Raw genomic sequence first — 72,089 nt, forward strand, 5'->3', positions numbered from 1 at the left:
TCCATTAAATCAAATTTTCTTTGGGGGTGTGTGAAAAAACGTAAATACCAAGCCTCTGGAAGCACGTGATTCTTCTTTTGCAAACACGATTCCACGTGAGAAATTCATGAATCGTCTGATGATATTTGTTTCCTTTTTAAATGTTTATGTAATTTTCAACGTTTGTCAGAAATGGCTTATCGCGGCATAAAGATAACGAGAAAATGGTTCCCTTCAAAAATTTTGTGTTAAAGCTTGTTTGTTAAGTTCAGTTTGTTCTCGAAGTTGATTAGATATTTTGCACCAAATAAATATATTGAATATATTAAGTAATATACTGCTGTATGCCTTTATTTAGTTACATTGGTCGAATTTTTTAACTCATAAAAAATTATCTTTTATCATTAGTTTGGAAAGAAGTTTGTTTAGCCAACCAGAAAAGACCTGTTGGATAATAATACCGTAGATCGGTTTTTATTGGATCCAAAAAGCAGGCTTTAGCTGGTTGGATTATACTGATTTTATCTTTATAATAAACATAAACACTGAAAAGTTTTGTTAGATCTTATCGTTTATCTTTATGAAAAAGAAAGAAAAAAAAAAGGTTTGTCAAGATTTGAACTTTGTCTAGTATTCTTATCAATATTTTTAAAAAGGTAGGTTGACTAAGGAAAAAGAGCTATATATATATATATATATTTATTATTTTTTTGTTTGTTGTCCTCTTTAAAAAATTACATTTTTGTGAAATTGTTTTTTGTTTTGAATATGACATTCAAGTATTATTGTAAAAATAAAAAATTCGTTTATAAAGAAACAAGTTGTATCCAAATATTAAAAGATGACTTAATAAATACCTTGAAAATATGAAAAATGTACATTGTTTTCTATTCCCCCTTCAATTCAAAAACAGGTGCATTTTTTTTAAATCTCGTTTTTATATACCGCCTTTTGGTCTGTTCTGATACTTGGAGTCACAAATTTTGGCATTTGTTTTTGGTTAATAAGGCTTATTTTTAATACCCATATAAAGATTAATTAACAAAAATTATCCTAAGATTATCCTAAACGGGTTATTAAGGTTTTAAAGTCAGAAAGTAACCAGTTATTTATTTTTACTACTAATTGTAACTATTTGGACGTTCCTTTATAATACGGTGTTGAGTGCTCTTTTTATCTTATGAAATTTGTAAAATTTTTATGTTAAAAAAATATTTATGAAGAATATTTCATGTATGCTTATTTCAAGATTTTTAAATCTGCAGATAAAACTCTGTTAAAGCGTTTTTTTCATTTTGGCCAAGTTGAAAACGTATTATTTATTTATTTGTTTATTTATTTTATTAAGTAACGCAATGTTAAAACTAGTTCCGAAAAAAAATGAGATTCTTATAATTGTATTTTCTATAGGTTTCGTCAAAAATTTTAAAATTTAAAAAAGTGGTAATTGCGTGTAACATCTGCGCTACAGAGTGAAAGATTTCACACAATCGATTCAATGGGATCAATTTCAATCAATGGGATTGATTCATTTTTGAGAAACAGGAATTTTTGAGAACAGGTAAAAACGAATATTCTGTTTTGAGATTGAAAAAAAGAATTTCGCAATTCCATATTCTAGTATATGGAAATACTTTAAATATTTGCAAATCTCATGTTATGACACTCAGAAATTCTTTGTTTAAGGCAAAGGCTAAATCATACATTTTTATTAATTTAGAAGTGAAACACCCCAAAATCAAGTTTAAAGATATTATTATTGCATTCCAAATGCAAATTATTGTCGACTTAGTATGAAACATCATAGAAATTCACTAAAAGATATTTATTTCGAGCAAAAAATTGAATCTATATAAATATTTCTCTTACACGGCGACAAAAAAAGCCTCATTACAACTCCCCGAATGGCAACGCTAGAAAATCGACCAATGATTGCCGCTAAAAATGTCACATTTCAATTCTAGCTGAGGTGGCTCAACATATAGCGCTTTTAAAAACGGAAACTGAAATAACCTGAGAGAGCATCAGCTGCGGCAATCTCATACTATTAAGCTAGGAAGAAATGAGTAGTCTTTGTCGATAGATCTCTATTTTAGTATTTTGTCGAAAGCGCTTTTTTTTCACGAATTTATATATTACGAATTTATTTGACGATTTTTGATTTATATCACGAATTTATTTGTTTTATTATTGTTATTAGTTATTCATTGAAAAATGAGTCTCAGTCGTGCTGTGACGCTTTAAGATTTTATACTATAGCACATTTCCAATAGGTTTAACGATTTACATGTCATTTATTTGAATTCAAATTTATTTTAATGACTTAGTATGTACTAAAAAGATTTAATTTTTTTTAAAAAAAAGTTGTTGCATGGATTTGAATGATTGTTTTGAATTCTTAGAATTTTGTGCATTTGTAATGTTCTTAAGTTAGTGGCGAGCGAAGTGAGCTTGGTTTGCGAAGCAAACCATATAAGATTGCGTAGCAATTTTCGGGTTTTGGCAAGCGTTAGCGAGCAGGGGGCGCAGCCCACTAGTTTATAATAATGCTTTGTTTATTAAAATTAATTTTTTCTTAAGTAGTATTATTTACGCATGCCTCACGGGATTTTAAAGGCAATTATAGGATTAATATACCTACTCTGAATGGATAATACATTTATCTATTAAAGCTAATGACAGAGTTTTAGTGTATGTTGTTATAAAAACAACACAAAATAGCCTTAAAATTCAATGTTTTGATGAGTTTTACTTATAGATTTTGTAACTCAATATCGTTTGACAGAAAAACTTTTCAATGCTGAGAATAACGAGGCTGTCTTTTTAAAAGATCTATTATTCTTCATGCAAACTTCATCAGAATAGTTGTGAGCATTTAATTTCAATTAAAAGATCATAAGGATGAGAATGCACCTTAAAACGTTATCAGATAGATAATGCAGCATATAGTTGAATTCTCTATCAAAATCAATCATGTGCAAGCATTGTTTTCGAACAAATAATATTATTTGCCATTTTTATGTTTTACTTAGTATTTCAAGGAAGAAATATTAAAATTGGAATATTCCAAGAACGGAGTTATATTTATGGAGTTAAATTTTTAAATATTTCGAGAATGAATAAAATAAAATAAAATTAATCAATCAATTATCTCAGAATGGAATATTTAAGGTAATATAAATTATATGTACAACATTTGCAATGGAAAATATCTCTAACTAGCTTTGTAAAAATTTAAAAAAGGAAAAAAAACCTCGTTAAATTAAAATTAAAACGAAAAAAAAAATAACGTGAAAGATATACTTTATCATAGAAAAACTTCATCAGCTTCAATAATCATTAATTATAATTGTCGTACAGGTCGAGTAGAATTTTCCATATTAATAATATATTAAACTAATATAGTTTTTCCATTATCAAGTATTAAATTAGAATGTTAATTAAAACTTCCTGAAACACCCTACACCGAAAAATAAGTTACGTGTTTTGGAAGAAGTAATTCTCACCTCATTAGGCGTAGGAAGTAGGAAATACAATTAAAAAAAATTTCTTTCGTTTTTAACAATTGTCTTTGAAGATAAAATTAAAGTATACTGTTTTGATTATTAATATATATATCATTTTTGAAATCGTCCGTTTCCTAGGGGTCCTTTGAGAGTCGTTTCTGCTCGGAATATTTATTAATTCTTTCTTTCAAAGACATAGAAAAGTACTTTTTGAAAAAAGTTGATAGTCATTCCTCTCTTTATAGACAGTTTTCGATTATTAGATAGAGCTAATTAGTTCCATGCAATTTTTTCACGCAATACATGAATGAATTCATGTATACATGAGAAATCTGCCAGTTCATATTGTCAGATAATGCATTCCGTATCTTTAGCCATTGCAAAGAAGGTGTGTCAACATAAACAACGTATGGACAAAATACTATTGGCGAAATTGTGTATTTAAGATAAGAAGTGTGCGAAAATATCTTGACGTAGTATCGGACCATCCTGAGCAGCATGATAGCATATAAGCTTATAGCCACACTTTATAAGCCCCTTTTAGTAATTGGTTCTAAGAACAACAAGGAAGCAGCATCTGGCCACAACTTCATCAAACTGTGGGAAAGTACTCACTGCTGTATTTTTCATATCGGAAATCTTTTAGAATTCGATGTTTGGCACCTTTACTGTATATATTCTAACAGCTAGCGTAGTTGGAGTTACGCTGCTTCTTTATTGCCCCGATCTTGTGTCGGGATTTCGTTCTCCTAAAGAAAAAAATAAGCAATTTAGTCCTGTCATATTAAGTAAGTAAAATATTTTTTTTTTTAAATTTTAACTTTTAAATGTTTTTTCTTTATCATAAGGCAGTTTTTCTCTGAATGTTAAAATAAATAAAAATTTGTCATTAAAATTTTTGTAAAAATTATTAAATATGTTAGAAAATAAATATATTTAGAAATATTCATGTATTAGCATTAGAATTTCTTACAATGTGCAAACTGACAATGAATATAATTTTTTGTTCTAAAATATCTTGTAAACATTATTATTATTTTTTTTTTTAAAAAATCGTTTGAAAATGATAAAAATAACACAATTTTATATGCAAACGATTTAGTAAATCGTTTTCTCAATTTTTATTTTTAACATCTTTTTTTGAATAAAATATGTACCATGTTTTTCGAGTAATAAATTATTTTAGAGCAAACGTTTGTAAATCATGGTAAATTTAAAAGCTAATTTCAACATATTTCTTAAAGGAAGCAAGAGTGTTGTACACATTCGTATACACTTTAACATTAAAGGAATAACAACTAAGAGGTAAAATTTTTTTCTTCTTTACCATTAAGAATAGCCTACTTTATTATATCAGATGCACGAGTGTTCGAAGGGATTCTCACCCTCCCCCCAATTAATTGTTAACAAAGTTTAGCAATTTAGTAATGAAGTGCTTTTTCTGAATGTTTATGACTTGTGTAGTTTATGGGAAAAACTGAATAAAAACTAATGAGTTTTTTGGTTAACTTAAATTTAACTTCTATCAAAAAAGGCTGTTAATCGATAGTTTCGTTATATAAGTAAACATTTTTCTGTAAATGTAGTAAGTGTAGTAGAATGTCTTTAAAAGTAGCACAACCAATGGGGGAATGAATAATTTATGCATTATATATTGTTCTTGTTGCCTGTATAAGAGGATGCGCAGCACAAAACATTAGATAGGAGAATTACCAATTGTAATATTTTTTCCCAAAGAAAATGATTAAACGTATTAAAATGAGGAGTACATTTTTCAGTTATTTTTTTTTTACATTTTGATTTTTCTAATTTATTTATAAGCATCATTATTTATATTAATAAGGATCGATATCAAAATGTTTAACAACATTTTAAATTGCATTAAAATATATCAAAAACATTCCTTTCAAATTCAAATAAATACTGTTTCAAAATTAAATTTCTCATTTAGCAGATAATTTTTTTGATGATGGTTTATTTCGATGTTTAAATGTTTAGTATATATATGTGTGTTTTTATATTTTAGGGTATTTAAGCATTAATGTTTATAAATTCGTTGAAAAGTTTACTTATCACAGCTTAATTTTTACTAAAGTTTGACAGCGTTTATTTTCATTTTGAGTGATATATATGCTAATTTTGTTGTGTGCTTTTTAATAATCTTTTATTTTTAAAGATTTTTTTATCTATATATCTATTCTTTATGTCATAGCGTTAGAACAAACAAGTTACAAAATTGAAAAAGAAGAAGAAAAAAAAAGAAACTCAAGATAAATTATAACGGGACTGATTTTAACCTAAAAAAAAATGACTTTAACAATCTTTATTTTAATCAATGTTTAGGCCACATGAATATTAATTTATAAATTTCAACGAAAATGTTTTAAGACTGTGAAAAAATCTATATTAGAGAAGCTAATTATAAAATATAAATAGAGAAAAAGCATATCAGAAGTGACTTAAGTATGTTATATTCATTTTTATTTTTCTATATAGCATGACATTAATTTGCCTCTTCAACTTTCTCATTGTTTTCGGAGCATTCCCATTGAATAAGAAAGTCGTATGATATGAACTTGAATAAGCTAAGATTCAGTTATGTTGAGTTATCATAAGCAGGATATTAACTAATTGGATGCCTGCAAATGACGTCATCGTAGGTAAATCGTAGCACTTGTTGAGTCAGAAATCAATCAGGTTCGGCACACGCATTACGTAGCTTACAGATATTCAGTTAAATCTGATTTAAATCACATGGTTAGGCATAATCACTCAACTTCTTCTCGAGTTATAAGAGCCCAATTTAAAATTATATTAACTTTTGAAGTGCAATATTGTTTGTTAATAAACAAAGAGATATAGATATCTTTGACTACCCTCAGCATAAAATTAAAAAATTATTATCGTAGTCTTTACTGATGAGAAATTTGTTCATTCCTCTTCTAATTTATGAATATTTTACAATGTTTTATTTAGCTGTTTTACTATTAAGCCTACAAGCCAACACGTGTGCATGAAAACATTACATTTATATTATGAATAAATGAAAACGTTACATTAATATTTTTGTCTATTCTTTCGATTTTGATTTTAATTATTCTTTAGAATTAAACATTTAAGACTAAAAGCGGGTTAATTTTATTATGAATGTTATGATAGTTTAGATTTTCAAGTTTGTACATGTTTCTCCGATTTCGTTCACCAAAGGTCAGTTCATATCTTTTATGAATGTAAAATAATGGCGGAAATTTTTTTATCTGGCTAGCATTTTTAAAACTGAAAATTTAATATATATATATATATATATATATATATATATATATATATATATATATATATATATATATATATATATATATATATATATATATATATATATATATATATATATATATATATATATATATATATATATATATATATATATATATATATATATATATATATATATATATATATATATATATATATATATATATATATATATATATATATATATATATATATATATATTAGAGTTAGAATCGATACCCTGTTAGAATTTAAGAATTTAATATATAGTTTTAAAAATAGGCTGATGTAAAAATTCACTTAGATTTGACTGCAAACAAAGACAACTGCTCCTTTATTATCCCGTATTCAATTCCAAGACAAAATAGAGTCTTAAAAAACGTGTATAAATTAACAGGTGGTTATAAAATGTAACAGATGGTATCGTTTGTGATTGAGTTCATAATTTCCTAATGAATCGGCGGAAAAGCTTTATTTATCTTTCTTTATTCAGAAAAAGATAACAACATTAGGTTCTAAAAGGATTTTATCCCACGAACAAATAGGAGATAATAAGTATTATCTCGTGTGAAATTTCTGAAAATTCTAGAGATTAAGAGGTAATTTTGCTCTGTTCTAAAAGTATTTTAACAAAGCAATTGTGATTAGTAAATTGAGATTATTGTTACCAAAGTTTAAGTATATAGGTATACTTTATATTAAAATTATCTGCAAAAATATGTTGAATTTAGTTTTGAAAGCGTGATTGATTTACAAACTACACATAAAGAGTTTATTGCATTTTATTTTATACAAAAAAATAAATTTAAAACGGAAATTAGGAAAGGGAACAACATAAAGGAATCATTTATTAAAATATTTAAATCATTATTTTTGTTTTTTAATTTTTTTTTGATAGAATTAAATGTATTAAGATTCTTCAGGATAATTAGTTATTTTATAATAATAATTTGTAGGTTTTGTGAAATTAAAAAATCAATTTAACATGCTTCTAGTAGAACACGTGAATAATAAAGTTTACTTTACTTAAAGACAATAGTTCCAAAATATTTTAGAGGTTTAAGTTATGGCTATTTACTCAACGTTGCAATAGCCAATTTAAAAATTATTTCAAAACCTATATATTTTTTAAGTATCGTGTCAATTCACTGTGAGACAATTCATTGCTCACAATTCGTCTGAGCTACAGTTCGTTGTGGGCTCAATTCATCGAGGCTATTCATCGTAGCCACAATTCGTGCGAGAACATTTCGTCGTGGGTACAACGCGTCGCAGCGACAGTTCATCGTGGTCACAATTCATCGAGGTGACAATTCGTTGACTGCATAATTCGTTGCACCGACAATTCATCGCGGATACAATTAGTTGTTGGCACCATTCATCGCATATATCATTTATATAGAGTGCAGTTGGTCTGTAGCTATTAATATAAATGTTCCAATAGACTTCTGTAAAGTGCACTTGCATCAGCCAACTGGTCGGCCGAAGATTCATAGAGGTTAAATTTCCGCAACATATGGCATAATAGTGGTAAAGTGGTCAGCATTGCTCACCGTCCTCTTTTACTGCCAGGAAAAGCTGGTGTGCATCGATCTCTGAAAAATATGACAAGTTCTTAAAAAAAACCCGATTATAAGTGAAAGAGGATGTTTCATAATATTCATTGATATGTTTTATTGATGAAATTTTTGTATATTCTAAAATTCTATAATTTTGTATATTGCAAAAATTTCTTTATAATTTAAAGCTGATTTTCTTAACTATCACTTAACTTGCTCTTACACTTGAAAGAAAAACATCCGTCATCCAAATCGTAGACAATGTATTTTCATTACTTAAAAAGAAATTGTAATCTCAAATTTTCAATTACTCTGGTTGAAAAACGCAGGAAGTTTTGATGAAATTTAGTGAATTATTTAAAAAAGTCCAATCTTAAAGAAATATATGTTTAAAATAAGCCTAATTCTTTCAATTCAATCTAATTATTGTTGTTATTTAATCTAAGAAAACTTGTTTAATTTCAAGAATTCATTTTTATTTTCCGTTTAGTATTATTATTATTAATCTAAGATCCCGTTATTATTTAATCTAAGAAAACTTGTTTAATTTCAAGAATTCATTTTTATTTTCCGTTTAGTATTATTATTATTAATCAATGATCCCGTTATTATTTAATCTAAGAAAACTTGTTTAATTTCAAGAATTCATTTTTATTTTCCGTTTAGTACCGGGGGATGGCGGTAGTCAGCTGGAGGCGAAATTGGATAAACCAAAAACAGTTCACATGTTTTGCGACCAGAAGACGGAAGGTTATTTCAGCTTATGGTTAAATCCAGGGCTTTTGTTTCCCGGTGCAGTCGATTGTTGGGTAGACAACATGAGGTAAATTTTGAAGATTTTATTTTTTCACAAAATAGGTTTTACTTGAAAAAAATATTTCGTTTGCTTATTTATTATTTAATAGCAAAAATATTTAGCCACAACATTGGCTAAATATGGAGGAAAGAGGAGATGCCATCATACAGTGAACCTAACCAATGAACTACGAAGTACATAAGTCAAGTAAATTGCACGAACCGACGGCAGCTAGTTATAATATATCGTCAACTAGAGTTGTTAGTCTGTATAATTTTGAACTTCTAGTAATAATTTCGTTTACTTTTCTATCACTTGGAGAGAAAAACATGATTTCTAGACTTGGTTCTGGGATTATGGAATCAATACATGGTTTTAAAATAAATTTCAATGAAAATTGAAACAGTTAACTAATTAAAATTTATTAATTACTTTTTTTACACTGTAATATTTTTTATTTTTATTATTTATCAATTCTATTTTGAAGCTGAGAATTTAGAAAATTAAAAATAATATATAAGTGCTTATAATATATCTAGATATAAGTTTACATATTTATTTAGGAAAATAAGGATGATATAAATCCATATTAAAAATATATTATAATAGCAGGTTATCACACTGCAAATAAAGAACAGCCTTTATGTTTGAGAGAGCCTTCAAAGGCTAATAAGTAATTTCTTTTGCCACTAATTTTTTTTAAACATATAAACTGAGTAGAGCTATCCCGGTGAGAAAAAAGACCTCAATTGAGGGTACAACGCTTCCGCTCTGCTAATATTATCAAATTGTCGTTTTGTCTTTAAATAAAAAAACTTCACTTCAAAAAAACGAAAATAAGAAAAGAAAAAAAACGTAGGAATAAAATTTTTTTTTGTCCAGAATGGACAAACAGCAGAAAATAGAGAAAAAGTTAAATACAAAGAAAATATGATGGAAATGGAGGATTTGAATGATATAGGAAATTAATGAAGATAAAAAAAATAAGTACACAGATTAATTTACTGAGTTTTTCCATATACTACATATAATTGCTGTTTTGATTGTTTGAGTTTCTTTAAGAGATCAGCTGTAAATCCTTTTGGTTTTATTTAATTAAGTTTTAAATAAGATTCTAAAAAAATTGGGGTAAACAATGTTAATAATTTCATTAATTATTATTTATTTTGCAATGAGGTATTCACTGTTAAAATTTCAGGCTATATTACAACAAGACCACAAGATTAACTCAAAACTCTCCCGGTGTGCATATTAGAGTTCCAGGGTTTGGTGATACAAGTAGCGTAGAATGGTTGGATCCCAGTGCTACAATGCCACCATGTAAGTAAAATTTGCTTTATGATTTGTAAGGAAACTATCAGCATTTATACCGTTTTTAAAACGTGTAGTCTAACATTATTAGAGAACAGGAATAGAAGAAGCACGAGAGATTCGAACAACCGTATATTTTTCATATTTAAACATTTATTTTTAGCTGAAGAGCACCAGATTGCAGCATGGTATAAAGCAGTATTTCTTGTTGGTTTTATACTTCATGCATTTGCAAGTAAAATCAAAGGGAAATCTCATATAATATCATTATAAAATTCGACTTTATAAATTTTGTTTTCTGTTAAAATCGTTGAATGTTTTTCGCCAAGGAGATTATTTAGCAAAGTTAATTCCTAATGCTAATTTACATTTTCAAATACTTTTATCACGTTTATTATTACACTCTATAACAAAAAAAATCGACGCACCAAGAAGGAGTTGTCCGATTGAAACGAAAATTGGTGGATAGGAAGACAATGTACAGAATAGTAAATGATTAGAATTTCAGATCAATTGAATAATTTATTGCAGAGTTACAGTAACAAGTTCAGTAAGGTGTTGACCCGCCTCTAGTCTGGATACAAGCTGCCACACGGCGTGGCATAGACCGATAAAGCTCCCGGATGGTCTCTTGCGGTATTTCCTGCCAAATTCGATCCAATTGTCGAACGAGGTCATCAACATTCCGTGCCAGATGCAATCGCCTTCCCATCACATCCCAAACATGCTCGATGGGAGAGAGATCTGGTGATCTGGCAGGCCAAGGAAGAGTTTGACAAGCTTGCAGACAGTTCATAGCAACACGTGCCGTATGTTGTCTGGCAGTGCCCTGCTGAAAAACCAGCCCAGGGCTCTGCAAAAGGAAAGGTAGCAAAACAGGTCTTAGGATGTCGTCGACGTACCGCTGTGCAGTAAGTGTACCTCTAATGACGACCAAAGGGGTCCGGCTGTCAAAGGAAATGGCACCCCAGACCATAATGCCTTGTTGAGGGCCGGTGTGGCGTGCAATAGTGAAGGCAGGATCCCCCCTCTGCCCTGTGCGTCTTCTTACACGTCTTCGATGATCGTCAGAACACAGTTGGAAGCGGGATTTGTCGCTAAAGAGTATACGTCCCCAGTCGGCATCATTCCAGCCATATCTGTTCAAAACATTCATGCATACGAAATTTCAAAGCAATCGGATGATTGCTTCTTGGTGCGTCGATTTTTTTGTTATAGAGTGTATATCTGCATATGTTGAATGAACAGAATTTCTCATGAAATTCATTATCAAAATAAATATAACTGTCTATTACCTTTAATGACTGCAAAATGTAACTAAATAGATTTAACATAAAATGTTGCGAAATAGGGTATTATCATAGGATTACTTTAAAATATAATAATTTTTAGTTTAACCCTAAATTTTGCGAATAATAATTAAAATTAAAACTTAGTAATAGAGAATAATATTAAAAAGGGATATTATATATATATATATATTTAAGATAAATATTATTAAATGAAGGATAAAAAATTTACAGGTAAAATCCTCTACAAATCTTATTAATTTTATGCTGATCATAAGATATTTGAATCTTCTTTGTTTATTAACATCTTTAGCAAGTGTTTTTTTCTATTCAATGAGCATGCCATGAAATAGCAAGATGACAATTATCTTATTCTCATGATTTATGGATAAATAATATCATCGTGTTACAAAAAAATGAACCTTATGTTTTCTTGCCTTATAGGAGAGAGGAAGCTAACTTGGACAGTTTTCAATAAATTTACCAAAAAGCTCACTGATCTTTATTTTAAACATATCTAGTATTTTTTCCATTAAAATTTGAACTTATTTGGCTTATCTGGATGCATAGTTTTGAAATAATCTTATTATTAAAAAAAGTTGTTTTTTGTCCCCACTAAAAACACTAAAACATGTCATGGGACTAGTTTGGATGGACACGTGCTAATTCATTTTATTATTACTTATAAAAAAATCAAGTAAAACTAAAATGGAACTAATTTATGTCTAAAAATGCTGTCGTGAATTATTAATCATAAAAATCCTTATAATAATTAATGTCAAAGCCTAATAAATACATAAATCAAAACTTTTCCAGTTTTAACGAGAGATTTTTCTTTAATATTTAAAACAGTAGCAAATGTTACACTTTGCTGCTTCATTTTCGTTATAATAAAGTTGATTTTGTTTTATAACCGTCGTTGAACAACCGACCCAATTTTGAATTTACGACTACTAACTTTTAACTTAGAAGCCATGTAATTTTGAACCCAATCCAGAAGACAAGAAAACTTCTGGATCAAATATTGGGAGAAATTTGCCTCCGAATCGGACTTTTTTGATGCAACTAACTCGCATTTGCGTTACATGGCAATGAAAACCACGAAATTTTCCCACAGTTAGTCTGACAGCAAAGGGATTCTAATTCATGATCCGTCTACCATAGAGGATACTTTTCATCTGTTCTGTGGTCGGTGTGAGCCGGGTGCGAAATTCGTATCGACCAGCCATAACTGGGTTTCGAGCCCGGTTCACTTCACTCGGAGGTGAGTGCTCTATCTCTCGGCTAACAATTTGGCCACCACAATGTATAGACAATTGAAACACCTATATAAGATCTGATAACTGTGCTGGGAAGATTTTAAATAATGGCAAAATTGAAGAAACTTTTCTAACCTTAATTGTTATTATACTAGCTCTTTAAAAATTATAGGAATCTACAACTTTCGACTCGGTAAATATATAAATATAGTATCAGGGTTCTAGAAGAACTTGAAAGTGATAGCGAAAATATGACTAAATTTGATCATTTAATAAATTTGTGACCATTACTATATTTTTTAAAAAGAAATTATACATCTATGACGCCCTACCAACCACCTCTGCCGTAAATGGCCTCAGGTGCCTAAGTAAATTTCGAGGAGGATGACCAGCCACCTCTAACCCTTAAATTGGTTTCTGGAGAAAAAAAATTATCATAAATATACTACCACTAAGAAACTCTGCTAATACTGATATGTCCACTGGCTAAATAAAAAAAAAGGCAAATCAAATGTGACTATTAAAATGAGTAATAAACATATTCACTCGTAGCATAGGATCACTTATTGTTAAAGTAGATGAATAAAAATTATCTAAAGGGGCAAATAAGTAAAAAATTGAAAATCACTTTTCCATAATAAAAACTTTTTATTTATTTATTTATTTTTTGAGTTATTTAGCAATTTAGTGTTTCATCTTGTTACTACTTATGAAAGTGCAACACAGTTTTGTAATTCCATCAGAATTAACTGGGAATTTTTGAGTCATAATTAACAGAAATATTCCATTTGTCTATTTCCGGCCTCATGTCCACACTAGCCCCCCATTACCCTGCTCAGAAACATAAAATTTTAATTTTTTCACTGTGAACATAGTTTATACTTGCTGATCTTTAAAATTCATTATTTATTTATTTTATTTATTACATTTAATTATTTATTTATTTTATTTTATTTCTTACTGTCAAAGAAGTATTACAGATTTAAGGAATTATGTCCGATAAGTTAAGTCAACATTCAGATTCTTGGTATTGAATTTTCCTTCTTTGTAATCAAAAACCCCTATGTTATTTAGTATTTTTTGTACGTCATGATGACCAACAATATTGCATTGAGAGTGGTGACTTTATGCCATTTTTTGTTAATATCTTGATCAATAATCAGGGTAGTAACCATGACTGTAGTACGAAATGATCTGGACAATGTTTGTGCTGATGTCACAATACCAGTGGAGGAGGTTAATATAATTAAAATTTTGACAAACTCTATTCTAGGAGGATGATTATGCGAGTTTTTTTTAAGGTCAAAGAAGGGTAATATTTTGACATCGTCGAATTGTCTGATATTGTCCGGCACCAGAGAAAACAAATAATAAAAATTCCACTGCCAAATAAAATTTCAAATAAATTGTTCTCCATTAAAGTTTAAGTATAATATATCAATGCAATTAATAATAACAAAGGAGTTATTATTAATAATAGAATTCTTATTATTATTAATTATAATAATAGCAATAATAATTATAATAGCAATAATAATTATAACAGCAATAATAATTATAATAAGAGAATTACTCATATAAATATAAAATAATTGAAAGTTTTTTTACTGTTTTTTTATTTTCCTCTAAAAATTAAAAAGGAAATAATCATTAGATTTTGAAATTCGTTAACGGCATTTTAAAAATTTTGTGTCTATATTAGACTTTGGAGATTTAGTATGAGCTAGAATAGTGTTTTAATAGATTTCAAGGGGATAAATTAAGTTGTCCAAAAGGTGACTAACTAAGGTGGTTACTTTGTATTACGGATTTTCTTTTTAAAATTTTTCTCATGATTTAGAAAAAAAGCTTTACTTATCATATTGACAAGAAGAGTTGTGCAAAGACATTTAGTAAAATATTTAGAGATTAAACAAGCTATACATATAATAAATTTTTTTTTTAAAAAAACTCAGAACGTGTTTTGAACTAATCCCATTTTAAGGGTAACTAAGCAAAGTACAAAATTTAAGTATTATTTTCTTTCCTTTATGTTTATAAATAAATTTATTTCTATTTACTTACTCTTTAAAATTTTTTTACAGTTATCGCCCGTTTTATTCTGAGTGCTTATTTTGTTGACATAGCCGACATGCTTGTTAAAGAGGGATATACAAGAGGAAAGAATATCAGAGGAGCACCGTATGATTTCAGGAAAGCTCCAAGTAATATATAGATATTGAATAAAAATATATCTTGCTTTTATTACATTTGTAATAAAAGTGCGTGATGTGTTAAAAAGTTATTCATAACTTAAAAATATCAATGACATTTTAAATTCTTAACTGTACAAATGTTTCAAAAAAGTAAATTATGCTAAGTATATCCATCACATCTCAATCAAATTTAATATAGATCAAATGGTCACAGTTTATTCTTGGCAAGTGTTCAGAGTATCATTTGTTATATTCTTTTTAAAAATGAATTTGTTAGCCATTACTTTGATTTCAAACCAAAGAATTACATCGCGTATTTATATTTGCTTTGGATTATTTACTTGCTTAAAAGTTGAAACAATGCTATTTCTTATAATTGATTGTACTGAAAACACCTGCTAACGTAGCGAAAATTTACAAATTTGCTTATTGCTTAGTGCAATTTCCTTGTATAATTTATAACTTTAACTGTTTCTTTTCATTTACAATTCGTCGCACACTCGTATCTTCAAGAAAAAAGACATTCTCCCCTAGACTGTAAAAATTCCGGATCAGATTACGGTATAAAGTACCGGCATTTTGAGTGTATCATTAGTAAAATCTATTTTACCATTAAATCCATTTCGACCGTAAATTTTACAATAATATTCATTTCGTTAAGGTTATTCAGTAATTTTACGGTATAAGTTATTACTCTAAAAATGGCAGTGTATCAGATTTTTTGTTGCGTAATATGTTCTGGTAAAAAAGATTTCACGGTAAAAAATACCGGCACCCTAAGGTCAGGTTATTTTTACTGTCATTTGACCTGGAACTAGTTGTCTTTGGTTGTAGTTGAATTAAAATATAATATGAACTTCTTGCGTGTCATCCAAGTACGTGACACGTGACAGCTAATTGCACGTTTGCCGCAGATTCGCCATCTCTGATCGGCAACGGCATTGCATACCCTATTTTACTATTGACCTGTAGAAACATTAAAATTTAATTATAGATGAATTGCAGAGCTACTTCGATTCCGTGAAACATCTAGTTGAAGAAACTTATGAAAACAACGCTGAAGCGAAAGTAACACTGATTTGCCACAGCATGGGTTGTCCTATAACTAATTATTTCTTGAATCAGCAAAGTCAACCTTGGAAAGATAAATACATCAAAACATTGATATCACTTGCAGGAGCTTGGGGTGGTGCTGTCAAAGCCCTGAAAACAATTGCATCAGGTAATGTAACTCTAATTGCTAGCAAATGTAATTATCAGTAATAAAATGTTGGGAAATGTTCTATAGTAACGATTTCCAATTTTTTTTTTGTTCGGCTATGGAACACTAAATAATTGATCCTTTTTTTTACGGTTCCCCTATTGGATAAAGTTCATTAGTTATTAAAAACTTGTTAACCAAATAAAGAATGAATAATTTCGGAAATGTTAAATGGGAAGAATGAATTTTCTTAGTATAACTGATTTGACTATATTTTATCAATAATAGTATAGTGTGACATTTCGAAACCCCCGTGGCGTTTCAATGGAACCCTAGGGTTCTGTGGCACACTTTTTTGGAACGGTTGTTCTATAGCATCGCTGCTGATAACTTAACACATTTTATCAAATTTCAAAAATTTTTTTTTTGGATTTATCAAAAGGAGAGAAAATAAAATAAAAATGAGTTGAAACTTCTTTAACTAAAAAGGTTGCTAAAAAATTCCATGCCTATACTGCTATAATAGATATGTTTTTTGTTAACATTCATAGTATTTTGCGACACTTTATACATTTTTAGAAAAATCAGTGAAGCCTATAATATTAATTATCATGTAATTATCGAATCATATTATGATGTAAGTTTTTACGGCCGTTTTAAGGTGTTAAATTGAAACAGGATTCTACTCAGATTTTACAGTACTGTACAGTACATATACATATAAATTTACAGTATTGTAATCATGTTTATATGTACATATAAAGGTTAAAAGGATTAACTTATAGGGATTTTGATCAAATTGAATACCTTCTTCGAGTAATGACAAATTTGTTCAACAACATAAATCAGAATAAAATAAGCAGTTAAAGCACTGTAGTAATTTTACATTTCAAGTTCAAGTACTTTTTATAACCGTTAATATCATTAACTCCAATAATTCTGCTGACTCATCGATTGGTTTGCTGCTTTCCATTACTTTTTTTACAATTATTATAGGTTTATAGGTCTATTTTAGTTTAGGCAGAGGTAATCTTTGCACTTTATTGCTAATGAATGAAAAAAAAGGAAGGTGCGAAACGAATCAATGAATTAAAGAATTCGAGTATTTATGATGAGTGAATGGGTGAATAAGAAAATCAGCCTATAAGTGAACAGATGAATTAACTTATAAGTAAACAAGAGATTATTTATTTTTATACTTCAGTGATACTGCAATCAGTAGCTACGATTGTCTTTTCCATCAATGTATTAAATGTAGAGAAATATCTCGCTATTTCTTTTCGTAATAGAGGTATTTTTAAATCACACTTGGAAAATGTTTTATTTCATTTTTTTGATTACTATGAGTTATATGGAAATGTATATTTCAAATCATGTGTAATAAAGTTGAATTTTAACAGGAGAAAACCTCGGAATTATTGTTGTAAGTCAAAGCGCTCTGAGGACTGAACAACGGACAAGTCCGAGTCTAGCATACATGTTGCCAACTAGTAAATTGTGGTCAAAAAAAGATCCAATTGTGATAACAAGAGAAAGAAATTATACCGTAGAAGATTACTATGATTTCTTTCGAGATATTGACTATCTAACTGCCTATGAGATGTTTAAAGACAATTATGAGAACGCGATGAAGAGTTTAGAAGCTCCAGGAGTTGATGTACATTGTATTCATGGGACAAATTTAGAAACACCTGAGAAGTATGTTAATTTTCTTAAAGTTTCATCTATTTAGCAAATACCATAAAAAGTTAGCATAAAATAGTTAATTTTCTGAGAAGTAATATTTTTAAAATATTTGCACGTATCGTGATATTCCATTCAAAATATAAAATGTCCCAATTCTGCCAGCAATTTTTTTCTGTAATATTAGAACAGTATTTTCCATATTATTCGTTTTTTTAATTAAAAAAAAATACGCATTGAGTGTATTTAAATACCATCATTGAATAATATTTTAAATTCATTTTCAATTGTTTGTGTTTTGAAAGATTTTTTTTGCAAGGCTTATACTTATTGAAAAGATTTTTTTCAAAGTTTATACAGGGTTATTCATAATTCCCTCCGGGGTTTCGAAGCGTTATAGTAAAAAAAAGAAGACGAATATGAAAAAAAGAAACATATGAAATTATTCCGGAACTATTCAAGTTTTACTTACATACATTACAGGTGTTCTATGTGTGAACCCTTGGTCACACGGTATTATACATCAATGCGATAGTCCAGTTCCTGTCCGGAGGGAATTATGAATAACCCTGTACTTAAGAAGCAACTAAATAAATATGATAAAAACCTAATATAAATTTCAAATCATACCTTAAAATTTCAATCATTGTGCTTTAAATTTCATGAAATTATGAAGTTTTAAAATATTTGAATTTGGAACATTGTAGTTCTTTTTTATGCTTTCAGACTAGATTACAGAAACTCTGATACGGTACCTGACGATCCTCCAGATATAATTAACGGAAAAGGCGATGGCACTGTAAATGCGGCGAGTCTTTCAGCTTGCTTACAGTGGGATTATCAGCAAAAAAAGCACGTTTATTACTTACCTATTCCTGGAATGGAGCATATGAAAATATTGCATGATAAAGGGGTAATAGAATACATTAGAAGAGTTGTCACTCTTTGGTGATTTATTTTGTACAGATAAATATTGTTCATTATCCTTTTGCTAGCGGCTGGTACAATATGTCGAGCATAATCATCTTAAGCACCGCAAGCAGAAGGTTAATGTTATTATTTGATAAAAAAAACTTATATCAGGTGATTGCAAAAATTAATGCCAGATTTAAAACCCAAATAAAAAAAAAAGAATTTCCATAAAAATAGTACTTACTTATCAATTTTTTTTCATTATATTTATATCTATCTTTCTATTCTATAATGTTTTTAATATCTGTTTCGTATAGAAATTGCACTGTATTTGCTTGAAAAAAGTGTTTTGAATGGTTTTTCCCCAACATCAAATTTATTTACTAATAATTCAATTTTAGTTGAGATTGTGGGGAAATCTAGACTGACAAGGAATTATTTGAATTTTTTTCCTCTGATGCCCAAACTTATTGCAGTATCTTTTGAGTAACATGTGGTGAAAAAAGATTTTTGTATAAAACATTTTGCTTAAACTTTATACATTAAGTCAAATCAGTTACTCACAGTACTTAGTCAAAGTTATATCTTCTGCAATCTCACAAGTTTAACAGAAATGTCTTAATTTATATTTTAAGAAATTTAGTTTTGGTATGAGTTTTTGTAATCAGCGAATATAAGCTGTATTTCCTTTTCGTTTAGGACATTGCATACAAACTGTTTTATTAATTTATATTTAAATATTGTAAATTGTGTAAATAGAGAATTTATGGAATTTGAGTATTTTTTTCCAAAAAAAGTTAAACAAAATTTGTTTTATGTGCAATTAATTTTTTAAGATAATACTTTACGGTAAACAATGTTATACACATATTTGGAATTATAACAGTGAAAATATATAAAAAGTTTTCGATAATATGTATAAATATGATGACAAATATTTTATCAAAAATAACTTATGGCAGATAAAATAAAACTATGTGATGATGATTAAAATACAAGTCTTCTGAGAAAAAAGAAACTGATTTTATAGTTTTTTTTTATTGCCATCTTTATAATGTACATAAATATTTTTATTTTTCTGGCCTTGGACAATACGTGCAATGTTTGTAAATAAGTCAAAGAATATTTTAATGATTTAATTAATGTAAAACATTTATTTTCTGTATAATTTTGAAAATGTGCATATGAATATAAATTTTTTCAAATAAAATGTTTTTTCAAATTTGTAATTAACATTACTAGTATGGATATAAATTTGTAATGTCTGTTGTACTTTTTGTATGATTAAATGCATCTATTTTTTACTGAAGAAACATTGTATCATTGATCATTAAAATGTTATTCATTATTGCTACAATATTACTATTAATATTATTGTTATTATGAAAATTAATTTTCAATAAAAAAATATTATTTGGTACACACTTTTTATAATATTGTGCTAATTTTTTTTTAATGTGTGACTATAATAACGTCAAGTTTAAAATATTACCATAACAGTTTTTAATTGATTGTTCCATAAATATTCGCTTCAGAGGTATATGTTTAAAGCAATACATGCATTGCATTATAGGAAAAAATACTACAAGAAAAATATTAAACTATTTCGCAATCAATTAATTTTTAAATTTCAATTGTTGTTCTAGAAACTATCGTATTTATTAAGAGTTGTATACGAGTAGTATTATAATTAATAAATAGTGAAAGTATCTTTATTTATCAAGAAATTTTGAAGTAAAATATGCATATCTCGCAAAATGTAAATTATGAAACCAAGAATTGATCACTAATTTCCCTTTTTAAGCATATATGTTATGTAATTACAATACTTTTTCATGTATGTAATAAATATACATTTTGTTGATGTTTTTGGTATGTTTCTGGACTATTTTTCAAAATAATTTTTGTTAAAATATTTGCGAAATATACATATTTCTTGGAATGTTATGAGTTTGAACTGAATGAGATGTAGGAAAATAATATGACTACCTAGGACTATAAAATATCTGATATTGATATTTTCAATTTTTTGATTTTTTAATTATTTAATAAGCAATAGTGTAACATTTTTTAAAGTTCGCTTAAGGTATATTTACTGATTTATACCGCATGAAACAATAATCGTTGGATTTTATTAAATATTTAAGTGGTTCTGTTGTGGAAAAAAAGTTATTAAAATGTCCCTATTTTAAAATGTATCAAAGTTAACATTTATCATTACGTTTCCCGAAACGTTTGTACAAAATTTAACATTAGTCTAACCTTAGAATTATTTTTTTCTAAAAGAAAATAATCATGCGTTAAAGTAATAATTGGACAATGATTTTTCGCAAATAATCCTGTGCTTACATAAACAATAAATATTTTTATGCCGTCGTTAAAATAATTTATCCTTTTTTTCCTTGTTGTAATTCAGAGTTAGTCACTCTACTTTTCTCTAGTTGAAACTAGAAATTCATTGGTTAGATTTTATTTTCTTAATTTATTGATTAAAATATTATCTCTAAAACTTATTTCATTGTTAGGAGATAGTTGTTAACCTAGTGAAACATGAGAATTGCTTATTTTTGGAAAAACAATTTTAAAACTGAATGATATATGTATTTTTAACTTAAATTTTCAGAAAATAATATTAAATTTAACGTATTCAAATTTTATATGATTATCATAGACAATTAATCAAGAATATCTTTGAAACACTAACCCTTATCAACTCTATAAATTACTAGATACATTTGGTTTGGAGTTATGTTTTAGATATTAGCGAAATAAAACCATACGCTACCTGCACGTTAATGTTATAATACCTTAAATATTATTAATATTTCCTTCACGAGAAAAGCATTTAATTTTACAATTTTTAAAATGTAACATCGATTACGGAAGTTAGAATTCGTAGGGGAGCTTTTATGGCAAAAAATTCTAATTTTTAAAATCAGTTTTGTTTAAGCAAATATTCGGTCCAAGAATTGGGATCTTAATATTTAAAAAAATGCTTTGTTTTCCTTTTAAAAATAAAGTATTGAATTGACAATTCAGTTTACGCCGTTTCTTAAATTTTTTAAAAAAGGTTTAAAGTGTTGGACCGTTCTATTTCTCACCAGTGTTATTGTCGCTTGACGTATATTTTCGTTTGATATAAATAAAGCTCTTCATTAAACTCAACTAGACGGTCAGAACGAGGTGCGTCTTTGAGGTCAAAATTTACGTCTCAAGATTGGTATACCTTTCAGCTATGGTACCCGTACACAGCCCAAATGTTTCGAGCAGCTTGCTTATGGGGCCTTAAAAACTTGTATAAAAACTAAAAGAAAGTGTTAAATGCTTATTTTTCTCAACTTTGCATTCGATTTTAATGATTTTAAAATCATCCCGAAAAAAACAACAACATAGATTTCGGACGAAAACATCCTCATTCTTATGAATGATTTCAAACATTATGACAAAACATTTAATGACCCACAAAATGTTTTTAAAACTTAAAAAAAGAAAGAAATTTTTTCTTCGCGAAATATCATTTTATTTTTTTACACGAAAGTGGTTTCATATGAAGGTGGTTGTACAAATAAAGTTTAAATACGTAATTTTCGTTAAGATGTAAACTTAGATTCAATTACGTACAGTATAAGTAATTTGAATCAGTGTTTCTGCGATATTGTTTGACTGAAAAAAAGCTTTTCTAATACACAAAATAATTTTATTGTATACAACAATTATAGAACCAAACTTAGGAACTGAAATTTTATAATCAGAAAGTTAGATTTGGGGATAAAATGTCTTGTATTTTATTATTACCACGTTTATATAAACTTGTCTTCGTGTATGTCTGTCCGGGTGGAATTTTGTAATCGATTTTAAACTAACTTCCCGACTAGCTACAAACTTCAAATTTGGCACATAGTTCAGAATTGGATGACAATGTATGAAAATGAAAAGAAAAAAGACAAACAAAGTAAAATAAAATAAAAATTTAAAAAAAAAAATTATTTTCGAGATTGTCTTTTGTTGATTCCATTATTTCAAATTAGTATTACATATCAGGTGAAAAGATTTTCATTGTCGGAGTATTTTTATTGGCTGAAAAACCACGTGATAGGATCCAGTTTTTCCTCATTCATTTCCAGATTGTTTTGGCTGTCATCAGCATAAAACTAATGAAAGTTGTAAAGGTATTGTTTTTCTATAAAGTTTTTTGTATTCGCGATCGCAACGCTCGAGTACGCCGTCTAGCGGGAGCCTGTAAATATCAGACATTAATTTATCACGTTTTCATTTAGTTCCATCAAAGTCATTGACTGAATCAGACGCCATTTTTTAGCAGCAAATAAGAAACAAGATTTCTCTAAGGAAAAGGACGAAGAACTTGAAAAAAATCTCCAGAATATTAGTAAATCTTTCAGGAACAGAACATGCCAAACATTTGAAGAAAAATTCCTCAATAATTTTTTATTTCTATTATCAACAAACTTGCAACTGATGACTTCCGATTTCGGATACTGTTACAGATGTGTGTATTAAGGTAAAATGCATTTCTTCTGTCTTCAATTCATTACGAATTAAAGTGAAGTCAACATTGCTTTCGTCATTCCAGTGAATAAATATGAATTCAGAACATACAGAATTGTAATAGTTATAGCATATTCTTCTTCGTTATAGAATAGTATATATTTTTGTATCCATATAATTCGGAAAACAACAATAAAAAATTATCCAAGTTACTTGAAATAGTGCCATTTCTGCTGATTCTTAATTAATTTAAATCGTTTTCTTGGTAAGTTTTTTTTTAATTTTGAAAGAATAAGTGCAACTAGAATTCAGCTATTCTGTTTTTAGCTACATATTCAAATTCATATCAATTATAAAATTTTGCTGTGTAGTATATTATCTAAAAGTAATGAAGGTATAAACTATGTATCTATTATTTGAGAATAAAGTTTTCAAACAAGGAACTTATCATTTTGGAATTCTCCGGGAATTATAAATCAGGTAAGTGCAATGATTTTTACAATAAAAAATTTGCTTGTAAATATTTTTTTTCATTTGATGATGGTTCTCTACAGAATGGTTTTTTACGTCTGATTAAGAACTATAAGAATAATAAAAAAAGAAACAATATGGAAGTTTTTATTTCAATGTAAAGAATTCTTAAAATCGTTTTTTTATCCTAAGAATTCTTTATTTTCCGTTTTTTAGTTTATAATTTTTTGATAAAAATTGTTCTCAAAATACTTTTTTTGAAAAATTAAATGGTATAACATTATGTGTTTATGTATACTTCTTGTATATTCCAATGTTTGAAGTAATATGATTCAGAAAAGTATGGAATAAAAATTCGGTACTTACATATTAACGCCACCGCCGCTACAGATTTGGCGGTTTTTAAGCGCCGCCAATCTACACTTAAAATTTTTGCACAATTGGGTATAATATGAAAAAAACACAACTACTTCGATTTAGTAGGAACAACATATGACGCAATGCTAAACGAATGGAATTTAGTTGTTGTTTATTTAGTTATTGTTATTAGTAGTTGTTGTTATTTGCTTTAGTTGTTGTTGTTTATTTAGTTGTATTTAGTTTCAATAACTTTTCTTTATAATGCAATAAAATCTGGCGAGCAGCTATTTAAACGATCGAACACTTCGTTTGTTTATTTGTGGCTTGAAGTTAGGCTCGCAGAAAATGCCGTTCATGGGTTAAATTTAGTAGGAACAACACAACCTGTGACGTAGGCTATAGTATACCCAATTCATAAAATAAAACACTTTATTTAAAATCAAAATAGTCGATCGGATTTCGGTGGAAAATGAGCCGATATAGAGTTTAGCATAGATTCAAAACAATCATATCGCCATATGAAATCTGATAAATAAGATTCCAAATGAAATAACATTTCCAAAACGTACTTTTACCAAGATAAAGTTTCATGTTGTGGGAATTGGTACATTTTCGTTTTTTCGGTAAAATATTTCCCTCTTGAAAAAATAAAATTGCATCTTGTTTTGTTTTTGGCAAATCCCAAAGACGAATTTTCGTAGCACTAAAAATGGCGACAAAAAAGAATTGTTTTTTGTTTTTGCTTCGTCAGCATTCTTTATTTTACGTTTCTTCGTTTCTAAATAATGATTTTTATTGAAACTTGAAATTTTTTGATAAAAATTGTTGTCAAAAAACTTTGTTTACAAAATTAAATTTCATATAATTATGAAGCTTATGTATACTTTTTGTTCATTTTAATTTTTGAAGTAATATGATTCTTAAAACTATAGAATGTAAAGTTTAAATGGGCCTTTCATGTTATATCATTAAATTTAGTAATACTATTTCTCGGTCATTAGGTTTTAACTCTTATAAGAATATACATATTTTTTTCTGTTAATGTACAAATATTTTTCCGATGTGTTTTGGATATTCCTTCTCTAATAAAAAGAGATACCATTTTGTTTTCGGTTGTACAAGAAAGAATATCAAGCATTTTTCTTTTTTAAATTTAATAAGCCACATTAAAGAAGGAACGTTGCAATGCTACACGCTACATTAACGACGTCTCCAGAGTAACTGAATGACGGTTCATATAGAAATCGCAGGTAAGCGTCTCATACAACAACGCCCCCTATAGTTCGTTGCGATCGCGAATCCCTAATTTAAAAGGAAAGTTCTATTATTTTAGTAGTGGTCTTGTAGTAGTCTTGACTACTCTTGACTAAGAAAAATAAATATTTTTAAAAGCCACGTTTTTTGTAGTGAAGAATAATAATTGAAAAGCAATAATTTTTAAAAAATATAAAATAAAAATTCAAAATTAAAAAAATAATAATTTAAAAAAAATTCAAAATAAAAAGTAATATTTTTAAAAACCACGTTTTTGTAGTGGAGAATAATAATTAAAAAAAAATTGAAAAATGAAAAACGTGGGGCGCATGAAATACATAACAGTACATATACACATACATATACACATTTTCTTACTCATACACATGCACAGCCACATATACATCCACATACATATGCATATACACAAACATATTCCACATTCAGATACAATTACAATTACAGATATACATACACATATTCTCCAGAGCACACATACACACACTAATATAACATTACTGTTATGTATTTCATGCGCCCCACGTTTTTCGTTTTTCAAAATATTTTTTTAATTATTATTCTCCACTACAAAAACGTGGTTTTTAAAAATATTACTTTTTATTTTGAATTTTTTTATCTTTATGATTACTTCGACATTATAAATGCTTTAATTCTACAACAATGGGAATAATCTTCCAGAAATGAGGCTGAATTAAATATTTTTGCAGAAAATTGCAGGCAAATATCAACCTTTTAAACATGATTACTTAAACATGACCATTTTACACTATTGTATGACTTTTTTGTTTATATAATCCTACTTTTTATGAAGTTATTAAAAATTCATTGTTTATTTATATGTTTAACATTGACATTTTACATTTCAACATGGCATTTTATATTACAACTATTTTTTTGAACACTATTTTTTATGAGTTCATCAAAACAAGCACTTTTATAGATTTAATTTTAGAGTATGAATAATTTATGCCAACGTATGATTGCTTTACCTAACGTTTATAAAACAAGCTAAAAAGCAGTCGGCATAAAATAATGTTTTTGTTCAATTTTTTTAACAAATAAATAGAAAATTACAGCAAAAAACTTAAAATTTTTAGTACAGTTTTATATGTTTGCAATTCAGTTAAGTAAAATTAAATGTATAACTGCCATTTTTATTACTATTTTCCCCCATGTGAATCATATCTATATTGAAATACCCTATTTGTTCTAAAGACTCAGAAGAAATAAGAAGTGTAAATATCTAACTTTGAGAAGAAGAAAAAAAAAATCATAAGAATAATATCGTTTAAAATTTCTAGAAATGAAAATCTTTGCTTGCATAGCCATCAAGTGTGATATCAATTTAAGATATTCTTTATTTCTATTATATAAAAATATTTTACGATCCTAAAATAACTTGAAGATTAGAAAGGATATTTATAGACATCTTAGATATTCTCAGTGCTTTCATCATTTTGTATCTTATTTCATGGTCACTTTACCTTAAAATAAACTTGTAATTAAAAAGAAAAAAAACAATCTATATATTGATTCCAAAGGACATTTTTAGTCTTATTTACTACTTAAACACTATAGATAGTATTGACGAGATTAATAGATAAGTTTATTTGTCAGATAAAGAGGAAATTCTGAAATGTATGATAAGATTAAAGAGAACTTCAGGGGGAAAAAATTACTGTATAATAACGACATTTCTTTTCCGTTTTTCTTTCTTTCTTCCTTTTTTTATTTTTAAAAAAACATGATTCTGGTAATAAAACTAAAATATACGGTATTTAAACCATTTATGTGGTGATTTTTCGGTCATATGATAACAATTTATGGGAAATTATGATTTTCAAAATTATAGGTTTAATTACCACACATTTAGTAAAAATACGAAACAAAATGCAAAGTATTATGAAAAAACTACCAAATTTTATACTGTTTACCAAATTTTATCTCATGTTATAAACTCATACCTTATAGTAACTTTAACCAAAATCATAACCAAATTACTGAGCTTTTTAACGTTACCATAGAGCCAGAAACAATGATGTAAATTTTACCATATACTATGATCATATAATTTTTTCAGAGTTGAAACACGTGGATAAAGAGTCCATCATAAAAGGACAATTCGATGTAAAAATATAAGCGTAAAATATTTTAATTAAAATTTTTTTCAGAAAATAACAGTATACATTTTTTAGGGGGTTTAGAGAGGCTGCAATGAATTTAATTTTTATATCAATTTGTAATTAACTGAGTTATTTATTTAGCTCATTTGTTTATTTATTTATTCAATATGTTATTTATTAAGGTTCAATTTGTGTAAAGCTAAGAAACTGAGTACAGAAAAAAAATCTACAAAGAATAATATTTTTACTTTGTCTAAATTATTTTGTTGACTATTGTTATTGAAAAAAGACTTATTTACTTTATCAGTAAGCATTTAAATTCGGATGATTTTTAAACAAATATTAAATTGTCTGACTGTTAATAGGTTTTGACTAGATGTTAGAGGGGAAGCCATTTATTTGATTTAATATTTTTTATTATCTAGTTCTGAAAATATTTTTCAAAACTTTTTTAGCGTTTTGGAAATTTATTTCAATTTTTTATATAAAAAATTTACATTAATTAATCACTGTTTTTAATCAATCACTTTTTTTAAAATTAAGCCCAAACAAAAATGGAAAATTATTTTTTTCTATGTAAATTATACACTTTCATATCGAAGAAAAATCAAAATTATATTTATTTTCCCAAGCTAAAAACAAGTTTGATTTCTAATTCATTCTTCATTCGATTCAAGTACTGTTTCACAACGGGACAAACATTTCCTGTAAAAGAAAAAGAAGCAGATTATGATACAGAATTCTTTTTATTCATATTTATTCAGACCTTAGTACAAGTAATTGCATAAACGGATAATTTATTTAGTAACTTAATTGATTGCATATCCAGTTCAGATAAAAATGGTGTTTTTATGTTCTTTTTGTTTGTTTTTTCTTCAGACATAGTCGATGAACTAACTCGTTCTTGTTAGTAGGTAACAGATTCAGTGATCATAACACTATTATCTTTATGATTTTTAAGGAACTTTAAAAGAAAAAGAAACCCAAGAACCAAGTATAGGGAAAAAATACTCCGTCCTAGGTTACTTTTTGAGTGAAACTAACACAAACTTGTGCGGGTTAAACGGGTTCAAAGTAAAAAACCAATAAAATCTTTTACAGCTATCCCGATGAGGACTATATTCTAACCCTATCTCTAACCTATGCCCCATTTTACAAGCACATTTTAACCACATCCCCATTTGTGTCAGCATTGTAGAGTGTAAACCGAATTAAGGAATCACCATCAACATTCAAAATGGCGTGGCTAATGTCCTTGGAAATATATCATTACCGTATCAATACCGTTTTTAATTTACAACAATAATGTTCGTATACAAAGAAAAACGGGTACCGTTATCAATATTATTACCGTTTTTAATTTAAAACACTAATGTTTGGCGGATGCTAGCAGTTTTGAGGGCTAAAGGTGGTCCTACATGTTATTAGCAAGGTGGTCATAATGTAATGGCTCTTCGGTGTATATCATCTCGCCTAAAAGTAATAAGAAAGTGCAGTAATAGGAACACAACATTTGCTTTTTAAAGATAAGCAATAAAATTAAGCAAAAGTTCTAAATGCAAGATGCATTTTTTTTCAGAAACAGCAATTTGATTATTTTATGCATAAATTTAATTTATAATAAAAATTAAATTTGCATGTGGTAAAAAAGAGTAACGAAATATATTTAATTTTTATTAATTACATACATACTTACCGCAAAGCAGATATTAGTAAATTTCTAACGGGTGGCAATTTAGCGATGTTTTTAGCAAAAGGTGGATTGAAACATCTCACGATTTCGTTTTTGGTCATTTTAGTGAAAGGCAGACAAGCAAAGAGGTTAAGAGAATATCGAATTCGTTTCATTTGATCTTTATCTAACCATTTCAAAGCAGTCAAGAACACTTCATAGTAGCTGTAAAAAGGCGATATTAATGTTCTTTCTTAATCATATATTGTTTATTACAAAATTTGATGATTAGCATTATATGCTTCACTCTAAAATCATTTATGCAATGTAATTGAATACCAATAAGACTGCTTCTGAAATGCGAAATTTTGACTTAATGTATTCTGTTAAACATATAAATTTTTAACTAAATTATTTTAATATCTTTATTCATAAGTGGTTGTTACACATGGATAGAAAACTTTAAGAGTGCACGGAAAAAAATTCTGGATCAAATTACAATAAAAATACTGGTACTCAATGTACTTTTTACAATACAATCCATTTGTTCTGGAAAATGTTACAGAGTAAAAAAATTAACATACCATAATTTTTACAGTAATAATTACAGTAAAACCATTGAATCGCTCTAAGTAAAAAGAATTTTTTCTCCAAAATTTTACAGTAAAAATGGATTTTACGGATGATGCACCGAAATGCCTTTATATACTTAATATACTTTATACTTTAATTTGATCTGAAATTTTTTTTACAGTGTATTAACAACTAAAATTAAATTTATCGTATTTACTTAAAACCTTAACCACCAAATACGATTAACTTAAAAATGCTCAAGTTTCAAATTATATTAAGACGAATTAAATATTATATAAAAAGTCAAAATTTTAGAAAAGTAGGAATCATCAAAATGTTTTTATATTCTTTTTTTTTAATAAAGGGATAATCAAAAAAGAAAACAAAATCTCTAGCTGTTCAAAAACTTGATCTAAAGGTAAAGATATTAGTTTTTACAAGTTAAATAGCAAATAAAGGTGAACATTTTCAAACCTTTTAAAACTTTATAATTATAAAACGCAGCTTTAAAACAGTTTGTGCTCGAATTCAGGGGACTATATAATTTTTAATTTTCAGCTTGGGAGAAATAACTATAAGAAGTGCACAATATTTTAGAAATTTATAATAGATTTTGATGTGTTTTTTTTTAAAGTTGATTTTCAAGTTGATTAAAGGCTAAAATTTTATTTTTTGTTTTATTAAGAGTTTTTCTTTTTATTAAAATATTTTAGTTATGAAGTTTCGAATTACAGTTTCCTATGAATTACCTTTTGATATTTGACTCCAACCAATCCAACGAGAGCCCTATCAAGATCTCACAAATTTGAGAAATGCTTAGGTTCATAAATTCTTCTGTCTTGGCACACTTTTCGAAATTTTTTAATATCTCTTTATAAGCTATGTGCTTTTCAACGATCATTTCCAATTCCCAAGCAGCAGCGTAAATATAGATATATGCACTTACGTTGTCTGAAAGAAATAACTGAAAATGCCAAAATTCATTGTCAAATACATTTAAATACATACACAGAGTTGATAAACAGATGAAACTAACACAACTCAGAAGAATTAATTGGTTTGAAAATGTCAGCAAAAATGAAAATAGATGCAGGTACAATAAAAATAAGTTTAACTTTAGTTTTTGCATATGAAAATTTGTTAAAACATTGAAACAAATTTGATCTTATTAAATTTTTTTTTAAAAATTGAGAAGCGGAACGATGTGTTTTGATCTGATTTATTCTAAGGAGTAAATAAATCTGTAAAATTTGAGAACATTTGAAAAAAATTGATTCAGAAAATCAAAGTGAATCGAGTTGATTTTAAGACCAAGTTTTTAAAATATCAGTTTAACAGCAACAGCCCGCAAATAAGAAAATAAAAATATCCCGTAAATGCGCGAATAAATTTAAGCTATAAAAAGTCTGTAAATCTATTCAAATTTACACAACTTATTAGAATTAAAGAAAACTATTCATCCAGTACAAGGATACAACTGACTATAATGTCATTGTACTTATACTACGTATAATTAACAATTAATTTTATTACGAGAAATAGAGATGCATGCACAAGGTTTTCCCTTAACAATATGACAAACTTGCACGAGGTTTAGCCCTTTGACTCAAATGTGGCACCGGTGACCCTTTTACGTATTTTTTTTCCGACGTTTTAATTAGTAACTCAAAAGTATATTTTGGTATTTTTAATTATAAAAAACAGTCTAATAGTCACTAAAAAACCAGCTAGATTATCGGAATTATATTTGTACTAAAATCTAAAATCCGAAAAAAAATATTTTTGAAAAAAGAATTATTTTTTATTCGAAGTCAAAAATTTATTAACAGTAGATTTTGTATGTTAAAGAAATTTCAATGATGAATAATCATTTTTCCTATATCCAAATAACTGCAAATTTTAAAAATTGTTGTTTAAAAGTGAGCTGTGTTTCGAAGATTTTAACTTTAACGCAGAAAAAGATAACGATGCTACATGCTGTAAACATAACTATAAATTATTAAAATACTATTAATAATATTTTTCATTTATTTTGACCCATTGCAGAGTTCACGTTTATTAATCTACGCGAGCAACTATTGTGACCAAAGGTAGCAAATCATCCAATCATGGCCCTCAACCTAACCTAGCACCATTTTTCGGGGTTTTTAAGAGCCATGGAATGTTAAAAAATGAACAAAACGTTAAAATCAACAACAACTGCAACACATTTGCGTAATAGATATTATCATAATGACATGTTTTTACTACACTGGCCAACTGCTACAAAAAGTGTTTGAAAATCCATATTCCGACCAGAAGCAGTCAAACAAATTGCTCCTTATAGGCGGAACATTATAACATTACGGTAAATTTCTGGCATTGTCTCTCACCTCGAATATATTACCAACGAGGTTTTTAGTGGAATAAACTCGGTTCCATGCTGAAAAATCTTTTATTTGGCATGATAGAACCTATCACATCTCAAGCTGGCCAATGAATGAAACCAGCAACGCCCTCTCGCAAACATTTCAGACCCATCAAGGTCTTAGTACCCTTAAAACACACGTTGTGAGTTTGTCACACAGGCAGTAAAACACTCCGTATACTATAAAATATGTTTCGATATTGTGAACAATCTTTGAGAGACAAACGAATGTATAAAATACCTTACTTGAATGCACTGATCTATGAGAGGTTTCATTTTAAGTTTTCGAGCGACACTATAAACATCAACAATATTTTGGCAGTTAGCATTAAGTTTATTACTGTACATGTAATGCAGAACAATTTTCAACACGTCTGGTTTCACATCTTTTATTTTGACCTGTGAAAATTAGAAATTTTAAATTTAGTGATATAGTATTGTGCTATGCTTGTGAAGGAAAAACTATTACCAAATTTGCTTTAGCCTACTGTATCGTTTTATTAAAATAAAAAATTAAAATTAAAATCTAGAAGAAGAATGTTAATTTAATAGAAAATTTTCGTAGCATTAAAACAATTTTCCAAGTTATCAACGCAAGACAAAAGCCTTTTTCAAACAACAACATTTTTCCTCATAAAATCACATTATAATTTCATTAAAAAGTCTGGCAATAACAGTTTCAATACAGGAGAATTTTTTAAATATTTTATCTTTACTATTTTATTTTATTTGCAGACTTAATTTACTAGAAGACAAGGGTGAAAGTAATCAAAAAAGAATTTCATCTTTATTACAAATAATATGTTATAACCATCGTTGGACAGCTGACTCAATTTTTTAGTTTACGACTACCAATGTTCAACTCCGTATCTCTTTTATTCTCGATGTAGCCATATTATGATTCATAGTAAACTTTAATTTATTCCTAAAAACAACATTCTTACAACAGCCGATAACAGTTTCTAAATCATTTAATCTAAAATTATTGGTTTGGAAATAATAAATTTTACTAGAGTTCAAGCTATAAATACTGATTAGTTAATAAATAGGAATGAAAACGCAATTGGACACATCGAAAACAAAAGAAACTGTATCTCCAGCAGTAATTAATTAAGAGTGAAAAACCATAATTTATTTTGAACTGTTAAACCTTATTTTGTGCATAAGAAATAAATGAACAGAAAATGAATTAATAATACCACAACATTACCATTATCACATGCTTCATAAAAAATATTATCGTAAATAAGATTCCTTCACAAAATATTTTATCCTGAAAACAAAACATTTCACAAAACATTATACCTCAAAAAAGACCCTTCCCAATATTATTTTCATTATTTATTGCTGTTTTTTATCAACGTTCTCTCAACATCATAACATTAATAAACATAGGTTTTTGTGAACTGAATCGGGCTGTCCTGTTACCAATAACAGGAATAAAAAAACGAACTTTTATTTCACAAATCGACAGCACCAGGATCCAAGCTGCAAGATTCCAATTTAGCGCTTTTTTGAGACTGGCAAAATTATGATAAGATTTTACACCATTTTCTGAAGAACACTTTTCACTAAAAGTCTGGAATGTCCCATGCCTATTGATGTTTGAGCCGACTAAAAATCTTCTTGAAAGATTAGAAAAATGCATTAATTTTTATTTATTTCTAATGGCAAGACAAAAAAAAAAATTAATGAACAGGAACAGAAGCAAAGATGATACAACAATAAATTGACCGAAGTCATTGCCTCATAAGTTCTCTGGCCTTCCAATAAAGCCCAGTCTCGGAGTCGCCCCTAAGGACTACACAGTGGTCTAGGTGGTGTCTATCCATAGGGATATTGGAGTTACAGAGGGGGCAGTAAGGGCTTGAGAAGATCCGAATATGGTGACGGTGATCTGCAAGGCAATCATGTCCGGTTAGTGGACGGAATTGGGCCACAGCGTGCCGACGAGGACTGCCAGGAACCCTCAAAAGATCTTCAGCTTTCCAGCGCTTAGATTTTACTCTGTCATTTATTTGTTCACTGAATTGCCCTTTTAAAGTTTGCTTTAAATAAAGCTTCACAGAATGAAACCTCGAGCCCTTTTGCCAGGGTATCTGCTTGCTCGTTTCCAAAGAGGCCGCAGTGGCCCGGCAGCCACTGAAGAATCACACGTTTCTGTTTTTGACACAGTTCTTGTAGATGTTGCTGACACTGGGTGATTGGATAAAATGCCGAAGTTGTAGATAACTTTGCCGTTACTGGAACGTTGCCCAGGGTGCACCACGAGGAGGTAGGTCTACGCTGCATCCCGTGCATTAATCAATTCAGCAAATTTCATTAATAATAAGAAGAAAAAACTCTTGAATATGTAAATTTTTTTTTTAAATAACTTAATGAGAAGCTAACGCTTGAATGTAAGCGGCGGTATTAAATTTTCTCTAAAAAATGTATTTATTACTGGTTGGCTAATTAAATTCAATTTTCAATTTGTCATGTTAAGATTCTTTAACCGTTGAGTTAACCGTGAAGGTTTTCGTAGTTTTCTCTTTAATGTTCCTTTTTAAAGTTTTGCTGAAAAAGTTTCTCGCGTAGGAGAGTTTACCCTGAAGTTACCATGAAAGAGGTACTTATCCATATTTCCTCGTTGGGTCTAAAATATTAAGGATACGGAATTTAACTTTAAAGAGGCAAATCCGGTTTCTTCTTTTCAACGTTGATAATAAAATAAGCTTTTCATCAAAATATCAAAAAATTTAGAAGCTTTTATTAATGCAGCTCCCATTGCACTTAAATTCCGTTCAATGTTATCAATGAATATATCATCATTTTATGAAAATCTTTAAAAATGATCCTAACTGTAGCTACATTGATAAATATTAGTGAGATTTAGGTAAATAAATTGAAAAATAAATAAATCATTTATTGCATTAAAGGCAGCTGTTTCCACAGTTAAATCTTACGTTTAAGTGTCTGCATCCGACCAGTTTTTTCCAAATTTCTTCTAAGTAAATATTTTAATCTGGTTTGAAAAAGATGAAAAATTGTAAAAATAAATACACATGTTTATATTTTTATAATTGCATATTAAATTGAAGAGGAGCTATAACCTGTCAAATATTTGCTCGATAGAAAATAATATGATTTTAATAAAGTTTAGTTTACTTACTAGTTTGTTAAAAATCTTGGTGTAGTTACCACAATTTTTAGTGTAGAAGCAAATAAAATTTTTAGTGCATGTAGTTGCATTTTTAATTCTACTGTTCACTATTATAGTTTTATCTATTTATTTAATGTTTGTTTGTTTGTTTGTTTACTAACACACATTTTCATACTGATTAATGCTTTTAAAAAACGCGTTTTAGTGTAAAAACGTATTTGGATTAGAAATTTAGCAATTTAATTGAGAAACACGAATAACATAAATGAAGATTAATTACACAGGAAACAATTAGAGTAATTAATTAAGGATGTCAAAACAAATACGAAACATACATCTCATTGCATACAAAGATATCTTTATGTCATTGTTCAATGTTCAGCATCATCGATAAAAAGCATAATCATAATAGTAATAAACAAACTTATATACTAGTAATAAGTTATCATAATATATTTTATGGTAGTCATAGTCATAGAAACTTTGACGTCAGAACTATAATTTTAAAGTCCTTTCAGCATGTTTTATATTTTCTTTGACAGCGAAAATCACCGAAATCGAGGAATTTTTGGAAAGATTAATTGAAAACGTTTCGTGTAAAAGCGCTTGTTACAATTATTATTATTAATTTATTTATTTCAGAAATTTTTATTGACTCATACAAAACAATATAAATTATTACTAATAATTTCAAGCTATGTTTCCCCCCCGCTTTAATAGCAAAAAAGAGAATATTTATCTGATAGACTGTAGACCTCAGTCACTTTTGAGAATTTGAGATATTATAACATTTAAACATTGGATTTAATAATTTTTTTCTTCTTATTTTATTAAACGCTTAAAGTTAGTTATGTTTATTTGTTTGCTTTAATTTAAAAATAGACTCATTTTGAATAAGTAGTCTATAAAGCAAATGTTGAGTTGAAAAAAAAATGAATTTCAGAATTTAAAGACCTGTGCTTATAATTTAAAATTAAATTATTAGAATGATGACACGGCAGCTCAGGAAATAGAGCGTTTGCCTCCCAATCAGGTGATCCTGGTTCTAATCCCAGCGGTGGCTGCTTGTTACGAATTCTGTGTCTGATTTGCCCTTACCACAGTGTTAACGTTAAATATCCTCAGTGGTAGAAGGATCATGGGTTAGAATCCCTTTGCCCCCGGAGTAATCGTGGATGGTTTTCGTGGGAGGTTCTCCGTGTGGCATTCAGCTCCGTGTAATGCAAATGCGGGTTATGTCCATCAAAAAATCCTCCATGAAGACTAGTTCGTCCCAATGCTTGATCAAAGAGTCTCTTTGTCTTCTGGGTTGGGTTCAAAATTACAAAGCTACTGAGCTGAACATTGATAGTCCTAAACTCAGAACTGGGTTGGCTGTTTAATGCTGGTTTTAAAGTTAGTGAAAAAAAAAGTTATTAACTTTTCATTTCCTGCATTGCTTTCATGGAGCTTCTTTGGAGGTAAGAAATCTTTTCTTATGATTGCTTCTATCAAGCGTTTTTCCAAATTCGCAGATCAAGTGAATTTTTTTAAACTGTTAGTTCTTTTGGTTTGAAGTTAATATGAATAAAAAATTTCATTTATTTGTCTGAAGTTGCAGATATAAGTTTAGGCGAAAAAAAGAATTATAAAGAAACACAAATATTTTGTTAAATAAGTAATAACGAATGCAGTTGGAAGAATCACTATGACGATACTTAATTATAAATCAATTGTTAAAAAACTCATCTGTAGAAATTAAAGTTAATACTGTAACTTTAGATTGTATTAATTAAAACAATTGATTTTTTCCAAATCTTTTAGTTTCAGTTTTTTTTAGTTTTAGTTTCAAATCTTTCAGTTTATTTGTTGCTCAGAAAGAAAAAAATGGAAAGAGATAGGAATAGAGAAGGAAATGGAATATAATGGAGAGACAATAAATGGTGATTTAAAAAAAAAATCTAAAAAAAAAAAATCGTGCTAGTTTTAATCCGAACAAAACAAAAGCTTTTTTTTTCTATTATCAAAATCTCAGTTGAGGAAGAATTAAAAAGTATTTTTCGCCAAACTGCCGACAGTAAAAAAATAATTACCGTTTCTAAATCTTGCTTTGTTATAGAAGTGTATTCGGACAAATAATATTTATAATTAAGTTTTGAACTGAAATGAATACCTATATGTAAAGAAATCATAGTGTGTTTTTTAACACTTGAACTTAATGTAGGTGTTACATTCAATACAAAAAAATGTATGATAAATAAATACGCATTATTAAAAGAATAAGAGGAAAACAAGACCAATAAAACATTTTATGAACGATTAAGTCGCACATTTTTTCCTGCTTTTTACCATTAAATTCTATAAGTATATTTTAATAAACCTTATACCATGTGATTCTTCTTACTGGGTTACAAAGAAAGGAAATAACTAGCAATTTCCAGCAGTTTTAATGAATCATTCTGTTTACGGGGGAAAAAAACTCACAAGATAACAGGAAGTTCTATTTGCTTTGAGCAAGTTGGTATAATTTTATTCTATTAAGAAAAGGACAGTTTCATAGTATTTTGAAGATCCTAAAGGAGTATTTAAAGAAAAACCAGAAAGTGCTATCATTGTTCTGAAATAATTGCAATAATTTTTACATTTGTTACATCTTTAACACTTACAGCTCTATTTAGTTATTTATTTTATTTTCATTGTCATTCTAAAACTTGATAATAAATCCACGTTATATAGATATCTAAGCCAGAGGCTAAATTATATATACATATATTAAAATTCTTTTTTAAAAAAATGAAGTTAAAATATGTTAGAAATCCATGTTAGAAGTCTCAGAATAAAATTTAAGCAAGAAAAACTCCAAAATTGTTTTAAAACTGAGACTTAACACCAAGATCAAAGAAGAGAATAAAATAATTTTAAAACCAAATTATTTAAGAATGATGTTTAACTGCAAAATCAAAGGGGATGCATTTTAATCTCACTACACAAATAAGCTGGTTTTTATGGATTTTAATACCGAACTCAATAGTTATTAAATTTGAAAACCGATTTTTTTTCTTTCCTTATCTGGATCAAAATATCCGGACGCCCACTTAGATGAAATTTGGTCTATGCTGCATCATATTGTGAAGTTTTTTTTTTCATGGTTAGGTTTGGATCCATTAATTCTTGTGGTTTGAAATACGAATTCTGAGATGGATGTACTTACAACACTATGGCAATGTTTCGGGGAAGGCTCATTTCTTTTCTAGCACGATGACTGCTCCTTTTATTGAGACTTGTGCGACCATGGTTTGAAGAAATGAGTGTTCAAAATCAGGACTGCACTTCTCAGAGCTCCGAACTAACTGCCCTAGAGCAATTTTGAGACGAATTGCCCCAATTTTTATGGCAATGAGTAAATATATATTAAGGAATAATCATGGAACACTTTTCGTGTTTTTATTCGTTATCACGCTTGAGCATAAAAGATAGTTATTAAATAAATAAATTAATAAATAAAAACAAGACCAAGTAACGAAGGAACTCATAGATCAAGCACTGGGACGAACTTTCCTTTGAGGAGGACTTTTTCGATAGAATTATCCCGCATTTGAGTTACAAAGAAAAGAAAACAACGAAAACCTCCCACGGTTAGCCAGAGGACAATCGGAATCGGCAATCGGACCCATGACCGTCTTCCACTGAAGATACTTTAGGTCAGCACTGTGGTCGGGCGAGCCGGGAACAGAATTCGTACCGACCAGCTACCGATAGGATTCGAATCTGGTTCACCTCATAAGTGAGTGCTCTATCCCCTGAGCCACAAGGAACAGAAACAGCAATTATGATATTGGTATTTGATAACATATTATTTGATAGGACATTCAATGAATATGATTAGTAAGATAGACTTCGAATATCATTAGTAAACAAAAAATGCATAATAAATAAATATTCATAAAAATCATAACGTGTTTGATCGTGTTGAGATATAATATGGTTCAAATTGCCGCAATCTTAATATGGTGTTGAGTTATACCTTAATATCGCACTTCTTAAACTAGGTTACACGATACTATAGTTCAATTTGAATGTAAACATGTTCCATTTTAGCACCTTATTAAAGTCACAGCAAATTTTTATTGTTCGTATCAGCAAATTTGCAAGGTAGTCATTATTATGGTTCAAAGATAAAATGATTTCTCTGGCAATGCATTCTTACTTAGTTGGAAACGTTCTTAAAAAATAAATAAAGTGTTCAAAGTATTACTTGTTTTGTTTCATTCTTTTCTATGAACATCTTCAATACTTGACTGCAAGAGGATAGGGTGAATTTATCGGCGTAAAAGGTGTAATCTTGAACTTTAATTATGATATCTGTTTGAAAATTACTCTTCGAAGTTTTGGAAACTGTATTAGCAAAATGCTTGTGAGAAGACAAATGGAGTGTATCTGAAATAAAAAATCATTGAACTGCGTCAAAAAAAAATTATTTCAAAAAATAAAACACATTAAATGAGTTATATATATTCATTGCATAAATTAATTAAAAAAGTGAGAAATGCGATGAGAAAACGTGCATTATATTTCAAAAATCTTTTTATTCACCTTATTCCTGATGGAGTTTTCTCCATCATCAGCAGATGGTAGTACAGTAAGAGGAGTTTATAACTTTTTCTTGATGATACGAATACATTAATTAGCATTTTGTAACTTTCACCTTTTCTTAATTTTTTTTTATTTATTTATTTTTATTTTTCTTCATTTTTTTTTGCAAATTTTTTTTTGGAACCCGGTAGTAAAGCTATTTCTGTATCCACATAATTTGGAAATTTATATTCAGATGCAACATTTGTGTTTTATATATCGTATTTTATAATTAAAAAATTTTGAATTACCTGAATTTGGATTTTCTTCTTTTCGATAAAAGCGCTTAATGGATGATACTTTTTTCCTTGGCGAAAAATAGATGAGCATATCTGCTGTTCGATAAGTTATGAAATATATAATTTTTAAATTTATGAGTTATATGGCTTTTTCAAATAATTGTAAAAGTGGTTTAATTCTAATACTTACAATCTCAATAATCAGGCTGAAACAATTGTTGCATTTCGAATATAATGTCTTTATTAAATTGTTTTGTTGTCAGTTATGATTGTTACAATAATATAACAATATAAAACATACTTTTGTTGCGGTTTCATTGGAATGCAACCTTGGAATGTAACGATCAACCTTGTTATTTATTTTCTTTATTGTGGGGTAAATCTAGTTAGATACATTTAAGGTAAGACATCTTTAGGAGCACACGCTTTATTATTTTATTAATCAAATAATTTTATTATTTAGTAAAAACTCCATCTGAAACTTTAAGGGAATAAAATAGTTTTATCCTGTTCTTATTTTTTACTATCATTTTTTTTTTCTTTACTTTTTCCGATAAGTCTATTTCCGACAGATTTAGATTTCTGGTTTGATGGTGTATGAAATGAGAACTATATGGGGAGTTAACCAAACTTTGAAAACTTTGGTTTGTATTGTGTAAGTTTGATGAATCCTTACGTAATATTTTTTGTAAAATAATATGCAGATCTATATCTAAATTGAGGAAGTGGTTTCACAAATGAGATCTCCTTTGCAAAAGATCGAAATTATTATGACAACTCTTCGGAACACCCTCAAGTATGTCTCTCAGACTGTCGCCAATAGCCCATTGTGTTATTGGCCGTAGCCCAGTGGGCTATTGAGGACTGCCTGGGAATCATCTCTAGGAGGATCCGACATGCAATCACAATTTTGTAAGGCCATTTCCTCAATTTAAACATGATCTGAAGAGGAAGGACTTTTTCTCCAGATTCCTGCATCCATGGTACTGCACAACGACCGACCACAGTACTTTCGATTTTACAGATTTTACGAGCACGTATATCGCATGTACTCGGTGGTTCTCAGTGGAGTCAAGGATCGAACACCGGCCCCTCCAGATCGGAGTCCGATTCTCTAACTACTGGGCTACCACGGCCCTAAATAAAGAACCTATCTTTCTAGGTAAATATTTTATTTACATCTCACTAGAGCTGCACAATGGGCTATCGGTAACTGTCTGGGAAACATCATCGAGGATGATCCGAAGGCATTCAATAACAATTTTGATTCTCAACTGAGGAGATGTTTCCCCCGTTTCGGTGGCCCGACAATCTGTGCGCAAAGTCGAGCACTTTACGGTGGAACAGGACCGATGCCGCATATCCTCGATACCTACGCAGGCTGATCAAAGTGGTCACCCGCCAGCTTACTGGCCTCAGTTAGTGATGTTTGACTTCGGTGTTCCACTGGGAACCGTTTCTTTGCGGGACCCTGCCTTTCTAAATTTTTTTTGTTGAAAATTTTAGAGATTTTTATTTAGTTTGTTACAGAAATATAGTTTTTTGTTATAAATTAAACCAGGTCTGTTTTATAGTAAACTTCCGTCATCTATTGTCTATTTTTGTTAGTTAAAATATATCTCTCGGTCACGGAAACCATTCTTTTCCTCAGTTATTTTTCACATAACTGTAACCTTGAATTTTCCTCCCCAATTTCATTTTATCAAATATTTTCGTCTGCTGTTGGTGATGTTGACAGATGAATGAAGTACAATTGCATGCGCCAACAATTACCCGTGCTATGTTATTTCTCTTGTAGTTTAAATTGGGAAAATATTCTTTCAAAATGCCTGTTAGGTTACGACGTACGAAAAGTATAAGCTTAGCTCAAGTTGAAGGTGAAAATCTAAAAGAACGGCGACTGAGAGCTACTTTGCCGGACCAACCGTAAGATATGAATAAAAATGTTTTAAAATTAAATAATTAAATTTTATTGCTATGGATTTTATACTTCAAAGCCTAATGGAATAACACTACATAAACTTCAAAAACTTACATAACTTGAACCTAATATATTTTGCATAAATTAATATATTTGTTTGCATTGCAAACATAAGATTTACAACAATGCCCTGCAGTATTAATATTAAATAACAAATTTTGAATAAAATGTATCTGTTGAAGTTTCTCTTATTTATAAACAAATATTGTAATATTATAAATTTCTCAAGTATGTACTAATCTGGTAAAATTGCCCATGAAGTTCTTTTGTAATGGGTCGGCTACGAAATTTTACACTCAAACTTCGCTATGTTTTTTTCTTCATGTGAAAATGCGCGTTAATCATCAGAGCTTTAGACCATTTTTGCCCTGGTGCAGATACATAAATCGCTCTCTTAATCATTCACAAAGAAAATTATTTAATTGAAGTTTTCCGAATCATACCTAACCCAAAATAAACTCCAAGTTTTGACGAACTAAAAAACTTAACTGAACATTACCAACTTGAAAGATTTAATTCTAAAAGTAGATTTTTTTTCGCACTTAAAACATCACATATCCCACAATCGAAATATTTTTGACCTTTTAATGACCCCTCCTTTTTTTCTTTTAAAGGTAAAAGTGGGGGACAAATTTCTGTATCATTATCTGTCTTGTCAACTTTAATTGCTTGGATGCCAAATGAAATTTGAATATGCAATTTTTTTAAAAACGCCTGTATCTGTTTGATCGGGTTTGTTACGAGCAGACAGTTCTGCCACAAACCCTGGTATGGAAATCTTCCCAAAATAAGATTTTTTTTTTTAACAAATCCTTCATTTTTAATTTTTTTGTATTACCTGTCCTTGTTCATTAATGTGATTTTTATACTGATATTGGAAAGAAATAGTAACTTATTTAATTTAAATTTATATATTGGAAAGAAATAGTAACTTATTTAATTTAAATTTATATCTCTTTTACAGTATTCACAAGCAACGAGACTCTTTGTTGAGTTCATCTAGTGGCTATACCAATTATAGAGGTTTTTTAAACTTGTGTATCATTCTTTTGGTAAGTTTAATAATTATGTTACTAAAATTCTATTCCTGTCAGTTTTGAGCATGACTGTGGAGTCTAGTTTGAATTTTCTGAAATTTAAATTAGTTTTTTAAATTGTAGAATGAGTTATGAGCAGTACCTTATATCTAGATTACAGAATTACGTCAAGAGAAAATATTCTTCATGCATTAAATTTTATTTTCAATAAAATTTATATATTTTATTTTATAGTTTATGTTCTTTAATAAACATTTATATATTTTGGACAAGGTGTGAATTTTAGATTACTTTTTTTCTGCTGTTTATTAGTAAGAGTATTGAATTAATTGTAGTTTCCAATACCTTGTCAGTGTTTTCATTACAGAAAAAAAGTGGGTGAGAATTTCTCACCCTTTCTCAAAAACTGGGTGAGATTTCAAAAAGTTAGGTGAGGTTTCTAAAAATGAAAAAAAAACACGAATAGGCTTGGAAAAGAAATATTTCATTTTTAACGTCTTCTAATTTTTAAAGCATTGAATATTTTTGCTGCATTATCAAATGGAAAATGTTCTATATCTACTTTTTCATCAGCTATTCTCATTAGGTTGCTCAAATGCTTATCGGTCAATCTATTAGTATATTTTGTCTTAATTCGGTTTTGGGTGCAACAGATGAACTATTCGGAACCACTAAGAAAATTTGTAGCATTCTGCACACACTTTCCTATCCTCTTCCCCTGCCAGCATAGGCTTTTCAATTATTTCTGTTATAGAATAGTGAAGTTATTTTCATGTTCATACTTCATGCTAGTATTTGATCCGTATCCGTTGAATATCCCTATTTGCTTCTTTTGACCGTTTCATTTTAATTTGTCCGTTACGGACTAGAAAATGTTGCCTTAACCCTTTCGCGACGCAAAGCGCGAAAGCGCGCTTACCGCTGAGGCCGGCAGTCTCTCTAGCGTGTGTCTCCCCAGGGCCGGAGGGTTTTTCGATGTTAAGCCTAATTCCATGAAATTACCGAAATATCAGCGCGTTGTTTAATATTGTTCTGTAGAGTATTTAAGTGACATATGCTTTATATATATTTCTATGGATACTTCATTTACTTAAGTTATTTCTTGTTTAAATGTAATATAAATATTAATAAGTTTAAATATTTCGCATAATTTCCTCTATTTCCAGCTCAGTTAAAAATTTTCGACGCTTCGACATTCTAACGGTAAAAAGAAAAAAAATTCAAGCCTACAAGATCTAATTATCCACTAAAAACTAATCCGAAAATCGAAAGTAGCGAGAGATAAAAAAAACTCCCTTACTTACTGTAAATAAATATCACGTGCTAATTTAAAGAGCCCTCATAAAACATTCCCCCCCTCCTCTCCTTCCCCTAAAAACCACGTGAATGTACTTTCATCATGAGTAGAAGGTCAAATCTACATGTATCTGAAACCATATGGACATACAATGCCATCTTTTGGAAGAAATTTCATTTTTTAAAACGTTCCGAAACGCTGGCACAAATATGTGACGGTCGGGGGTGAACGAGAAAACTCTCTGACACGCGGGTGTGTCGGCCGGGAAGTGAGCGCGTTTCTTGCTGTCACATATATGTGACAGTCGGCTCGAAAGGGTTAACAAGGTATTTGTCCATCTCACATTCAAGCACAAAAAATTTAAACGTCTTACATGAAGAAACCTTACCTACGGTTAACACGTGGTTGCAGAGAAATGTGTTCTGAAAGAGTTTCGGGGGGGGGGGGCATTGTGTTCTGCTGTTCGCACTGGTTCTGAACAATGCTGGTAAATAGGAAAGCTTGATAACAAGGACCGATGTTGAAAATAAGGAAAGATCAAGGAAGAAAAGTGAAACGGATTTCATTTAAAATAGCGAAAGACGAAATTTTTTGCAAAATTCGCGAGATTCGCTCATTTTGAAATTCATTAATAGAGTGCGAGAACTTCTCGCGTTAATCATTTTTTAATGCGAGAAAAGAAAAAAATATGCGAGATTCTCGCGCTGTAGTGAAAACACTGCTTGTGAATTCAAGATTTTATTTTGAAATATTGCAGTTTTTTAAAAATTCTTGCGAACATTTAATAAAGCTTATAAACCTGCCATTATTAAAAAATCTTTTTAGGAAAAATGTCAGATCTTTTTAATTTTTGTGGTATATTTAAAAAATTATTTATTCTAGCATCTTTTGCATATTTATTTTTTCTACTAAATAATAATTGTTTTTTTTTATGTTATACTTAAACAGTCAGAGCATAAAAATTGTGTGTATGATGGTTTTAGTAATTTGTGTTGATTTTTATTTAAAGAAGTTTTCTAATAAATATCTAGATAGAATTTTCAGAATTGTTTAGTTTTCAAAGATAATTTTGTGACGTGTATATATGTAACTGCAGCGTTAAGAGCTTCAATTTATCTTTTTATGTTAGTTTTATGTAAATCCTTTTCTTAATTTATTATTCAGAGCGAAACGCTTTATCACACATTTAAATTCACATCCTGCCCTTTAATCTATTTTTGGCTCAAGTATGCATTAATTAAAAGCAGGGTTCGTTGATTTAAATCAGCTTGATTTAAATCACGATTTAAATCATGATTAAAATCAAATGATTTTTTTAAAAAAATCATTGATTTAAATCAACTGATTTTTATATATATATTATATTGATTTTAAAAGTTAAAAAACAGTGCTTTAAATTATTGATACTTTTATTATTTTCTTTTCTTAGTTTTAAAATTTATTTTAAATAAATTGCTGCATTAATTAATTTTAGTTAACGAAATTACTTTCTTTCTTGGAGTGTGTTAAACACATTTAAAATTACATGTTTAAAAATCTTTTGATTCTTAACATTGAAAGTACAGATTAAAGTAAATATTTAATGCTGTCTTAATATAGACTTGCATAGCTGTAGAAAGTAAATAAACATGTTTTTTTTTTCAAAAAGCAAATGTTAATTAAAATTCTACCTTTTGATTAAAAAAGCATGAAATTCAAATCTACATTATAGTTTATTGATGGAAATTTCTAAAGCTTGAGGTCATATTAAAAAGAAATTACCTTAATATGCCAAAAATAGAAAGAAAAAAAAAAGCTGAGTTCAGATATTTTTTTCCTGATATAGTGTCATTTTTCCCTATCAAAGTCTATTTGAAGCAGTAGGGTTATTAACTGGTTTTTATTTTTCTTCTCATAATATGTTTACGGTATCTTTGAAATTATCAGATTTTTCTTTTGTGAAAAAAAATTCCAATGAGTACATAGAGTTTTTTAAAAATGTTTTTTAGCTTAACTTATGTATTTTGATAAAGGATTAAAAGTGAATATTTTAACATAAAAATATATAGATTGAATATTTATTTTTTGATGAATAACAACATTTATAAGCACAATTTGTAGCATTTATTTTGCCATTTTATAAATCATGAGAAAAAAAAGAGATCACAATTTTAAATTAAAATTATGCTGTGCTACTTGAAACTTTGTGTTATTAGTTAAAGTAGTATTCTTTAAATTATCTATTTTATCTTGTCTTTTAATTTCGATCATGCCTTTTTATCAAAATGGTCGCTATGCATTATAATGAAAAATTATTTTAGTAAGTTAGAGCTTCTAAAATATTGTTATAATATAGTTTTAATATTAATTTAATTTTGATTAAACATTTATAAAGTTTTTTTGATCATAAATTAAAGCTCTTATAGTGTATTTAAATAAAAATAAAAAAAATCTGATTTAAATCAAAAAAATCCGATTTAAATCAAAATAATCCGATTTTTTTTATTTTTTTTTAAAAAAATCAAAAAAATCACAAACCCTGATTAAAAGTAAGACATTTTCCCCTTTTCTCTTTGTGGGAATCGCGTGACCTATTTACTAAACCAATTACAATTAAAAATTTCCCTTATCCCCTAAATCGAGTAATTTTTACGGATTCTCTTTGCAAGTTTTTCCTTAACATTTAGGCTGGAGCACGATGAATTTGTGACAGTCTCTCTCATCATTGATCTTATAATGTTTCAATAAAATTAATTTGCTTTTTCTTAAATCCTGTGCCTGTTTGTCCTGCTGCCATGATTGCCATCTTCATATAAATGTATATATAATGTTAACTGTTATAAATATATTTGTGAACAAATATATCTTTATAAGAAAATTCTTTATTTTTAAAAGGTTTTATCCAATGATTTTAAGTAAAAATAGAGACCTCTAAAAAAAATTGAAAAATGTAATTGTTTTTTTATTTTTTTTAGTGGTAATTTAATATTATCAATCATAAAATTTTTTAAATTTATATTCATGAGCATTTTAATTTCATTTGCATTTAATAACAAAATTCGTAATGAACTGAATTGAATCAACATCAATTTCTATGTGCACAAACTTCTTGCATTTCTTGTAACTTATAACGAGTCCCCTAAAGAGTTATCCTTTTTTAAGTAAATGCTAGTCTCATACCACCAAGGTGCCCTTGTAATTTAGCTAATTTTTAAATTATTTTTTGTTTCAGATTTTGTCTATAATGATGGCTGATCAGCATAACAAAAATACATATGTGTCTTGTGCCATTAAACTATATAATTAATTATTCTTTGTAAAATGTTACTGACTTGTGAATCAATGTATAATTTCTTTTATACAATTTAATAAAAATTAAAAAAACTACACTTTTTTCTTTTTTAAAAAAAGGTTTACTTTGAAATAGCAAAGTTTAGCATCCCGCAGTGGACTGATCACTAAGACACGGTTCCCAGCAGATCACCGAAGTCAAGCATCACTGGCTGCGGTCAGTGTGCGGGTGGGTGACCACTTGGATCAGTCTGCGTAGGGACCGAGGGTGTGCGGTATTGGTCCTCGTTAAACTGTGCTACCGTAAAGTGCTCGACTTCACGCGCAGGTCGTCGGGCTACCGAAGCGGGGGTGCCATCCCCTCCGCAGAGGATCAAAATTGTGATGGCATGTCTTCGGATCATCCTCCGGGATGTTTCCCAGACCGTCGCCAATAGCCCATTGTGCAGCTCTAGTGCGACGTAAATTAAAGCAACAACAACAACAACAGCAAAGTTTAGCATTTTACTCACATTACTCTTTTTTGGTATAGTGTAGATTATTCAAAAATGTTAACTGAAAGGATATCTTCACTAACTTTATCTGTAATTCATAATTTTTTTTAATGAGTATTTTAAGTAATTTGCTTTGCTTGTCAAATTTAGACATAAATTGTATCTTACCTAATTTTAAATGCCTATTGTAATTTCTCTTTTTAAATACTAATTGCAATCTATTTTTAAATTCTGATTACAAACATGATTTTATATAAGATACATATTTCTTACTATTTTGTTGCTGTTGCAGGTACTTTCAAATGCTAGACTCGTATTGGAAAATATAATGAAGTATGTAGTTTTAATTTTAGGTCAACTCAAAATATCTAATATGTGAAATGAATTTATTTAAATTTTAAATACTTTCTTGATTTGTAGGTATGGGATACTAGTTGATCCTATTCAGTGGGCAAATCTTTTTATAAACAATCCTACTGAATCACCTTCTGTCCTTCTATTATTTAGTAAGCAGTTTTCTAAATATATTTATCTTATTCTTTGCTTTTTTACTAAATATTATAAAATCTTGTATTTAAAATTTAATATCTGGTTATTACGACTAAATATTTAATATTATAAATGCTATTTATTTTGCTGTTTTTGAAGTCTAGCTAAATATATACTATTATAAGAAACCTTTATTAATCTTTTTGTTTCTGTTAAATAATTAACTGCTAAATGTATATTGTGTTTATTATTTTTGCTGTTTCTATTTATTTATTATATTTATTTTGTTTATTATTTTGCTATTTTTTATTTAGGTTTACTTATTTTTCCATTGTCATCACTTGGTATTGAAAAATTACTTGCAAATGTAAGTGTAAACTGATACTAACTATTTATTAAACAGAGATGATAGTGCTCCGGAGAAATCCGGATTTCCAGGTTTTTCGCTAAACGGGATCAGGAAATCCATGATCCAGAAGTTTCAAGAAATCATTGATCACATTAATGTATAAATCTTCTTGTATATATTTTTTAAAAATATTAGAAATCTAATTTATACTTGACATCTCTTTCAATTGTAAATATTTTTTCTGGTAGAATAATAAATGTGATTAGAGATTAAAGTAAACTTATATGTAATTATTAATTTAAATTATGCTGCATATAATTTGTTTAGAATTACATGTTGTGAAAATATCAATGACTTAAATTTATAGGGACATAAATGTTTTTTGAAATGCCTCATTATTGATTTTACTCATTATTGATTAAATTATCCGGACTTTTGAGTTGGGCTCACAATCACCCCTGGTTAAAGCAATTTTGTATCTTTGAAGCAAAATTACTAAATGTTTTAACTCATTTTAAGTGATTCTTCTAATTAATATTATTGAATTATGTATGTGTGCTATGTTAAAAATACTTATTAGTAATTGTGAGATAATTGTAATGCTTGCCAAATTTTAATTCTGAAATGCTAAGTTTACTTGTTAACTATGTTCTTTTAATGTTTTAGATTGCTTGTTAACTATATGTATAGAGGTATCATATGTGTTGTGTATAAACATTAATTAGATCAAGAATGTTTATATTCAAGTTTCGAGAAAAAGGCATGCATTTTTTGTTACGGAAATTGTTTATTGAAGTTTAAAGTTTCTAATTTTCTTTTAAAAGATTTTTTTCTATGAAGTTGTTATAATCAAAAATTCAGTTTTCATAATACTGTCCTAAAGTTTTAAAGGAATGACCATAATTTTAAGTAAGTGTTAATGAATGAAATGTAATTAATCTTTTTGTTTAACGTAAAAAGTACTTTCAATTTGTATAAAAAGCTTTTTATTTAGTTACTATAACATGAAAATTTATCGAATTTCGTTCCGTTTTTTTGGTTTTCCGGTTTTCTGATTTCCGGATAACGGGTTCTGTACTGTATTATAATTTACTATAAAATGCACAACATTTTAGTAAACACCTTGTTGACTTACAAATTTGTTATTATAAAGTAATGTTTGTTTAAATTCAATGATGAAATTTATATTTGTAATAATAATGGTATTTGACAGTTAAATAAAATAGTAGTATTGAAATGTTATTTATAATTTTCTTTGTATTTCAGGGCTTCATTGGAGAAATGTTTGGTTTCATGCTAGTAGTTATTCTTTTAATCATTGAATTAACTGCACCACCTGTCATTGTCTATCTTACAAACTGTCAAGCAGGTAAATAAAGACTCTTGATTTTATTATTTTTAATTGATTTAAAATTAATAATTGAATTTTTTATTGAAATTAATGTAGCATCTGAAAATGTTTACTTCATTCTATGCTAATATAGACTAAATTTTGTATTTCAGTTGCAGCCTCAATTGTACTAGGATATGTCAGTGTGGTTTTTTTAAAACTAGTTTCATATCATATGGTTAACTTTTGGTGTAGAGAAAGTCTTTCAAAAAAAGTCATACCAGACAAACGTATTCGCAGACGTAGTGTTTCATCTGACAGACAACAAAGAGGTAATATATATAACCTTCAAATAAACTTATTTTATTCATATCTGTGTGAATAGTTGGTTTGTGAAATGTTATTTTTGTATTGCTATGTTACTTTTTTTTCTTGTTGTACTTGGAGTTTTATTTTAAAATATTTTTATTATCAATTTGAAAAATTTTTAAACTTAAGTTGAAGATGTAGTTGTTTGGTTGTCTTTTTAATTTATGTATACATATATATTTTTAAAATTATTCAGAACATTTATCCTGATAGATTTTTTACTACAGTTACTTTGCCAGTAAATATGAATCATGAAGTTGAGGAATTTCTGTTAGAAATAAATTTCGTAATAAACACAATAAATTTTTTTTTTGTTGAAAAATAAAAAAGAATAAAATTTTGAATTTTTACTTGTTAACTCACTCAAGTTGTGCAGACTCCATCTCAGATAAAAGCGATTTTTCGATTGTATTTTTAGTAGATTTTCTAACTACAAAATTCCTTGTGGTCTTAAAAATCTTGAATTTTTGATAGAATATTATTATGGTAGGTGAATTTATTAGAACAATAACTTTTTTATGTTATTTATTTATATCTATTTTGTCGTAAATCCAAGAGACATTTTGATTGTTTTTTGCCAGTTGTTGCAATAAATTTTCATATGATTTTGAAAGTCCTGATATTTTTAATATGTTATTATGGCACACTAATTTGAAATTAGCATTTGATATGAATATATATATTTGAGCTTTGCTTATGTAGATTTCATCTTAAGCGATTTTTTCTGTTTTTTTGTTATAATTATTGCTACGCTTTTGCATGTGATTTTGAAAACTCCTATACTTTTACTATGATATTATTATACAAATCCTGGAGTTTCAAATCCTGTGTAATGCTTTTTTGAAGTGCTTTTTTTCATGTTGATTTTGTGGTGGATCTTAGTTATTTTTCAATCATTATTTCGGTAGTTATTGCTACACATTTCTATATGGTTTATAAAATGTGAGTTTTTATACAATATCATGTCACATTTTGAATTTGCGTACGTAGATTATTTTTTGTGGCTTCTGCTGATTTCATCGTAATTTTAGGAGTTTTTTTTCGATAGTTTTTTTTAAACCCTACCCTTGTTCATGTAATTTGAAAAATCGTCAAATTTTTCAGTATAATCATTTTGATTTGTAGCCTTCTAATTGGGAATTTAAGTAATTTTTCGTGTAATTATTTTATAGCCAGATTTCAAGGTAAATACAAGTTTGTCAAGCTTTTTTTTTTTTCTGCAGGAAGGCTCATTTAATTCCATGTGGTATTTAAATTCCTAATTTTTTAATGTAATATTATTGCTACACGTGAAATGTGGAGAAATACAAAATTTTTTAATTGTTCGCTGATTTTAGTATTTAATGGTTTAAAAAGCTTTTTTTTTTTTTTTTTTTTTTTTTTTTTTTTTTAAGTATCATTTATACAACCTCGAAAAATTTACTAAATATAAATGTTTTGAACTAAATATAGAGTGTTATTTTATGCTGAAATGATTTTTTTATAATTTAATTATTTTGTATTAATTTAATTTCGCAATTATTTTTTATTTATTTATTTTTTGTTATTAATACAGGGTGCGTAGCGTTTGTAAAAAGTACTTAAAGGTGCTTTTTTGGGGATTTAGTTTTTAAAAGCTTTTAAAGGTGCTTTTTTCAGCTGGCGTTTTTAAAAAGTGCTTTTTTCCGATTTTTTTTTTCTTCCCTTCAGTGATATCTGGTGGATCCCATGCATTTCACAAAAAATGGGGAGTTTGCTACGTAATCATTCACGTGGACTTCATGTCGTACCCACGTTATGACTTGCGCATGCACGCACACTTGAAACCGAAACCCGAGTGTTCCAATTCAGATAGAGAATATCAGATCCTTATGAAATGTTTTTCTTAATTTATTTTAATTTTGTTCTTGTTTATTTTTTTTTACTTCTAACACTTTTTTTGACGTAAGGGGTAAGGGTACTTTTGTTCTGAGTTCAGGGTCAAGTTGAATTCACTCGGTGATGTGGGAAAGTACTGATTGTTTCGATTTACGCCCGTTTCCTTTTTTTTCCTTTTTTTTTAACGCTAAAACTGTTTATAAAAAGTTTTTGTTTTTCAATAATATCATTGATAGAATATGAATTTTTTGAGTGCTTGAAAATTTTTGTTAAGTGCTTGAAAAGTTTTTAAAAAGTGCTTATTTTTGATTCAAAGATTTGGCTACACACCCTGTAATATATTTACTTTGAATTTATACTACTTAATTAAATATTTATATTTTTCTAATTTTTACTTTTTATTTTGAGGTTATATTATTCTTTTACTTTTCGCAATGCTTTTACTTTGATACATCTGTTTATAAAAGTTTACATTGACATTTTCAGACGCATAAAAGTATTCAATTTTATTACTAAGGAAATTATATTAATATGCAAATATATTACTAAATTGTCTGATAAAGGATTTACTGCCGAAAACACTGTGTATATAAATACATACTACTAAATTTGCTGGCAACATGTCAAAGTATGCAGCCCTTCTTATAAATATGCCATTCCGAATAAGATTTTTAAGTTCTTGAGGTTTCTCTTTGTGCATACATTTCAGTCTTACTCAGTCTCATTCATTTCAGATCATACTCAGTCTTACTTGTTTTCTTTGTCTTTGGCAATGCTCTTTAAGTATCTTTGTTTTTTTGTTTTTAAGCAAGGTTAAATATATAAAAAAAAGTCTAGACTATCATTTCTTGACTTAAATCCAGCTTTTCTTTACTTATTACTAATTTCTTTTGTATTTATGCTGCTTACTTTATACCTGTTAAATCTTTGCTTTTTATTTTATAACTGTTAAAATTATGAAATCTATCAATTGTTATTTTATCAATTCAGTTTTTTGTCTATTTGGTCTATTTATATATATATAAAAAGTATATTGCAAAACACTAATATCTATGTTAAAAATATTCACTTGTTGGTTTTGTGTACTTATTGGATACTTTACTCAAAATCATTTGGATAAATAATATTCAATTCCCAGACATGTGAAGAATTATTGATATTGCTTTCTTGGCGCATTTTGCTCATATTTAATAATAAAGGTTATTTTTTTTTTTTTAAAAAAAGATCCCCCATGTTATCATTTAAGTTTGTATCTAAACATTCTAAAAAAAAAAGATAAATTTTCTTTTGCTTTAGACTTGTTTAATTAGTTTATTGAATAATAGTTCTAAGTGTGTTTTCTGGAAAATTTTTGTTTTTTCTTTTTAGGTCATGTGATAGCAAATGGGGATCTCGCAAGTAGTATTGTTACATATCCTGATAACTTGACTTTAAAGGGTAACTATATTTAGAATAGTTCTCTCAACACTTCATTTCAATATATATAAGCTTAATTTGATTTCAGTGTCCAGTAATTCACTCAGTTCGTGGAGTTTTTTTTTGAAAGATCTGAAAAGTATTTATCATTTTCTAAGTTCAAGATTTAAAACTCAATTATAAACAACTTTAAAAATTTAAAAATACTAATGTAATTGGTGTGTTGATGGAGTAAGAACTTTCACATGGGCATCTAGTATGACTGTTTGACAAGAAAATTCTGTTAATGCATAAAAATAGGAATTTCAATTGTTTCTTTTTTTCCGTTGAAATTTCTTTTGTTTGTACAGTAGGGAACCGATTATCCGGAACGATCGGAACCATCGCTATTCCGGATAACTGATTTTTCCGGTTTTCCGAATCTCTACAAGAAGCCGTTTTTTTAATTGTTAAACCTAACTAAAAAAAAAAAAAAAATACTGAAAATCTTAAAAAGAAAAACGATGAAGTTATACACTAATGATTATTTCCAAAATGATGGTGAGGTAAACATCTTTCAAAAAAGAAAGAAAAATCCTAAAATATTATGAGGAAAAATTTTTTTTTTAAAAAAAAATGGTGGGAAAATTTATCTATTTCGTTCCGGTTTTTTGGTTTTCCAGTTTTCTGATTTCCGGACAACGGGTTCTGTATTGTATTAGTTTTTTCCCCTCTAAAGTAGTTCTGGGCCCTGAACGCTAATCAAAAATCCAAAGAGAAATAGATATTAGGATCTTATACCAGGTTTTTGGGATGAAACACTAGTCTTAGTGAGATGTGGTGTTACTCAAAAACTACAAAAAGTTTTAACTTCTTGAACGATGTTTAATAACACTACTGATATAAATGCTACTGTTTACTAATTACTAACCTTATATATATATATTCGTCATTTGAATTTATAATATTTATATATTTATGTTCATTATGCATATCTTATGTGTCTAATTGTCATCCCTGTGGCAGAATTTTTAATAATAAAGAAAAAACAAAAAAATGCACTTAAGGAAACATAACTCAATTCACAGATTCATGATGTTTGTGTTTTGCTGACAATGGTATACATACAATTTTTGATACAATTTGAGCAAAATTAAATCTTGATTAATTATACATTTCTGATGCTACTGTAATTAGTATGTTTGCTTCTTTAGATATGATGTACTATCTGTTTGCTCCAACTTTATGTTATGAACTGAATTTCCCACGATCTTCTCGCATTAGGAAGAGGTTTCTTGTTAAACGAGTTTTAGAAATGGTAAGTTCAATGAGAAGAAATTAGTTTTAATTTTTAATTTCAGTTCTGCATATTTTTGGGAGAGATGTATAAAAAAGGACCAACTTGTGGAATTTTAACATATTTTTTTTCAGCAGCATTATAAGAAAATATTGTAACTTGTTTTGTATGAGTTTACGTGAACTTTTTATAACTAATATAAATGGAATGAATGTGAAATTTCATCTGGAGTAACACATTTTTTATTTTTGAAACTAATAAATCTTTTACATATATTTTTCAATCTGGTATGTAATTTCTGATTTGTTTCATCTCTGGCATCTTTATAATTTATAATTAAAATAGAAACAGGCGTACTTTTTATAGCATGAGTTAGTTCAAAGAATTTTTTTTTTAAGAAAAAGCTTTAAATTAAAAGATTTTATTGAAGTATCATTTATATTTTTAAGCACAAGGCAAGACGAAAGCTCTTATGTTGCATTATCGTAACATTAATCAAATAATTTATTGCAAAGATTTCAATTTTTTAATAGTTGCTTATAGAATTATTTGCCAAATGATATTTGGTTATTTTGAAATTTCAAATGGCTAAAAATTGTTTATTACATTGTCTGTTGAAAATTAGCAAACATTCTGATATGTAAGTAGTAAATATGTATTTTTTTAAATATTTTAAATTTTTTTTTTGCTGCTATCTTTGGATCAGTTGAATGAGTGTGTCTTAATATTTTTATGTAATTTTAATATCATTACTTAAGAATATGTGTTAAGCTAATGATATAAAAAACAGTAATTTTTATCAGCTGTTCTCTAGGAGTGACAAAGTTTAGTCTTTTTTAATTGCATGGAAAATGAGGAATGGTAATAAAGTGTTAAATTTGTCCAAGTTTTATATTAAATCAAATAACAAATCCTAATTTTTTTTTTAGGTTTATAATTAAATTATTCTAGTAAAAACTAAACTAGATAAATAGCTTACACAATATTTTAACTTGCTTGTACAATGAATAGCAGTAACAAAACTGGCAAAAAACAAACTAGAATTAGAAAAACAAACTAACTAGAAAATGTATGTGTCACAGAATTTTCGTATAATTTATAATTTAAATAACACTTCTATATCATAAATATTGTTGATAGTAACAAAAAATTGCTGATTTTTTATAAGTATTGTACTAGTAACATTATAAAATGCATTATGTTTGTTTAGTGTGTTAGTACTTAAGTTAAATGATTTCATTAAGAATTGTTGTTTTTCTTTGAAGGTTTTCTTGATTCAAATTATTTTATGTTTGCTGCAACAGTGGGTAGTACCAACAATCAACAACTCATTTAAGCCTTTGCAAGTAAGCTAAACATTTTACAATAAAATTTTTTTTGTTTAATTTTTATGTGTTTGCACATATTGTAGTTCATTGTTTTGTTTGCACATTGTGCAAATACTGAAGCTTTTTTTGTTCAACAGTTGATTTTTATCAATCTTTATGATAATCTTTGTACAGTTTTTTATTTTTATTTCTAAAGATATTTTTATTGACCTGTGGACACATTTTAAATTGTAATATTCTAATTAATCAAAATTTTTAATCTAGCACATTTTTTAAAAAAAATTCTTGCAATACAGGTTTAAAATTAGCTAATGTCCTTTAGATTTTTAAGATTATCTAGTCTGTCCATTGGATTTTTCAAAAATAACCTTTTCTTTAGATGTGAGATAGAAAATTTATTGAATGCAATTATATACCTGTTTTTGTTTTGCAGGAAATGGACTACTTTCGAATGATTGAAAGATTACTAAAACTAGCTGTAAGTTCTATTTTTTTCTGTTCCAATTATTTGTTTTGATTTATAACATTCCATATTCTTATAACATGTAAATCATAAATTATATTTTCTTGTAACGTGTAATAATGTTTAAAACTTTTGAACAGAATTTTATATGAATTTTTTTATTTGGCACTTTTTATGAGTACATACGTAATCAAATAAGCATGTATTTCCTGTAAATATATATAGAATTGATTCTTTTATATTTTATATAGATTAGATTTAATTTTTAATTTTTTCTTTCTATTTATTGATTACTTGATTTGGCTACATCAAAGAACAGATGCTTTAAAATAATTTCAATATAGTTTGAAGTGTCTAGAATAAACTTTTTATGATTTTTCAATTTCTATTTAATTTTATATAGTTCAATGAAGTTAATGCTAAAATAAGATCTTACAATAGCATGGCTATTTGCCGTAAAAATTGTAGATATTAGCAGTACTGTAAACTTCCATTATCCATTGACGCGTTTGGCGCAGCATATCCTCCTCTGAATTTTGTGCCAATAAACCTTACATTCAATTCAATCCATTATCCATTGCTTCTTAAATTTTGACTATGTTAGAAAATAGATATTCTCAATTGATTTGAAACTTTTACTCTGTGCACTTTTAAGCGTATATGAGCTTTACACTAGAAATAATGGAAAATCATTTAAAATTAATTGCCTACTATCATTAAATAAAATTGTACATTATCTCATCTTTTTTATCTTATACTTTAGATCAAATTCTTAATTGTATTGATAATTTTATTTAATTTGATTATTGTTTGAATTTAGTGCGACAGAAGTATCTGTAATGCGATTAATGGATAGAAGGACTAACTTTGTGGGCATAATTGCTAGAAAATTGAGGGATTTACAGACAGCATCTGTTGTATTCACAAATTTAGCTAAGAAATTTAATCTTGGTATAAATATACTTAAAACTAAATTTATGGTGCTTACTTAAGATAGATCAATTCAACCTTTCTTTGAAGTTGTATATAGGTTTAGGTATATAGGTATATGTATATAGGTTTGAAATTGTTCAAATGTTCCAGACTCTGTATAGAAACAGATGTTTAAATGGGTTAATGTCTTTCCTCATATCAATATATAAAAAACGAGAAAACCTATCCTAATTTTTGCCACTGACACTTTAACTTTGTCAAAAGAAAATAGTGGAATTTTTAGTGCAATTAAAGAAAGTAACTTTCACAGTAGAACAAAGATAAATTTATGAAAACATGTGACATTGATGAAATAAAATTTATCAAGTTATTCAAAATGTGATTTGCAGGCATATTTTTTGTTAAGATAAAATTGGCTTAATGCATGAACGTTTCAAACATTAACCAATGAGTAGTACAGCTAAAGGGTGACCAAAATTTGAATGACTGAATTCCATCAACTCAAATGTTAAAATCTTTAAGGTATTGGCATTAATTGACAACAAAGAGATCTGCATAGAGAAATTGGCTGACCTCAGGCTGCTGTGCCAATGATAAGGGTTAGCTTAGTTAAGTTTTTATTGTGTGTTTAAAACTTTGTAAATGTTTTTTATACTTCTAATGATATTGGTGCTTAGTTAAATAAAGAATTGGTACTCCATTTTATTTTAATATATATTTACAGGCAATCAGATTATCATATTTTCATTTTTTGAAAAAAAATTGTATTTAATATTAACCTTTTCTCTTTTATTACTAAGCAACAAAATTTTTAAGGATTCTAAGGAAATTAACAAATTGTTAATGAAATTTTCCACTTTGATTGTTCATTTTATTTATTATATTAGTAATTAATATTAGTAATCATTTTATTTTGTAACAAATCTATGTTAAGGATTTGATGTTTAGATATTGGCTAATGATGTAAGCATGATCAATAGGTCCCAAGTTTGTCCTCAAAATTAAGGTGGCCAATGGTCATATTGCCCCTATCGTTTTTGTCAGGATATTAAGGCACATTAACTTGCATGGCTCTCCCAGGCCATTAACTGAGTCTTACAAAATTTTGTCTTACTATTATTTGAAAATAACTTTTTTAAAGTTTTCTTTTCCTCTTAAACAATCAATTTGATAAGTGGTTAAGTTTAAGATATATATTTTTTAGACCTGATGATGATCAGATATAAATTCTGCCAGATACCAGTATTGTCTGTAACATATTGACTATGTTAATGTTAAATTTGAAAATTCAAATGTTTATATATTTGTAACATTCTGTTGTAACTAATACATTTTCTTACTTTGCAGATCCCAAATCATTTTATTTGGCTTTTATTATTTTATTGGCTGTTTCACTCTTCCTTAAATGTAGTTGCAGAAATATTAAAGTTTGGAGACAGACATTTTTATAATGATTGGTGGTAAGAGCAATTTCTATACTGTTAAATTTTATAAAACTGTTATGTTTATAAGACTGATTGTTTTGATTTAATTGCTTAAAATTAGTTTAATATTAACAAATTCTTAAGTGAAGTTTAAAAAGTTGACTTAACTTTTTGTAAACTTTAAAAATATTTAGGACAGAAATTTTTTAAGCTAGCATATTTCTGCGACATGGTCACATAAACAATTTTTATGCTGGTACTATGAAACTTTACATGACATATTTTAATTTATTTTTACTTTTATATGATTATTTTAGCAAGACTTCTTGATAGTAGCCAAAATTTACAATTGAGTTGACTGTTTCTTTATTTACAGGTGAACTTAATGTAGACTTAATAATATTTATTTTGAAATTTTATAAAACTTAGATTGTTTTTTTTTTCAAACTTTTCTTTGATGTATTTTACAATATGAATAATTCTGAATGAAAAAAGACTAGATTTAAAAATATATTTTAATTCAAGTACTCTTTAAAACTCTTAATTTTTTTTTGATTTTCAATTCTAAAACTTAATATTTTTATCTTAGAATAAACCTAACTCAATTTGTAAGTCAATTAACAACCATTATTATTAAAATGCTCACATCTAGTAGAAAACACTATATTTGTAAGCGTCTTTTGAGAGGAAAAATCAAAGTATATATATTAAATAGGTTCCACTAATTTATTTGAAGTAAATTTGCAGAGAATTATCCCTATTGTGGTTGGTTTTAAAAACTGGATATATTTCATGTTTTTTTTAAAAAATATTAAGCATGTTATTATCATTGCATGTATTAATAGTTCTTTTTCAATAATTCTTAACACTTTTCAAAAATTTTTCTGAAGGAATTCTGAAACTGTTGACTACTTTTGGCAAAACTGGAATATTCCTGTACATAAGTGGTGTGTCAGACATCTATATAAACCAATGTTAAGATTTGGTTTTACCAGGAGGAAAGCTGCAATTGCTGTGTTTTTTGTGTCTGCTTTCTTTCATGAGGTATTTTTTTTTATTAATTATTGTTTATTAATTGTTCTTTTTTTAATTTATGTAATTTTAAGACTTCTTTATGAATTAATAAATCTTAAATTTTTGACTTGTGATGCTTTAAAATTACCATTTTTTTTAAAAAACTGCTTGTCTTTTTTATACATTTTATACAGCTGTTGTAGTTACAAAAAATCAATTATCTTAAATTTTTTCAAGGTTGTTGCGTTTCTACCCTTTTTTTAAAAGAATATCTCTATTTGTCACTATGTTTATTATGACTTTTCAGTTCGTTGTTCTTCAGAATGAAATTAAAGCTTCCTGAATAATAAAATTTTATTATTTAGGAATTTCATTTTGCAATGTTTTAAAGTGAATCACGTGTACTTTTGGCAAAGCTTCTTCAAGAGACAGCTGTGAAAAAATTTAATAATATTTTTTGTAGTCTAAATTTGATCAGAGTTTGATTTTTTTTATTTAAATCTGATTTTTTTTTGATTTTTATTCTAATACATTGTAAGAACTTTATTTTATGATTAAAAAAACTTGATAAATGTTTAATCAAAATTAAATTAATATTAAAACTATATTATAACAATATTTTAAAAGTTCTAACTTACTAAAATAATTTTTCATTATAATACTTAGCTTTGAATGCATAGCAACCATTTTGAAACAAATGCATGATTGAAATTTAAAGACTAGATGAAATAGAGAATTTAAAGAATACTTCAGGGGTCTGTCTAGGTTTTTCTGAGAGGTATTTATTTTGTGAAAATTGAAACATAATTTGGGAAAATTAAAAATTATATTAAAAAGTCAACAAAAGAATATGATAAAAATATGGATTTACTACTTATTACGAGACACAAAAATAAAATTTTAAGAAAAAGTATTTTGTAAAACTACAGATTTTCCTAGAGTTGAAATTGTGAAGTTACCGCTAAGCGGTTGTAAAATTGGCCTGGACAGACCCTGTTCTTTAACTATTAAAACAAAGCTTCAATTAGCAAACTATAATTTTAATTTAAAATTGTGGTTTTTTTTTTCTCTTGATTTTTAATATGACAAAATAAATGTAAAAGATTGTGTTTATAAGTGTAGTCATTCATCAAAAAATAAATAAATATTTAATTTATATATTTTTATATTTTTATATTAAAATATTCATTTTTAATCCTGTATCAAAATAGATAAGTTAAGCTAAAAATTTTTAAAAAAAAATCTATGTACTCATTGGAATTTGTTTTCACAAAATTTTTTTATACGAAAATCTGATAATGTCAAAGATACTGTAAACATATTATGAGGAAAAAATACTAGTTACCAGTTAATAACTCTACTGCTTCAAATGGACTTTGAAAGAGTTTAAAAAATGAACAATGACACTATATCAGGAAAAAATATCTGAATTCATCAATCTTTTTCTTCTTTTTTCTATTTTTTCTATTTTTCTATTTTATTTAGGGTAATTTCTTTTTAATATAACCTCAAGCTTTAGAATTATGCATTTTCCACCAATAAAATATAATGTAGATTTTAATTCCATGCTTTTTCAATTAAAAGGTAGAATTTTAATTAACATTATTTGCATTTTTTCATGTTTCATGTCAAAAATTCATGTTTATTAATTACTTCCTACAGCTATGCAAGTCTATATTAAGACAGCATTAAATGTGTACTTATCTGTGCTTTGTCTCAAGAATCAAATGATGTTTAAAAATGTAATTTCAAATGTGTTGGAATTTTACGCACACCAAGAAAGTAATTTAGTTAATTAAAATTAATTAATGCAGTAATTTATTTAAAATAAATTTTAAAACTAAGAAAATAAAATAAAAGTATCAATAATTTAAAACACTGTGTTTTAACTTATATATATATATATATATATATATATATATATATATATATATATATATATATATAATATAATCAGTTGATTTAAGTCAATGATTTTTTAAAAAAATATTATTTGATTTAATTCATGATTTAAATCAACAAACCCTGAATTTGATATTGATTACTACCAGTATTAATCTATCACTATATGTTTCAACTCAGGATTTTTGATTTTTTTTACATAAATATGGATTCCATGATACTCTAGAGATTCTGATAGCATTAATTTTTTTAAAATTGTTTTTCTCCCTTCTTTTGCTTTTGTCATATTGAATTCATATTGTTAAGTTGTACCTAAATGGTCTAGGTCAGCAATATAGTTTTTAGGGGTTGGTCAATTTTCCGTTGATGGAGACAAAATGTCATTGCTGACCAGTCTTAGTCCTTTTTATTCTGGAAACTAAAGTTTTAAATCAATAACTTTTACTTGTTTTGGGCAAAAAAAGTGCTTATTATCATTTTTCAACTTTCAGTATAGTGTTTTAAAAGTAAGCTGGCATTTTTTTTTTATTTTAGTTGAATTATTTTTATTAAGCTAAGTTTTATGGGTGATAAATTTTCAGGTTCCACTTTTTTCAAAGGATTAGTATTAATTCTTCCATGTTATATTAACTTAACATTATCTTATATTAACATATTCACGTGTCTGTTCAAAAGAAATTTGGGTCCTTTAACGGACCCTTCACAAAATATCTTTTCATAAAAACAGATCCTTCACTAAATATTTTAACTTAAATTATTTTGTGAAGGATCTGTTTTTAAGTTAAATTATTTTGTGAAGGGTCTGTTTTTATCTTTTAATTGGACCCTTCCAGGGTTCCCACGGTCCTTGAAAGTCCTTGAATTTTTTTTGCTAAATTTAGGTCCTTGAAAGTGCTTGAAAAACGTCTTAGGTCCTTGAAAAACTTGATAGGTCCTTGAATTTGTCCAATACTGCCGACGGCCCTTTTTATAAAACACCCGCGGATCTTTCTGTTTTGTTCCCGAGCTCTCTCACGTGGTTTTTAACGCCACCGTTTCTAACGGGGCCTAGCGTCTTGGTGTCTGCCAAGCGAGCGGAGCACAGCAGACAATCGATGCGTTCGGGGCGAGACTCCACTTCATCTTCTGTAGCATATGCTTAGATCTTCTTTTTTCTTATCGAAACTGGAATACTCTCGAATTTCGTAAAAATATGTACCTTGTAGTTTTCAATAAATTTGCTGTTTTACCATCCGCACTTGTCCTTACGTTTGCGTCATTTCAAAACTTTATTGTAAAGCGTATTCGCAAAGGCACGGCTTCGTATTTATGTTACGTAGTTTAGACTAGTTATGCCTGGGAAGTGCTATTTTAATCCCCAATGGATGGATAATCAAGCTTATAAAGAATGGATTTTATCGATGCCCGAAAAGAAGTTCAGAGCCAAGTGCCGATTATGCATGAAGGAGATCGATATCGCGAGAATGGAAGAATCTGCTCTGAAATCACACATCAAAGTAAGGTAAAACAAAAAGCAGTCTCATGCCCTGAGTTCTCTTTTTCCAAAGACATGAACATCTAATTCATCTGGTGTAAATACTCCTTCAACATCGTGTGCTCCATGTGAAACAGAAACTTTAGTGGCCGAGGTAACATTGTCTTCTTATCTGGTCAAAAGGAATGTGCTTGATGCTGAAATTCTCTGGAGTCTGAAGTGCATCACTAGTAATTATTCATGTAACTCCTGTGAAGGGATTAGTAAATTGCTCTCCAAAATGTTTGCTGATAGCTGTATAGCAAGAAAATTTTTTTGTAGTGCCACAAAGTGAGCCTATTTGGGCTCCTTTGGATTGGCACTATACTTCAAAGGGATTCTTATAAATGAGCTGAAGAATGTTGATTGCTACACTGTACTCTTTGATGAGACGTTAAATCAGTCTCTACAATCTAAGCAGATGGACATTATGGTAAAGAATTGATAATAAAGTTTGCACTAAGTATCTTACCTCCCAATTTATGGGTCATGGAACTGCAGAAAATATTTTGTCCTCTTTTTACAAATGCATGGATGATGGTTAAAAGCTCTCTAAAATACTTCAATTATCCATGGATGGACCCTATATCAATTGAAAATTCTATTAGAAGCTTCAGTGTGAATTAAAAGAGAAATATTCTCACCAGGTCATATTCATTGGCAGTTGTGGATTACACATAACGAATAATGCTTTTAAACATGGTGAAAATGGGATATGTTCCTTCTAATTTTTATTTTTAGAAAGAATTGTTGCTGCATAACATTTAGAGAAGGTTGTGTAAATTATGGATGAATAATTTCAGAAATGATGTTTAATAGAGGAGAGGAGGGGGTTATGGAATAGTCATGGAATATGGAATACCTAAGATTTAGCTCTGTCTTTCATGCAGCCTTCACATGGAAATACACAGGATTAAAGGATTTCACCATTAACACCTCATTACCATTAGTTATAGATTGTGCTGAAAATGATTTTGTGAATTAATATGTAAAACCAGTAGGGTTGTTTTTAAAAAATATAAATTTTAGTCCATAATACATATACTCTCTTCTCTCTATATAGGCAAAGCATTTAGGTATTATATTTGAAATTAATTATTGCCACAACAAGCATTGTTGCTTCTAGTAAAATAGAAGAGAATAATTTTTAAAATTTTTCTTAGATTAAGGTCCTTGAAAATTTTGTTGAGGTCCTTGAAAAGTCCTTGAATTTCAATCTCATCATAGAGTGGGAACCCTGCCTTCACAAATTTGTTTATCTTCATCATTGTTTTGTTAATCGAATAAATCCTTTCCAGGAAAGGGGGGGGGAGAAAGACAAATGTAAACAAACTAAGTTTTGTCTTCGGCAGACGCTTCTTCCTTTATTTGTCCGAAATGAATATTCTGCGTTTATCAGTATAGGCTAAATACTGAATATTTGTATGTTGCATCTCTAATTTAGTAGCAGAAATTGCTGTTTATTTTTGAAAATTTAATTTTTTTTAATTATAATTTTACAGTGTTGAGCATAATCTTGTACCTCTTTACACTTTCAAAACTCCTTGAAAAAGTTTTGTAATAACAGGAACCTTTTTTGCACAAATTCACGAAAGCTGGACCCTGGTTAAAAGGGTGTGACTTAAGGTTTATTTTATATTCACAAATTACGAGTAATTTTTTTACCATTTTACAAAAACAGACCTTTCACAAAATGTCTGGACGGACCCCTGTTATTAGTATTCAAGGAATTGTGCTGGGTTAAAAGTTTGATTTTATTTTAGTTCTTTTGCCTAATTTCATAATATTCAAATTATATAAGTATCCAAATATATTTAATTTTTTTTCAGTATCTGGTGAGTGTTCCTTTAAAGATGTTTAAGCTTTGGGCTTTCTTTGGTATGCTTGCTCAAGTGAGTATTTAAAATTAAGTTTTTTTTGAAAAGTTTATTTTTGATAAATTTGAATCTTTTGAGTAGATATAACATGCCTTTTCTGTAATTTCTGTTTCCTAAATAAATATAACATGTTTTTTTTTTGTACTAACTTTTTACCATATGTCCGAAATTATATCAGGTTGAGTAAAAAGTTTTCCGCCAAAGGGAAATACCTCCGTGCCAGCAGCAGCCATTGCCATGGTGGTTAACTTTTTTTGAAACCAGCTTTTGTATTTTAAAACAGAAAGTTGGAACTACACAACTGTGTACTTTGTTTGTCAAAACTTTATCATCTTGTGCACCAAATTTTTTTTTAAAATGGAGCTATCACGTTAACAGATCAGACCCATTATGTACTATGAGTTCCGAAATAAACTAAGTGTAACTGAATGCCACAAGAAAATGTGTGAAAGTTTAGGTTTCAATACTGTTTCGTATGAGGATACAGTAAAAGTTTGGCTTCAAAAGTTTAATGCTGGGAATTTCAACATTGAAGATGAACCATGTTCTGGCCGCCCTATTGAGGTTGATTGTGACCAGTTAAAGCAAATTATTGTTCAAGACAGAAATTTTTCAACACGAACTATTGCATTAGAGCTTGACATCTGCCAAAAAACAATAGCAAATACTCTCAAACGCATAAATCTAACAGTTAAGTTTAACCGTTGAGTGACTCGCGAATTGACTGCTGAAGACAAGAGCAAGAGCTATGATTTAATGTAATTATCACACAGCACAGTTGGATATCATAGACCAAATTTATCCAGACCATCTGGTAAATAAAAGAAATAGTTTACACTTTACCTCAAAGCAATTCCTGAGTTTCAATTTATGGTCCTGTCTCTCATTTCTATTAAATATAGATGCTTTGTGCTTCCAATGTTGACGATACTTGATATATTTTAAGAACTACATTTTCCAAGTTTATCCCTCCATTCTCTTGTATAGTATATAAGATCAGGGTTCGCCAAGTGGGCCCACTTTGAAAAAACCCGCCCGGGTTTTATTGGGTGGGCCCACCTTGAAAAAACCCACTTGGAACGATAAGTGGGTTTTTTCAAAAAAAAATTTTTTTTTTTTACTAGAACTTATTGTTTCACATTTATTTTTATATAATTTATTGTGCAGCATAAATTTGTCAAATAGAGTTGCATGATTTATATGATTAAGTTTTTAATATTAGTAAAGTAAAAGAAACTCAAATATTCATATAATTTTTATAGTAGGTGCTATTGAAAACTTCAAGTGGGTTTTTTCAAAAAAGTAATATTTTAATGATATTAAATCAAATAAAAATTTAAATAATATAGTCTGAAAAGATCAATTTTTCAACTATAGTTGCATGCTTTATATATTAATAAACAGGTAATATAATACATACAGGTAATATAATAATATAATATATTAAAAAAAATTGAAAAGAAACAATTTTTTTCTTTTTTTACCAAGTGATACATTAACAAATTTAAACAGTTTTATTTTCTAGCTTAAGAAGAAAAAAAGCTAAAACTTTTTATAGGAGAACTTTTTAAAATTATTTATCTAAAAATGAAATCCTTTTCTAGGGTTAATTATTTGAAAACAAATGGGACAAGTAACTGATACTCTTTATAATTATACGTAGTTTTAATTTCACTTTCTATTAATCTTATTATAGAAACATGTAAGACCATTAAATATTTATTTCAGTTTTTTATTTAACTCAAGTCAGATGAAATTTTAGTTTTTACTGATTATAAATATTTACAGATTATAATTTTATAATGGGTAATATCCATATGTTTAATAAAAATAGTAAATAAATGTGTGTGAAAACAAAAAGATTAATAAACTTGTTCCTTTTATATTACTGCATTTATATTTTATAATTCTTGAGTTAAAAAATTATGAAACGTAATGTACTTAAAAATAAAGAAGATTCAAATATGTATTAGTGATAATGCGCCATTTAAACTTAATATAAAATACATATAACCAGGGTTCCCTCAAAGTGGGCCCACTTTGAAAAAACCCACTTGGTGGTTTTTTTCACAAATTGTTTTTTTTTTTAAATTTGGTTAAAAAAGAAGTATCTCCTAATACTATCATTGGACATATCGTTGAAGTTAACAAATATTTTAGAAATGTGCATCAAGCACATGGATGGGCAAATGAAAAAAACTGCTTGATGACCAATGATACTAGGTGGAATTCATATTGTGAGCGCGTAAAAACTTTTGCCAATAATTACCATAAATATGAAGAGATTGTTCTTGAACAATTTTATATGCCAAAAAAATTAAATAATGTTGGGCTTTACCAATAAACTATCAATTGGGAAAAACAGATATCAATTGTTTCTGAAGCTTTAAAAAAGCTTCAACCAGAAAACATTTCAATTTCAGAACCTGTTGAAATATGAATTAACTTACTATCGTGTGATGAATTAGAATCCCATAAACATTTTGTTAAAAGATCAGGCTGTTCAGCCACATCATTTATCAGCATATGCATCCTGGATCCCGAAACAAGGGGACAATTTTTAAATGATGAACAAGACCAATTAGCAGAAAGCTGTCTTTCTAAGCATCATCCAGAATTTCTGCCACGTGTTATGGCATCCAAAATTTCCGATCCTGAATACTTTCCAAAATCAATGATGCTTGACACTGTTATTGAACAGTTTTCATCAAAAAATAGTGGAAAATTATGGCAAAAAAATAAATAAATAAGTAAATAAATAAAATTCCTAGCTTCCACAAAATTTCTGTCAATTCTTTTTTCTTTGCACTCAGCACCAGCATTTTCTGTCTCTATCGAAAGACACTTTTCAACTTTCGGTTTGGTGCAGAGTAAACTTCGAAATAGATTAGGAATAGATAAAGCTACAAAACTCGTAAAAGTGTATTGCCATCTAAGAGAGAAATGTAGACACTTTGAATCTGTTGTATGATAATAATAATAAAGGAAAAAATTTACCTTTTTTTTAAGTTAACTCTTAACATCTGCTGACAATTTTTAACTATTTGGAGAAAGTTTATCACAATTAAAAAACAGTTAAAAATTAAAATATTATTTTTAAGATTTCATTTGAATACAATTTATTTTGTTTCTTTTAATCATGATTAAAAATATTGAAATCAAACAAACAAAAATTTATTAAGTGATACATTAAACAACAATAAACAAATTTAAAGTTTTATTATCTGATTTTAAAAAAATGAGCTATAACTTTTTATATATGCTTTTTAATAATTTTAAGATTAATTTGTTTTTTGAAACTATAAAGTTAAAATGCATATATTTATCTAAATATTTGAAAAAAGGGTTAAGTAACTGATACTCTTTATAATTATACATAATTTTAATTTCACTTTCTATTAATCGTATTATAAAAACATTGAAGACCATTAAATATTTATTCCAGTTTAATTTTATTACAGGTAAAAGTCAGATGAAATTTTAGTGTTTACTTATACAATACTATTTAATAAATAAAAATATTTTCACAGTAAAATTTATGAGCACTAAATGAAAAAACCCAATTTTCCCTGGGTTTTTTCAAATAAAACCCAATTTTCCCCGGGTTTTTTCAATAAAACCCAGGCGGGTTGGGTTTTTTCAAAAATCCCCGGGTTTTTTCAAACCCTGTATAAGATACTAGGATTTGTGTAATTATTACTGATTATTTAGTACACGAAAATATAACTATAATTAATTATTGTAAATTTATATGGGAGAGTTAATGATTTAAAAAAAAAAATCTAATTTATCTATTTAGACAAAATTCAAATCTGTTATGAAATCCAATTTGGTTGCATGTTATGTTTCTTAAAACTAAAATTGATTGATTCATTTTGAAACATTTATAAAATATTGAATTTCTTAAAGTTTTTGTAAATATTTAAATTTTTTACTGAAATTATGTATTTAAATACATTTGTATGTATTTGATATATGTATTTAAATATGCAGGGTGTTCCAAAATTATCTTTACAACTTCAAAAATTCATAACTTCGAACATAAACAAGATATTTTTATTCTGTCTTTTGCATGTATTACTGCAACTAATAAAGTTTTTTTTAAAATAGGCTGAAAAGTTATAAGTGAGGATGTGGACACCACAACAGAAAGCTCAATGCGTTTCATGGTTCATAGAGACGAAATCAGATACACAGGTTCAACGGAACTTCAGGACAAATTTCCAAAGAAACCCACCATCCAGACCCTCCATCCGTGCATGGCACACAAGCTTTATGAGCACCGGATCAGTATTGCATAAAAGTGGAGTTGGACGACCCAGCACAAGTTCAGAAAATGTGGAGCGAATACGGCCATGAGACGCATTGAGCTTTCTGTTATGGTGTCCACATCCTCACTTAAAACTTTTCAGCCTATTGAAAAAAAACTTTATTAGTTGCAGTAATACATGCAAAAGACATAATATAAATATCTTGTTTATGTTCGAAGTTATGAATATTTGAAGTTGTAAAGATAATTTTGGAACACCCTGTATTGTATATGTATTTGATACATGTATTTAAATATATTCTTCTGTATTTAAATATATATTATGCATTTAAATATATTTTTTCCTGAAAAATCTAAAAAAAAAATAATGCTTTTGAATAATTTGATTCTTATCTATTGTATGAAAAAAGAAAGTTTATCTTATCTGAATTAAGAAAAGCAAAGAATAATGAACAATTTGTGAAAATCGTGTATAAATCATTTTAAAAATAAAAACAAATTTTGATAACTTCTGCAAAGATGTCCCTCCTGTTAACTACAGCCTGTTATTCATGCATTTCGTAATTTTACCTCCTTTGAATCAGAAGTTTGGATAAATTTTTTTTTTTATAAAATTTTTATTGTGTTAAATGTGCCTTATATTATTCTTATTATATAGTATTTTTACAATTAACATATTTTAATCAACAAACCTTTTTTATGTTAATTTTTAATGTAAAAATCATGAAATCTATTTTATTTGCAGTTGCCTTTCTCAATAGTTGTTGAAAAATATTTCCATAATCAGTATGGTAATGTGGCTGTTTGGATTTCTTTACTCATTGGCCAGCCGCTTTGCATTCTTATGTACTACCATGATTATTATGTGATAAATTTTAAAACTGCTGACGTTTGATTATGTTGTAGTACACAAGGTTGTGGAATAATTCAAAACAGAGCTCTATATTTTTATATGAATGAATTATTGATTTTATGATGTAACTAATGTGATAACACTAATTAAAATAGTTTTGATACAATTTTATAACAGTTTAATGAATTGTTAAATAGTTGCAAGTAATTCTGATTTTTATCTCCTTTTTTAAAAATCTTTCCTATTATGTGCTCAAATATTGTTCAAATAAATTTTTATTATAATCAATACTATTTAAAGTTAAATGAGAAGAAATTTTAAAGTCACTTATGTGAATTTATCTAAATTGTAAAAGATTATATCCTGTGTTAGGTGCTCAAATATTATTCAAATAAATTTGTATTTCAATTAATTTATAAAGTTAAATATGAAGGTAAATCACTAATGTGAATATATCTTTTTATAAATATATCTTAAGTGTTAATATATTTTAATAATTTTGTCTTGCAATTAATGTATAAAGTTAGGCATATTGAAATTTTTTTAAAAATTCATTTATGTCTTGATTGCTATCTTATGTCATATGCATATTTTCGCACATTTTGTTGTATCATACCCATTATCATGTATCTTAGACCAAAGATGAGTATCATCTAAACATAATGAACTTTGTATTTTAATTTTTCAAATTCTGTCATTTTCCTTGTAAATCAGTTTGTCAATTGTGTATTTGTATTGTTTTGTTTTCATTTTTTTTCTTTAGTATGACTATTTAGGAAATTTAATATTGAGCTAATATTTAATGGGTTACAAGAAAAATATTTCTTTAAAACAGTTTATGAAAAGGTCGGTTTCTTAAATGCTTGAGTTTCTGATTCGACCTTTCTATCTTGACTATGACTTTCTATTAACTATTTCTATTGAGTTTTATTTGTAAATTTATCTCCAATTTGATATTTTATTTAATAGATACATTCTAAACAACTA

General features: G+C 27.9%; 3 protein-coding genes across 4 annotated transcripts in view; 2 read left to right on the forward strand and 1 right to left on the reverse strand.

Annotated features, from left to right (window-relative positions):
• The first annotated feature begins 3,922 nt into the window (after window positions 1-3,922).
• Window positions 3,923-20,845, forward strand: LOC107450281 (lysosomal phospholipase A and acyltransferase). Of its 2 annotated transcripts, XM_087160447.1 has the most exons (7): window positions 3,923-4,273; window positions 9,002-9,158; window positions 10,330-10,451; window positions 15,075-15,194; window positions 16,180-16,407; window positions 17,787-18,084; window positions 18,796-20,845. In XM_087160447.1, exons 1-7 carry the CDS (start codon window positions 4,138-4,140, stop codon window positions 19,019-19,021), a joined length of 1,287 nt encoding a protein of 428 aa, XP_087016573.1. In that variant the 5' UTR covers window positions 3,923-4,137; the 3' UTR covers window positions 19,022-20,845. The 2 variants fall into 2 exon arrangements, with proteins under 2 accessions (XP_087016573.1, XP_087016581.1); XM_087160455.1 differs by lacking the exon at window positions 16,180-16,407 and having other exon boundaries at window positions 4,008-4,273.
• A 7,467-nt stretch (window positions 20,846-28,312) lies between these two features.
• On the reverse strand, window positions 28,313-35,909 carry LOC139425391 (kelch-like protein 31). Its single transcript, XM_087164285.1, has 5 exons — window positions 35,846-35,909; window positions 32,615-32,767; window positions 30,711-30,925; window positions 29,413-29,613; window positions 28,313-28,421 (listed from the first exon to the last, which is right to left on the reverse strand). The coding sequence occupies exons 2-5, from the start codon at window positions 32,714-32,716 to the stop codon at window positions 28,373-28,375; spliced, it is 567 nt and encodes a 188-aa protein (XP_087020411.1). The 5' UTR covers window positions 32,717-32,767; window positions 35,846-35,909; the 3' UTR covers window positions 28,313-28,372.
• Window positions 35,910-42,051: 6,142 nt separating this feature from the next.
• The window catches only part of mdy (diacylglycerol O-acyltransferase), a 31,848-nt gene continuing 1,810 nt past the window's right edge, over window positions 42,052-72,089 (forward strand). Inside the window, exons 1-15 of the mRNA XM_043041561.3 lie at window positions 42,052-42,286; window positions 43,306-43,393; window positions 48,732-48,772; window positions 48,860-48,945; window positions 49,243-49,295; window positions 50,544-50,646; window positions 50,781-50,939; window positions 54,202-54,270; window positions 55,443-55,546; window positions 56,791-56,871; window positions 57,287-57,331; window positions 59,597-59,709; window positions 60,564-60,717; window positions 65,932-65,994; window positions 70,995-72,089. The exon at window positions 70,995-72,089 is cut by the window's right edge and continues 1,810 nt beyond it. Coding sequence (XP_042897495.2) covers window positions 42,186-42,286; window positions 43,306-43,393; window positions 48,732-48,772; window positions 48,860-48,945; window positions 49,243-49,295; window positions 50,544-50,646; window positions 50,781-50,939; window positions 54,202-54,270; window positions 55,443-55,546; window positions 56,791-56,871; window positions 57,287-57,331; window positions 59,597-59,709; window positions 60,564-60,717; window positions 65,932-65,994; window positions 70,995-71,144 — 1,410 coding nt within the window. The 5' untranslated portion in view covers window positions 42,052-42,185 and the 3' untranslated portion in view covers window positions 71,145-72,089. The remainder of the gene's footprint in view (window positions 42,287-43,305; window positions 43,394-48,731; window positions 48,773-48,859; window positions 48,946-49,242; window positions 49,296-50,543; window positions 50,647-50,780; window positions 50,940-54,201; window positions 54,271-55,442; window positions 55,547-56,790; window positions 56,872-57,286; window positions 57,332-59,596; window positions 59,710-60,563; window positions 60,718-65,931; window positions 65,995-70,994) is intronic.

Source organism: Parasteatoda tepidariorum, chromosome 1, assembly GCF_982258835.1.
Source record: "Parasteatoda tepidariorum strain Cologne lab strain chromosome 1, Ptep-v5.0, whole genome shotgun sequence".
Classification (NCBI taxonomy): domain Eukaryota; kingdom Metazoa; phylum Arthropoda; class Arachnida; order Araneae; family Theridiidae; genus Parasteatoda; species Parasteatoda tepidariorum.

Bases quoted from the DNA above. Each gene is read 5' to 3' on its own strand.
- LOC139425391 (XM_087164285.1), bottom strand. From the start codon at position 32,716: ATGTACAGTAATAAACTTAATGCTAACTGCCAAAATATTGTTGATGTT. The intron at 30,926-32,614 runs GTAAGGTATTTT...TGGCATTTTCAG, and splicing joins TCATAGATCAGTGCATTCAA to TTATTTCTTTCAGACAACGT. The intron at 28,422-29,412 runs GTAAGTATGTAT...TTTCTTTTACAG, and splicing joins TTACTAATATCTGCTTTGCG to GAAATGTTTGTCCCGTTGTG.
- LOC107450281 (XM_087160447.1), top strand. From the start codon at position 4,138: ATGTTTGGCACCTTTACTGTATATATTCTAACAGCTAGCGTAGTTGGA. The intron at 10,452-15,074 runs GTAAGTAAAATT...ATTTTTTTACAG, and splicing joins CAGTGCTACAATGCCACCAT to TTATCGCCCGTTTTATTCTG. The intron at 15,195-16,179 runs GTAATATATAGA...ATTTAATTATAG, and splicing joins TGATTTCAGGAAAGCTCCAA to ATGAATTGCAGAGCTACTTC.